At 34.2% G+C, this 72,089-nt stretch overlaps 4 protein-coding genes and 1 long non-coding RNA gene across 6 annotated transcripts; 2 read left to right on the forward strand and 3 right to left on the reverse strand.

The window, feature by feature from the left end:
* Positions 1–16,191: 16,191 nt before the first annotated feature.
* Positions 16,192–17,064, forward strand: LOC136203065 (uncharacterized). The gene has a single exon (XM_065994113.1). The coding sequence runs from the start codon at positions 16,346–16,348 to the stop codon at positions 16,715–16,717; it is 372 nt and encodes a 123-aa protein (XP_065850185.1). The 5' UTR covers positions 16,192–16,345; the 3' UTR covers positions 16,718–17,064.
* Positions 17,065–26,139: 9,075 nt separating this feature from the next.
* Positions 26,140–34,240, reverse strand: LOC136202488 (diacylglycerol O-acyltransferase 1). Its single transcript, XM_065993142.1, has 16 exons — positions 33,520–34,240; positions 33,062–33,142; positions 32,878–32,951; positions 32,679–32,754; positions 32,456–32,523; positions 31,311–31,437; positions 30,871–30,969; positions 30,019–30,120; positions 29,785–29,921; positions 29,554–29,635; positions 29,413–29,433; positions 28,738–28,800; positions 27,660–27,707; positions 26,906–26,968; positions 26,658–26,711; positions 26,140–26,566 (listed from the first exon to the last, which is right to left on the reverse strand). The coding sequence occupies exons 1-16, from the start codon at positions 33,841–33,843 to the stop codon at positions 26,456–26,458; spliced, it is 1,530 nt and encodes a 509-aa protein (XP_065849214.1). The 5' UTR covers positions 33,844–34,240; the 3' UTR covers positions 26,140–26,455.
* Positions 34,241–40,399: 6,159 nt separating this feature from the next.
* Positions 40,400–44,792, reverse strand: LOC136203668 (uncharacterized). Its single transcript, XR_010674938.1, has 4 exons — positions 44,600–44,792; positions 44,471–44,530; positions 44,295–44,384; positions 40,400–40,793 (listed from the first exon to the last, which is right to left on the reverse strand). It is a non-coding gene; the product is annotated as an uncharacterized lncRNA (long non-coding RNA).
* A 9,802-nt stretch (positions 44,793–54,594) lies between these two features.
* Positions 54,595–60,441, reverse strand: LOC136203768 (THO complex subunit 6). Of its 2 annotated transcripts, none has more exons than XM_065994991.1 (13): positions 60,096–60,441; positions 59,963–59,994; positions 59,772–59,861; positions 59,605–59,681; positions 59,404–59,449; positions 58,791–58,851; positions 58,645–58,698; positions 57,997–58,077; positions 56,429–56,468; positions 55,891–56,000; positions 55,543–55,653; positions 55,262–55,378; positions 54,595–54,816 (listed from the first exon to the last, which is right to left on the reverse strand). In XM_065994991.1, exons 1-13 carry the CDS (start codon positions 60,288–60,290, stop codon positions 54,793–54,795), a joined length of 1,038 nt encoding a protein of 345 aa, XP_065851063.1. In that variant the 5' UTR covers positions 60,291–60,441; the 3' UTR covers positions 54,595–54,792. The 2 variants fall into 2 exon arrangements, with proteins under 2 accessions (XP_065851063.1, XP_065851062.1); XM_065994990.1 differs by having other exon boundaries at positions 54,595–54,944; positions 60,096–60,440.
* An 8,105-nt stretch (positions 60,442–68,546) lies between these two features.
* LOC136203130 (glycylpeptide N-tetradecanoyltransferase 1) lies at positions 68,547–70,489 on the forward strand. Its single transcript, XM_065994203.1, has 2 exons — positions 68,547–68,743; positions 68,896–70,489. The coding sequence occupies exon 2, from the start codon at positions 68,945–68,947 to the stop codon at positions 70,226–70,228; it is 1,284 nt and encodes a 427-aa protein (XP_065850275.1). The 5' UTR covers positions 68,547–68,743; positions 68,896–68,944; the 3' UTR covers positions 70,229–70,489.
* Positions 70,490–72,089: the final 1,600 nt, after the last annotated feature.

Raw genomic sequence — 72,089 nt, forward strand, 5'->3', positions numbered from 1 at the left:
TTTTTAAAATTGCTTAATGAAATTTGATTAACTTTTTATTACTATATTGATGCTATTAATGTTTGCTTGTTTACTGTGTGGTTAATGTTTGCTTGTTTACTGTATTTTGTTGCAGATATTGAAAATGGTATTGGTGAAAGTATATTTGCACTTTAGGGGTACATGGATCCTTCATCCACATTTAGATTATGTAAATGGGGATTTTATCATCAAAGATAAGTTTGACCCAGATTTTTTAAACATAAATGACCTTAAGCAGTTATATCGGGATGATTTAAAGTTCCACAATGTTAGTGAACTTCTATGCCTAGAACCAGGTAAGTTGTTGAAGTCTCGTAGGGTGTTTGTATTAGATGGGGATGCTAGTATTAGGAGACTTTTGGAATGCATTAGTAAGAAAAACAATGTTGTTCACATTTATGCATCCCATAAGGTAGATGAGCCGATTTTTGCGACTGATATACTACCTCTTCCATATAAGGAGATAGATGGTGTGGGGGAGGATGAGGGGGCAAGAGGTATAGGGGAGGATGGTAATATAGGGGAAGAGGATATAGTGGAACATGTTGAGGTCCAAGGTGATGAAGCTGCCAATGTTGATGGTGATGATAGGGTAGATGTTGAGGGTGATGATAGGGTAGAAGTTGAGGGTGATGATAGGGTAGAGGCTGATGTAGTTAATAGAAATGTTGAGTTTGATAGTGGGCTAGAGGCTGATGTAGTTAATAGAAATGCTGAGTTTGATGGTGTTGAGGTGGAGGTCCAGGGTGAGGATGCTGAAGCAGGGAAAAATGTTGAGTTTGATAGTGGGCTAGAGGCTGATGTAGTTAATAGAAATGCTGAGTTTGATGGTGTTGAGGTGGAGGTCCAGGGTGAGGATGCTGAAGCAGGGAAAAATGTTGAGGGGGGAGGAACTATGGATGGTGGGCTAGAAGGCAATATAGATGGTGGAGGACATGTTGAGGATTGTACTGTGGATGAAGGAGTACATGTTGATATAGGGGAAAATGTTGAAGAGGAAGGAAATGTGGATGGGAATGTTGAGGAGGAAGATGGTGAGGATGATAGTGAAGATGAGGATTATGAGGTGAGTGAGGGAGATGACGATGTAGGGAGTGATGATGATACTGATGTAGATGATGAGGAGGAGGCACTTGAGCAGATTCAAGAAGCCAGGAAACGGGAAAGGTACAATCTAGAGAAAGGTAGATCTTATTTTAGAATAGGCATGACTTTTAGAGGCATAGAGGAGGCTAAGCATGCAATTAATGACTATGCTGTCACTGGGGGTTATGATATTAGAATAATGAAGAGTGACAAAAGTAGGATTAGAGTACGATGTTTTGAGTGTCCTTTTCATTTGTTTATTAGCCAAGACAGGGAGGGTCCTACAATGGTTGTAAAAACTATAACCCATGGTCATGAGTGTAATAAGGTGTTTGCAAATAAGAGAGCCACAGTGAAGTGGATAGCTGCCAAATTTATGGATCGGGTGCTAGATAGACCTTCTTACAGTTCTGGTGATATGAGGAGGGATGCTAAAAGCATGTTTAAAGTTGATATGTCAGAGGCTAAGTGTCTAAGGGCTAGGCAGTTAATATTGGAGCAATTAGATAGCAGTTACAAGCAAGAGTATGCCACATTAGAAGCATATGCAGGTGAATGCATGACAACAAACCCAGGGTCATGTTTGAAGGTAGACCTTAGAAGGGAAGATTTAAGACAAGGGAGGAGAGTCTTTTGGAGGATATTTATTTGTTTTGCTGCTTTGAAGAAGGGCTGGAAGGAAGGATGTAGGCCCATAATTGGGTTAGATGGGTGTTTCCTTAAAGGCATTTGCAAAGGGGTGCTGTTGGTGGCTTGTGGTAGGGATGCAGACGATCATTTCTACCCCATTGCATGGGCTGTTGTGGATAGAGAGTCAGGGTGCAGTTGGGAATGGTTCATCCAACATCTCATAATCCAACTAGAGCTTGGAAAAGGGGAGAATTTGACCCTTATTTCTGATATGCAAAAGGTAAAAAAAAGTCCAATTTCATATTACTTTGTTGACATATTCCAGTTATTACCATGTATTAATGTTTGAAGTATGGTTTATATTTTAATTGTAGGGATTGCTGCCTGCTGTTGCTAAATATTTGCCAGATGCTGAGCACAGGTGGTGTGCTAGGCACATTCATGCCAACTGGAGCAAGAGATGGAGGAGTGGGGAGCTTAGTAAATGGTTTTGGTCCTGCAGTTGGAGTACTTACCCGGAAGAGTTCAATGACAACCTAAAGACACTAGGGTCCATTTCAAAGGAAGCAGCAGAACACCTTGTCAGTTATCCCCCACAAAGATGGTGTAGAGCGTATTTCAGTGGTAGGAGTAAGGACATGATTGTCACCAACAATCATGTTGAGAGCTTCAATGCTTGGATTAAGGTGCCAAGAGAGAAGTCTATTTACAGACTACTGGATGGGATAAGACTTGAGGTAATGGGTAAGTTGAAGGACTGTGCTAAAGAAGCTACAAAGTGGAAGAAAGAATGGAGTCCCAAGTGCATGAAAGTGTATAATTTGAATAGTGAAATTGCTCAATTGTGCAGAGTTGAATGGAATGGGGATGATGGATATGAGGTAAGTGAAGGTCAGGATAGGCATGCCGTGATGTTGGAGAAGAAGTTATGTACTTGTAGGGAGTGGGAGTTGTCTGGCATACCATGTCCGCATGCAATATGTGCATTGAGGCACAAGAGGATGGATCCCCTCAAAGAGATATCAATGTTCTATCACATATCAACTTTCAAGAAAACGTATAGTAACAAGCTACAACCAGTTCGAGGGAAGGCTTTTTGTAATGTTGATGCATTCGAACCGATACTTCCTCCACCCATAGTGCGAATGCCAGGCAGGCCTAAGAAGAAGAGGGTTAGGGAAGCTACTGAACCTGACAGACAAAGCCAAACACAGAAATTGTCAAGGGCTGGTCACAAGAAGAAGTGCAGTAAGTGTGGTGTATTTGGACACAACAAGCTGAAGTGCAAAGGGGTAAGTGAGTCTACATGAAAATAGAAATTTGTAATTTTACATGTAATTTTGACATTTGCAATTCTTGTAGGTATCAACTGATGTGACATTAACTGAAACTTGTAGGTACCAACTGATGCAAATACAACTGATGCAAATACAACTAGTGCAACTCACACCAATGATGCAACCCCTGACACTAGAGTGCCTACTAACAATGGTCCAAGACCTACAAAGACCGCTGCAAGGAGAGCAAGATCCAATACTTCCTCCACCAGGACGTGTGCAACTCCACAAACAACTCAAGTGAATGCACCACAAGCAGCATCCAATGTACCGGCAGCCAGGGCACCGGCAGCCAATGCACCACAAGCCGCACCCGCAGGCAATGGGCTACCAAGACACCCAAGTGTCTTGACATCGGATCAACAATACAAGGACCTCACTAACAGGTTCTATGAGGCCATACGACATGGACACAATACGTGGAAAGGAAAGGTTTGAATTATTCACATGTTGAAATTGGTTATAAATACTTTGGGTATGAATTATTCACATGTTGAAATTGGTTATAAATAGTTTGGGTATGAATTATTCACATGTTGAAATTGGTTATGCATTGCTCACATGTTGAACTTGTCAGATACAATTTTGGTTCTCAATTATTCACATGTTGAACTAGGCAGCAAATATTTTGGTTTGAATTGCTCACATGTTGAACTAGGCATGCAATTATTTTGGTTATGCATTGTTCATATGTTGAAATTGGTTATGAATTATTTATAGGAACGCATGGATGAAGGAGCAGCGGAGGTGAATGAGGCAGAAGTACATGGTGCAGTAGATGAGGTCTCGGGTATGGCAGGTTTGGTACACGAGGCTGACCCTGAAGTTGTATTTCCCATTCCATCGGAACACGACCTAAGGCATGCTAGGCGCACAGTTGCGAGAGAACACACTGGTTCAAGAAGGATACCATTCAGGGGGGAGGATCTGTTGCCTACGGATCTTCCATTTGAAGGACAAGGACTAATGTGGAATGGAAAAAAGGCGGTTACAGGAAATGCCATACAAGCAGAAAGGGAGAAGAGGATCGGATTGCAGAAGAAGAAACATTGACTTTGTTGGATATGTTGGCTATTTTGGGATTCACTTTTTGTTAACACAGGGACATGTAAATGTTTTGTCACACGATGTGATTATTTTGATGAATATATGTGGCTATTTTGGGGTTCACTTTTGGTTTACACAGGGAAATGTAAATGTTTTGTCACACGTGAATAGTTTGATGAATATATGTAATTATCAAACGTTGTGAATACTTGGTTTGGAAATGGAATGAAAGTGCAAAATGCGCGATTTGGTAATTGTGTTGGCAGTGTGTTGAAGTGTCTATTTTTATACATGTTTTTATGTGTCACTTTTAGTTACATTAATAACAGGTTTTTTTACATGTTTTATACATGTCATTTGCACTTATAACTGTAATTTAAGTGTTTGTTAGGTAGGAAATAAGAAGGTTCTTGTTAACAGGTTTCGTAAGTGCCATTTACAATTACACATGTCATTTACACCTATCTTGGGTACATGTGTTTAAATGTCACTTTTAGATACATAATTAACATGTTTTTTTATAAGGGTAACTTACATGACATTATACGTATTTGTCTTTAGTTACGTGTCATTTACAGGTTTAATTGTGCAAAATAACTCACACCAATTTTGAGTAATGTAATGGGACCAAGAGTGCATATAACGTAAGTAGCATACGTAATGTCAAAGATAACTTTGTCCAAAAAGACAACAAAATACATCAAAGATAACTTTGTCCAAAAGGACACCAAAATATTCGGTATCTTAGTCCAAATTGACACTAAAATCCTATCTACTTAATCCCAAGGATGCCAAAATACAACTAATTACTCCCGTGGGATTATAAAACAACATAACATATTTAATAATTATACCTAATCACTTCTTTTGAACCACATGTAAATGAGCAAATGCCAAGTGATGACAAGCAACCCAATTAAGATGTTCTTAGTCTTCTTCACAGCCTTTATCACAACTCCCAATTCATGATTCTTGTCAAGCTGAGTTTGTATCAGGGACTGCCAGTACAACGAATCATCCTTGGACGCGTATTCTCCATCAGTGCGCATCATGTGATTCTCCTCCTTCAAGTGCTTAATTTGTTGCTGGAGGTCATCAATAACACTCTTTGCTCTAGCAGACAACTTCTCGTCATGCCAATCAAAGTAGCCACATCCTTTGTCCTATATATTTAATCACAATCAAATTGAACCATCCTTTGTCCAACAATTTATACCCAACAATCCAACATTCCAACAATTTATACCCAAGAATCAAACTTACAAACAATCAGTAACAATCCAACAATTTATACCCAAGAATCAAACTTAAAAACAATCAGTAATAATCCAACATTCCAACAATTTATACCCAACAATCCACATTCCAAGTTCATATATACCCAACAATCCACATTCCAAGTTCATATATACCCAACAATCAAACTTACAAACAGCAATAATCCAACATTCCAACAATTTATACATACCCATTTTAATTTCAGAAATGTGTTTTGATGAACCCTAATTATCTAGAATGTTGATGCACTAGTTTCAGAACACAATAAACATACCCGTAATTTAGGGCATGCGTAAAATCTTCTTCCAGGGTTCTCGTCACTCCAGCTCGTCCATCTTGGCGCCTTCAAATTACAGTAACAGAACTTGGGGGGATCATCGTACGTTTTTTCCATCCTCCCATGGCGCAGAGAATGTAATGAACCAATGGAGCTTTCACTTGTCATCTTTCTTTCTTCAATAACACGTCCTGGAAGTTTGAAATCGCAACTTTCAGTTTGCCCTAACTCTTTCTCTTTCATACAGACATGGACGAAGAAGAAGGAGACGGAAATCACGAATGAAATTGGGGGAGAAGGGGATGGAAAGCTCGTATATATGGTGAGAAAATCAAACGTGGCTTCTTTTAATGTGTTGGCAGTGGACGTGGCGTCGTACGTGGCACGCCGTTTGTGCCAAATCACTACCCCGTTAGATTAGGGCATATGTGAAGGTTCGAGGAAAGCTCAGGGAGATTTTTGAGAGTTTGTTTGATATAAGGGCAAATCTGTTTTTCCGAGAAAATACGAGGGTAAATATGTGTATTAACCCTATTTTTATTAATATCAAACTTGTGCCTTACATAAGAAAAGTTCACCCTTAAATAGGTAAAGCAAATACAAACAATTACTTGAATTGCCCTTACATATCTTTGATAACAACAATAATACAAGGGTATTTAAGTACTTTATTTAGTCAACCATTAAGACAAAGAAAATCAATACCCATAATTTGACAATAATGCAAATGAGAAAACAAGACTCAATTCTCATGGAATTGATTAGGTTCACATGGTTTTTTTGGAAGTTGGAATTTTGACCATTGAAAAAGAATTAAATCAATTCATATTGAATTGATTTTATTTTCCCCATAAATCCAAATGGTTAAAATTCATATGGTGATTTTTGACTTAATTTCACCGCTTGTTTTTTTAGTCCATGTTCGGTTTCTTTGATGTGCCCGCTTTCCGAATGACCCGAGAGGTATGAAAAAGTTATAGCTTCTTGAATTCCACATGTGTCAATTTGGTCCGACATATCTAACATTTGCACCACATATGTTTGGAGCTCCTCTTCAAACTGCTTAACACGTGCTCGAGTAGCAGGTCCATCTGGTAGACGTATTCGCTCCATATGAGAATTCGGATTTTCAACCCGGGTTATATCAATAAACACGAGCAAACTCAAGTTGTGTGTATAAATTGTTACCAAAATATAAACATAAGTCGAATAGAGTGACAAAACGAAAAAATTGCATGTTACGACTGTAAAAAAAATATTATTATATTCATACATGTAAATCTTTAAAGGTATTACACTCATTTGAGTCCTTAAACTAAAGGTTCAAAATCAATTAGAATCCTAAACTATCAAAATCATCAATTAGATCCCTGAACTAAGCAAAAATCATCAATTGAGTCCATATTTTATTCTAAAATCGGAAATTGTGACTATTTGATATAGACTGTAATAATCTCTGTGCTGGTTCAAAATGAGTTTGGGAAAGAAGGTATGAAACTGTTCAACCGAATGATTTTCAATGAGACCTCAATTGAAGATTTTTGTTTAAAATAGGGACTTAATTGATGATTTTGATATTTTAGGATCCTAATTGACTTTGAAGTTGTAGTTTAGGCATCCAAATGGGTGTTATGCCATCTTTAAAATTAAGATTCTAAAATAATTAATTAAGGTTTATGGAGAACCCGAGGCTGCACAAAAAAAAAATTACACGAATAAACCATTCTCTAGGGGCCTGTTTAAGACCATATAGAGACTTTTTAAGGAGGCAAACATGGTCGGGATGATCCTTGTCTTGAAATCCTTCCAGTTGTTCCATGAAGATTGTTTCAGTAAGATTTCCATGAAGAAAGGCATTGGAGACGTCTAGTTGATTGATTTGCCAATGCTGAGCAGATGCGAGTGCAAGAATGATTCGAATGGTAGTCGCTTTAACAACAGGACTGAACGTTTCTTTGAAGTCAAGACCTGATTGTTGTGCGAACCCACGCGCTACAAGTCGTGCCTTGTGTCGCTCAATGGAACCATCAGCCTATTTCTTGGTACGAAATAGCCATCGACTCGTAGTTATGTTTCTGTTGAGAGGTCGGGGTACCAGAACCCAAGTTTTGTTGTCAATAAGAGCCTTCAGTTCAGCAGACATTGCCTCACACCATTCTTTGATTTTTATTGCTTTAGAGAAACAGCTTGGATCAGTAGGTTCTGTAGATGCGGATGCCGTGAAGCCAAGAAACTGTCCCTGAGAGTGAAGTGTAGAGGTCCTTAACTGCATAGGATGTGTTCGGTCCAGAGCATTATTTGTTGTTTGGGCAGAGGTGCTATGAGTGTGAGTGGCAGGAACAATTGTTGTGGAAGATGATGAAGGTTCCATTGTGTGTATGCTGGTGGTGGAAATTAATTCATCCAAATTATTGGGAGGAGTAATGATGGTAGATAATGTTGGCGGAGTAGGTGATGTTGTGGTTTGGGTTGCGTGTGTCGGATTTGATGATGTTGGGTAGTGGGAGATCTCTAAACTAGGATGGAGAGATGGTGATGGGTTATCTTGGGATGGTAAATGAGAGATGGAAAGTGGAGTGGGGTTTTTGTCCAACAATGAAGGTGATGGTAAGGGATGAGTGTTTTGAGACAATGATGGGGTAGAGGTGGACATGGCATGAGGTGAGTGGCAAGGAGACCATGATGTTGGGGATGGGGATGGGATATAAGGCAGAAGTAGGAGAGATAGTAGGGAAGGTCAATAAAGTGGATTGAATTGAGGTGCTAGTCCCAACTTTGGGTGAAAAAGACACAGGAGGTGGATTTGAAAAATTTATATTTTTTTTGTAAGATGCATGCAGGGACTGATTTTGGCAACTGAATTAGAGCAGGTGCAAAGAAATTACCCAGAATATGACCCAGCAAGGATGGCAGCGAAGCATTGGTAGTGGCAGTACCCGTGATAGTCGAAGCTCGTGAAAAAGGGAAGACGTCCTCACGAAACGTAACATGTTTGCAGATGTAGATACGTGTAGAGACCGGATCCAAGCAAATGTACCCATTGTAACTTGCTGAATCACCCAGATAAACACAGAGTCGAGAACGAAAATCGAATTTGTGCTGATTGTAAGCACGAAGTAGAGGAAATACACCACAACCAAAGACACGCAGGTCTTTAAAATTGGGATTTTTTTGAAAAGCTTTAAAGTATGGTGAGACAGATTTAAGCACTCGAGTAGGGAGATAATTAATCAGACGAACACTACGGCTCATAGCATAATTCCAAAATTTCAAAGGCATAGAAGCAGGAGCAAGTAAAGTAAGGCTAGTGTCTACTATATGTCCTATTTTGCATTCAGAAATTCCATTTTGTTCATGTGTATGTGGACATGCTAATTTGTGAACAATACCAGGCTTTGATAAAAAAGGGTTTAACTTCTGGAATTCACCACCAAAATCTGAATAAAATGTTTTAACCTTGGCAGAGAATTGACAAACAATCATAGCATGAAACTGAACAAAGATATATTCAACGTCACTTTTATTCTTGAGAAAAAATATCCAACTGAACCTAGTGAATTCATCTATGAAAACAATAAAATAACGATGTCCTAAACTAGAAGCAAAAGGAGCAAGGCCCCAAACATCAGAATGAATAGATTCAAACATAAAAGTACTTTTGCGAATAATGGAAGGTAAATTGAACTTAGATAGCTTGCCCTGAGGACAAGAACACCACATTGAAGTAGTCTTGGTGGAAGGAAGATTGTTGTGTGAGATAACTTGGTTGACAGTACGGGGATGACAATGACCAAGCCGAGCATGCTACTGTGAGTACGGTGTCTTTTCTCCTACCAATGCTTGCTTTAATGTACTGGGGAGCACATATAGCCCATCCTTACTCGGGCCTTTCAAGAGGATTTCCTTGCTTCCCTGATTCTTAATCAAAAAGTAAGAGGGCCAAAATTCAAAGAAACATGAGTTATCACGAGAAAATTGTTGAACAAAAAGTAAGGACTTAGTAAGCTTAGGAACTAACAAAACATCTTTAAGTTTAAATTTATGAACTGTAGAGGTGCCTGAGTGAGAAATTGGCAAACCTTGACCATTACCAAATTGAACAGTATCATAGCCTTGATATTGAGTAGGATGGTGAAGATTCTGAGCATTGTTGGTCATGTGGTGGGTTGCTCCTGTATCCGGGTACCAAGGCTGCTCAATGTCATCAAAATCATATTCAAATGGGCCTTGAGTCCAAGTAGCAGCTGCCCAATGCCTAGTGTCGCCACACAGGTAGCAGCTGCCCCGTTTCTTTTTATTTTTTTGTCAGATGAGGAGGTGGCAGCTGTGATATTGGCCATAGGAATAGGATCAGTACTCTTTAGCAGTAACTCATGGCGAATAAGCTCATCATACATCTCAAACCACTCAACATGGGGTGCCGCGGCAAACATTAAGAGTTGTGAGAACACTATGATATTCATACCCAAGGTGCTTGAATAGAGAAGCAATAATTTGAGTCATATTGGCAGGTTCCCTGCAGCTGTAAGTTCATCTGCAATAATTTTTATTTTGTGAAGGTAGGCAGCCATAGACATATCATTCTTTTTCAGATCATTGAGCTCAATAGTTAATTGAACCCGATGATTCTCGGAGACAGTTCCATAAGTGCGTTCTAGTGCAAACCATACAGACCTGGCAGTCTCAAGACTGTTAACAGTCGAGACAACCTCTTCAGACAGAGACAGTAGAATGGTGGCCCGAGTGAGATGATCTCTTTGTTCCCATTGATAAAAGGATGGATTGAATGCATAATTGTCAGGATTATCATAATCAATGCTAGCAGCTCTTGGGATGAACCGAGCAGGAGGAGGAGAGGTCCCTAAACAGTGATCAGAAAACAATCTCATAGCCTGAAGTGTCACAACCACATAATTTTTCTACAATCGATAATTGGTAGGACTCAATTTTACAGGAAATTGAGGAATGTGAGTAGAAGCAGATGGAATTGAACAAGCGCTAGGTAAAGAATCAGTGAATTGAGCAGTAGGAGGGACAAAGAAATTATCCCTTGAATGATTTGGTGGGTTATTACCGTATATGAAGTTTTGAGGAGTGGAAGAAACTGTCTGACCATGACATGAATTACTACTGTACATGAAATTGGGAGGAGTGGAAACTGTCTGACCGGGACAGGAGAGAAATCCTGTCGGAGCAGTGAACGGTGATGGAGCAGTCCATCCAGTCGGTATGGTTGTAATAGAGAAAGGGTGAAAGGAAGTTGCATGAATGGAATTTGGAAGAGGAAAAGAGGCCGTTGTTGGCAGAATAGGCGGTGGTAAAGTGGTAACTGGAGCCTGGGTGCGAATCAAAGTCGGCATGGCCGAGTGAGAAAGAGATTGGGATTCGGTGATAAGGGTGAATTCGGAAGCATTAAAATTAGAGGCAGAATTTTCACTATGTTGGACAGAATCCATGGCGGCAGAGGGCTGCACATGGTGGTTGGAGGAGGAAGAAGGAGGCGCCGTCGGCGCAGATGAGGCAGGAAGAGTGGTGGTGGCCAGATTATTAAAACCTAAAATAGGGTTAACCATGGTCTCTGATACCATGTAAATACTCAAATAATAATTGTTTGGGAAAGAATAATTATGCTTGATTGAATATGATTTACATGTTGTATATTTATACAGAGAGTATTCTATTTGTATTAGAATTCTAATTGAAAGAGAACATAGACGAGATAAGCATAGTGGCGATAAGCATAGTGTATTCTATTAACAATATAATTCTAAATGGATATGTATCAACAATCACATCTAACATTCTTAACACAAATGATTATTCTCTCTGTTTGTTTTCTTAAGATTCTAAAATTCTTAAGACAGAATTTATTATTTTCTTAAGAATCTAACAGATGTAATAAATAGAATGCTCATCAAAATGCAAGAGTAAGATAAAGGACTTTTTACATCTGATTCAAAATGATGATGAAAGAAATTTGAAAAAGGTTTTATGAATTTATCCTCATTCAAGAGCATCTTTAAAAAAAATTAATGATGTTATAAGCTTTAATAAAACACATATTATCAACCGATATAAAATGTCATTTGCTACATTGCGTTAATAATCATGGGCAATCAAATTTTAGGTTCTTGTTATCTAATAAAAAATATTTATAATTTCAAGTAGCTTTTTCAAATATTTATAATTTTAAGTAGCTTTTACATCTTTATACAATTGCAAAGCAACTATAGGGTGTAGAGTAGATTCATACTACCACATCATCATACATTTCATCCCACAATTATTTTACAATTAACATCAATTTCAATTTGTCAGACCAAATTAATATTTTAATATAAAATTTTATTATTAATAAATTAAAATTTTAGAAAATAATCTAACTTTATTTATGAACTTCTTACTCTTTTTACTAATTTAACAAGCTTACTAAAATATCGATTTTAATTCCTTTATAATTGAATAGAAATGACGATAGATATAGTCATAAGCTAGGAGTGGAGAGACAATAAAGACTCATCACTAACTAAGTAAATTCTATATGAAATTCTAAAAGGCGCAGGAAAAACTAATTTCCTCCTTTACAAGCTTTTTACATGAAAATCACGGTTATTTATAAAAATTACAATTATATTTTTTACAAAACTTAATTCTAATTATATCATTATTTTATATATATCATAAAAAGAATATATTTTTATTAGCTAATTCCAATTCATAAATTCTACTCCTAAAAAATATATCATATAGACTCTTAATTTATAAATCTTAATCCTTAAAGTATATTTAAAAACGATAAATTTCTTAGATATAATTTAAATAATAATTTGTCATAATAAAAACTCCTATAAGCATAGTGAAGATCTTCACGACCCAATAAATGTTAAATTGTTTCCAAGTCTCTTAACTAAAAAATAAAATACAAAACAAAAACATCGATTGATATTTCTTTTAATTTTCTTTACACAAAAGTCCAGCAAATGATTTTTATAGAGTTTGAGTAATGCTAAAACCCTCCGAGATCCGTCCAACAATAAATATATATGTACCAAAAAAATTGAGATAAGAGGGAACTAATTATACAAGCAAAGCTTAAAATAAATAAGTTAACTTACCTGTTTAGAGTTGTTTCTCTATTTTTACGAAAAATAGGGTAGAAGAGGTGAGTTTGATAAACTTTGATTTCTCCTGAAGAAATATCTTTAGCTTCAAAGGTTGCATAATAATGTGCAATTAAATGACGAAATGCATACAGAACTTTCACAAATTCCAGATTCCCACCCTGTATTCATCGTTAATTTTAACTCAATTAATTAATAAATCAATTAGAGAGCGAGCCTTGGCGCAACGGTAAAACGTTGTTGTCGTGTGACCAGAGGTCACGGTTTCGAGTCTTAGGGGCAGCCTCTTGTCAATTAAATTGGCAAGGAAAGGTTTGCCCCCAATACACCCTTGTGGTGGGACCCCTCCCCGGATCCTCGTAATGCGACCGGACTGCCTTTTTTTTTTTTTAATTAATAAATCAATTCAAATCAGTAAACTTAATATTGAATGAGAAATAACCTTTTGATTATGTTGTTGAATAGCATAATTAACAGCCTCCTCGCATTTTGAATTGAACAGACTTGTTGTATCTCCCAGATCCACCCGTCGCAGTAGATCCGAACAGAAGAAACCATCAGGTATCCTACCTTCGAAAAGTATGATATCAAATCCCTAATTAAAAAAACAATGAGAATGAATTAATTGAATTTGTAAAACGAAATCAAAAGGAGAAAAAACGAAATCTACCTCGCTAGCGTCAAATGATTCTACGCATTTGAAATAACTTTGCCTATCTTCATCGCTCTCGAACGCTTTAAGAAACTCTTCGTCGTCATCATCGTCGTCGTCATCGTCAGATTCTTCTTCTTCCTCCTCGGATTCTTCGGAAACAGGCGGCGGCCGTGCAAGGAGTGAATCCAAGACTTCTAATTCGCTATAAGTTGAAAATATCTTGCGTTGGAACACCACCATACTCTGAAGCTTTAATTAATTTATTGGATTTAAATTCGAACGCGAATTGGGAGGCCGGAAGAAGGTATTTAATATTTATAACCAACTCTTCCTGGGACTTCAAAACATCAGTCTATACAATATGTTGATACACAGTTAACATAACGATACCGTTTTAGTATATACCACCCATCAAAATATATCGGGCCTGTTGTAATACTGGGCCTTGTTGATCCTACTATAGCTTCTTAAATTGAGTGATAGGAAGGGAAAATTAGATTTTTTTTTTAAAAAAAAGGGTAATTAATTTATTAGTCCTTATATTTTGATAAAACACACTGTTTAGTCCTTTTATTTTTACAAACACACGGTAAGGTCTCTAACCTTTTTCTCGATGAACTGTTTAGTCCCTAACGTTTTTCTCCGTGAACTGTTTAGTCCCTGCCGTTAGACTCCAATGAAGATTCTGTTAGTCAATTTGGATTTGAGTCAAAATCTATTTAAAAAAATAACTACCCTTTACCACAAAATCAAATATATAAGACCATTATCTTCATTGTTTCTCATTTATGTGTTATTCTGGTTGATTTCAGTTGATTATGGGTTAGAGATTCAATCATTTCTCCATTTTTTCCAGCGCCGGTTGTGAGAGAAAGACATAGAGGTGTGAATTACTTTTCACTGATAAATAGTAAAAGGTAATTTAGTCATTTCTGAATTCATAAATGGTAAAAAATCTAACAAACAGATGAAATGACTAAATAGTTCATCGAGAAAAAGGTTAGGGACCTTACTGTATGTTTTTCAAAATACAGATACTAAATAGTGTGTTTTGTCAAAATATAAGGACTAATAAATTAATTACCCTAAAAAAAAGTCATTAAATCTATACTTATTAAAACTCTGAGGTGAGATTTTAATAAATTTAATATTTAATGTAGTGATAATTGATTAAATTCATTTAATACCATTATGAAATCATAAAATAATAATAATATCTAAGCTTTTTATATTGAAATTAAGGCCGAACACAATCAATAATCGGTTACTAAATCAATAATTAAATTGAAGTCAAGCTATTTTTATACTGTGATTCAGTTTGATTATTTTGTGAAAAAAATATGATTTATCGAAACCGAATTTATATATTATAAGTATCAATAAAAAAAATCTACCCATTTATCGCTTTATTAGTATGTTGAATTTTATTTGTTATAAAATAAACTTATTTTCTTTCATAAGAATATGTTATTCTAAACATTTAAATTAAAAATCTATAAATTTTAGTTATTGGATCGAGTTTGATTCCTATGAGATCATAAATTTCAGTTCTTCAATAGTGAATTACAACATCTCTTGTTAAAATAAACATTTTCAAAATATAAATTTAAAGAACATGAAGGTTGTATTTGGACAAAAATTCCATTCCGAACTTTCAAAAATTCTAAATCATCTTTTATAATTGACAATTATATTCAATATCCTCATACTTTTATCTAATTGCATCCAATAACACCAAAACTTTAACCGTCCTGTAAACTTTTAAAATTTCTTAATTAATTGTCTATTTGACATTAGCTTTTTTATACGTGACGGAGCGTGTCTCTCAATTTATACATTTAACAAATTTTATTGCGAAATAAAGGATAATTAAATGCAATTTGATAAGAATATGTGTCATTTGAAACTTTTAAAAGTTAAATAGGTAGTTAAAGTTTTTGGTCAAGTATAGAGGGTAACAAATATATTAGACCTTTAAGAGCATATTGAATGAAGAGTGCTTGGTGAGATGAAAGGTGCTCGAAATAGTGTTATAATTTTGAAATCAAATCAAATTTTCATGTCCTCAAACAAAAATTTAGAAAATTTGTTTTAATATTTTATTGATTAAAGTGTGACATGGATAGATTAACATCGTGATGTGTCATTCATATTATAAAAAAAATTGAACCTTTTTTAGAATTTAATCCCTTATTTTGTAATAAAAATACTGAAATTTCACTGAAATATAATAAAAAAAAACTATACTTTTAGTAGAAACTATCAAATTACCTAATGATTAATACTCTAAAAAAAATTAATTATATATTTGAACGTATTATAATATTTATTAGCATAAAATTAAGTAAAATACTTATTGTAACTTTTTAAAATAAATATTTTTATATTAGAAATAAAATAAATTTTCACTTTATTTATATTAATATTCGTTATAAATTAATCAAATAATATTGACAACTTCAGAAAATTTTAGTTATTTTAACATTCTTTTAATATCTTAATTATAAAATGAAGTTGAGGATTAAACTATAAAAGGAGATTAACTTAGAGGGCTATAATTGTAGTTTACCTTTTTTAATGTAATTACAAATTATAGATTTTGTTTAAGATATTATGCCTTGAATTAGGTAAAGAATAAACATTTCTCAAAGAATAAAAAGTTGGAGAAAAAAGTAATAATAATAAAAATAGTATAGTTGGCTGAAAAGATGGGGGTGACAGCTGAAAAATAACAAAGTCAAAAAGCACACGCTGCTAACATGCGCACCTAAGTTCACACCACATACGCCACACCTTAGTCAGGTCAGCTCCTTCAAAATAAGAGCAGAGTGTACTCAACGCAACCCCCTAAATTCCCAATCCTAAATTCCCAAAAAGCTCAATCCGAATCAGAATGGAAGATTTCAGATCAAAGCCATACGGCGACGGAAGTAGGCAAATACAGCCGTACGGCGTTTCAACAGCAGGTGTAAGTAGTATGCAAGATCTGAGATGCTACAGCGCATCTTATGCTTCATCGGCGTACCAAACACAAGCACAAGCACACGCACAATTGGGAAATAACGATTTGAAATTGAAAAAGGCGAAATCGACGAATGGATCGGTGTTAAGGAGCTTGAGTTTGAATGATCCAGAATTGCAGAGGAAGAAGAGAGTGGCTGGGTATAAGGTGTATGCTGTGGAAGGGAAAGTGAAAGGGTCTTTCAAGAAGAGTTTTCGATGGATCAAGGACAGGTATTCTAGACTTGTTTATGGATTTAGGTGATTGAGATTGAGATACTTGTTAATTTGAATTTCTGTTGCTATGTTCAAGTGTATTCTAATTTTATAATATACAAAGGAGCTGTCAAATTAGTTTATTGTGATTCTTTGCTCTACTTTGTGCATAGGTTTGGGGGTTTGATCTTTATTAGGATGATTGCCGTTGTTGTGTATTTACAGAGATGAGCGGATTGTGATTCAAATATGTGTTTCAAAAGGCTTAAAATTGGCCAAACAAAGTCCAGTCCAAAACTTCAACTGCTATGAAATTTGAAATTGAAAAGTTCTTCTGGTCACGTGTAAAAAAAACAAAATGACAAATAGATCAATAATTATCAACTTTTAAAAATTTATGGGTGAGTTGAATTTTAAGGATATTGAAGATAATTGGAAGATATTATTACACGGTTATTGAATGAAATTGTATAAAAATAAGGTGTTTTTAAAAAATATATATAAAAATAAGGTGTTATAGAATATAATTAGATAAAAATACGAGTTATAAAATGCAAATAAATAATAATAAGGAATTATTTGGAACTTTGAAAAGTTCAGGAGGCCGTTGAAATTTTGGACCAAGTATACATGAGACGGTAGATCTATCAAGACTGCTAAAAAAAACTAAAAAAGTTGATTGTTCCAAACTTATAAAATACTCCATCCATTTCAAAATAATTGTCACTTTTGATCAAATTTTTCCATTTCATATTATTTGTCAGGTTTAGTTTCCAATGCAACTTTTTCCTATTTTACCCCTATTAATGAGTTTAATATTAATTACACTTTTTGTTATTTTAAGTTTTCAATGTATGGAGAGATGTTCAATTTAATGAGAGACACAAAAAATGATAATTATTAATGAAGAGAGATAGAGGGTATTCTAGTCCATGTTGCATAAATTTAATGCAAATCAATCATTTCCTTAATATGTGTGCTTTGGTCAAATGTGACAATTATTTTGAAATGAATGGAGTATCTTATTAGTTTCTTGAATTTGCTTAAAGTGATGCGATTAACTTTTTGAATCCATGTGTTATAATAAAATTAGTTTTGGACAAATTAAAGTACATATCACTCTAAGCAAACTTATTTCAAAAAAAAATCACTCTAAGCAAACTAAAAATATCATTAATTACTCTAAAATAAATTTAGATACTTTTTTTTTGGTAAGAAGGGAAGAAAAAAACAAACAAACAAAAACCTAACCCGGGATCAGTCTAGGAAGACTGACCCCAATCCTATCCTCAAGAAGAGAAGGTAACAGAAAAGAAGGAGGAACGGAAAGGGTAGAAACACCTAACATCCTCCCATGCCCAGCAGCTGCCAAGCGATCCGCCACGCGGTTTTGCTCCCTATAAATATGGGAGAAGGTAAGAGAATCGAAGGCAGGACGAAGCCTCAAGATGGCTTTAATGAGATTCTGACTCTTAAGACAAACAGCTTGTCTATCCGAAATCCTGTTGATAGCCTCCAAATTGTCAGACTCCACCGAAAGTCTTTTAACACCCATGCGAATGGCGAGTTTAATGCCAGACAAGATCCCCCAGAGCTCCGCAGTAAAGGAGGAGCCCGTACCTAAGTTATGGGTAAACCCAGCCAGCCAGGCGCCGCCAGCATCCCGAAGAACTCCACCAGCAGCAATTCTGCCATTACTAAGGCAGGAGCCATCCGTATTCAACTTGACAACCCCTTCCCTGGGCTTCCTCCAACCAACTAACTGGACCTCTTTAACCGGGGAGGGGTGAACCAGGGGCTCTCCTTCAAAACTCTTTGTAATAACAGAGAGTTTTTTCGAGAAGTAAAACCGGAGGTCAGGAATAAATTTAGATACTAATATCATTTTAAATAAATTAAAATGATTTTTAAAATTAATTAATCACTCTTTCTAAATTTATAAACTTATAGATCACTTTAATGGTTAATAAGTTAGATCGTATCAATGAACTCTTTTACTCAATTTCAGAGGTTATTAGATTCTAATGCAGTAAGGTCATATTCTTTTTTATTTAATTTTAGTTAATTTAGTTTCAATTCAGTAATTTATCATTATTTATTATAATTATAATTATTAATATATAATTTATTATTATTAATATATAACTTATATATACTTTAATATTATTTATAATTCATCATTATTTATTATAATTATAATTATTTTATTTTATTTTTGGTAGAAACAGGAAAGAAAACAAACCAACACCGAGACAAAAGCTAACCTGGGATCAGCCTAGGAAAGCTAACCCACACTCTGTCCTCTAAAAGGAGAGAAGAAAGATAGATAGGAGGATCAGAAAGGGTGGAAACACCTAACATCCCCTCTTGCCCAGCCGCCGCCAAGCGATCCGCAATTCGATTTTGTTCTCTGTAGATGTGGCTGAACTCTAAGGACTCAAAGGAGGAGCCAAGACTTCTTATTGCTTTGATAAGGTTCTGGCTACTAAGACAAAAAGCATGATTATTAGAGATCATACTAATAGCCTCCATATTATCATACTCCACAGCAAGCCTTTTAATACCCAGATTTCTGGCAAGCTTGACTCCAGAAAGAATACCCTAAAGTTCCGCTGAAAAGGATGAGCCCAAACCCAGGTTATGGGTGAATCCAGACAACCAGGCACCTCCCGTGTCCCTGAGCACGCCTCCAGCCGCGATCTTTCTATTGTTGAGACAAGAGCCATCCGTGTTCAACTTAACCACTCCATCCTTCAGCCTACACCACCCAATGAGTTGAACCTCTTTATTCTGAGTAGAATTGGCAAGGGGGTCCCCTTTGAAGCTCCCCGTAATGGTAATGAGCTTTTTAGAGAAGAACTCGGGTAAGTTCTGAATAAAAACAGTCTTCTCACCAAAGATCTCCTCGTTTCTCCACTTCCAAAGGTGGTGGCAGATAATTATAATTATAATTATTATTATAATTATATAATTATTATATATAATTATAATTATATATAATAATTATAATTATAGTTATAATTATAATTATTATATATAATATATAATTTATTATATATATACTTCATCGTTATTTATTATAATTATAATTATTTATATATAAAATTTATCATTATTTATTATAACTATAATTATTTATTTAATATTATGATTAGTATTATTATTATTATTAACTCCGCCTGTGAGGGTCACTTGGTGGCATTTACAGTCGGTCTCAAGCCCGGACAAAGGAGGAGGGTTGCGGTAGGTTTGTGGCGGCCAGCGTAAAACTTAGCCACATCTTATGACATGAACCATAATATGAATATTGTGGGGCGTTCCCTACTCAGCGACGCGCTGCACTTCTTAGACCCGGGTGTAGTGAAAAATATGCAAGGGTTGCTAGGTCGTCGCCCCGAAGCGGCGTGCCACCCTAAGACCCGGGGGTGGTGTCAAATATACAAGGGTTGCGGGTAAATAAGCTAGTCAATGGTAATGGTAGGGGTAGGGGTAATAGGTTACGCTTTGGGACATGGAACATAGGCTCTTTGACAGAAAAATTAGCTGAAATTGTAGATGTTATGAAGAGGATGAGAATAAATATAATGTGCCTACAAGAAACCATATGGGTTGGAGCCAAGGCTAGAGAGATAGCTCCCTGGGGTTATAAACTATGGTACTCAGGAAAAGATAAGGGTAGAAATGGAGTAGGTATTCTTATTGATAGGGAGTATATTGATGATGTAGTAGCGGTGTTTAGGAAGAGCGATAGGATTATGAGTGTTAAGCTTGTGATAGGAGATGAGGTTGTGAATGTCATAAGTGCATATGCGCCACAAATAGGATTAGATGTCTCTATAAGACAAGTTTTTTGGGAGGACTTGGAGGAAGTGGTGCAATAGGTTCCTAGCGATGAAAAGATGGTACTAGGTGGTGATCTCAATGGACACGTAGGTTCTAGGCGAGATGGGTTGGAGAATGTTCATGGAGGGTATGGTTTTGGAGATAAAAATGAAGCAGGAATTGATGTCTTGGAATTCGCATCAGCCTATGAATTGAGTATCATGAACACATGGTTTATGAAAAGAACATCCCACTTAGTGACTTACCGAAGTGGCGGTAATACGAGCCAAATTGACTTCTTCCTAGTAAGGAGTGCTTGGAGAAAGAGTTATATTGATTGTAAGGTGATCCTTGGTGAGAGTACGGCAACCCAACATAGAGTAGTGGTGCTTGATTTTCGAAGTAGAAGATGTATGAGAAAACGAACACCACAAGTGGAGACTAAGATTAAGTGGTGGAAACTGCAAGGGGAGAATCAACAAAAATTTGTGTATGAGATGGCCAAAAAAGATATTTGGACTTGTAATATGGATTTAGATATAGATTCGATATGGACTAAGATGGAGGATAGTATAAGGGAAGTAGCGAAGGAAGTTCTAGGGGAATCTAAAGGTAGCATGCCACCGGGTAAGGACACATCTTGGTGGACAGAAGAAGTACGACAAGCAGTAAAGAGTAAGCAAGAATCCTATAAAATATTAGGGAAGTGCAGGAGTGATGAGAACTACGAAAAGTATAAAGAGGCTAAAAGGGAAGTAAAGAAGGTCATACGAGATGCTAGAGCAAAGGTGGATCGGGATCTGTACACAAGATTGGATACGAAGGAAGGGGAAAGAGACATATATAGAATTGCTCAGATGAGAGATAGGAAGACGCGAGATCTCGAAAAAGTTAAATGTGTGAAGGATGTGGACCAAAAAGTCCTAGTTGGAGATAAGGATATCAAAGAACGATGGAGGTCCTATTTTGATAACTTATTTAATGGAGGTCGCGGACAAGAGGTTGGAGATATAAGTATCCCTCATGATATGATAAATCGTGAATGCATACGGAGAATTCAAAAGGGTGAAGTCAAAATGGAATTAAATAAGATGAGATTGAAGAAAGCAGTAGGACCTGATGGCATCCCTATTGAGATTTGGAGATGTGGAGAGAGAGGAATCGAATGGTTGACGACGTTCTTCAACAAAATTTGGAGAAACAATAAGATGCCATCCGAATGGAGGAAAAGTATCCTAATCACGTTGTATAAGAAGAAAGGCGATGTCCAAGATTGTGCCAACTATCGATGAATCAAATTAATGAGTCACACTATGAAATTGTGGGAGCGAGTGATCGAACAAAGGCTAAGGAGGACGGTGAAGATCTCGAAAAACCAGTTTGGCTGCCGGGAAGATCAACTATGGAAGCCATCCACATAATGAGACAATTAATGGAGCACTATCGAAATAAGAAAAAAGACTTGCATATGGTTTTCATTGACTTGGAGAAGGCATATGATAAGGTACCAATGGAAGTACTTTGGTGGGCCCTAATAAGGAAAGGCATTTCACGGAAATATGCTGACATCATAAAGGACATGTATGAGGGAGCATGCACGAGTGTACGCACCAGTGTTGGAAAGACTGAAGAGTTCCCCATTACGATTGGAGTGCATCAAGGTTCTGCACTAAGCCCTTTTCTTTTTGCCATCGTTATGGATGAACTAACGAGTTCACTTCAAGATGGTATACCATGGTGCATGTTGTTTGTAGATGATATTGTGTTGGTTGATGAGACGAAAGAAGGCGTGGAGAGGAAGTTGGAACTATGGAGACAAACTTTAGAATCTAGAGGCTTTAAGCTGAGCCGAAGTAAGACAGAATATTTGGAGTGTAAGTTTAGCGGCGATAGGAGTAGGGAGGCAAGGACAATCACCCTAGATGGGAGAGTTGTTCAGGCATCGAATTGCTTTCGGTATTTAGGATCTATTATCCAAACGGATGGAGAAGTAGATGGAGATGTTGCTCATAGGATTAAATCTGGTTGGGCGAAGTGGAAGAGTGCTACGGGTTTTCTTTGTGACCCCGACATGCCAAATAAATTGAAGGGAAAATTCTACCGCACGGCAATCAGACCAGCACTGTTATATGGTACGGAGTGTTTGGCAGTGAAACACTATCACACTCATAAGATGTCGGTGGCGGAGATGCGTATGTTAAGATGGATGTGTGGTCATACGAGAAAGGATCGGGTGAGCAATGAAATAATTAGGACAAAAGTAGGGGTTACATCTATTGAGAATAAAATGAGGGAAAACCGACTAAGGTGGTTTGGCCATGTAAGACGAAGAGCGCTTGATGCGCCGGTTAGGAGGACTGAAGAGTGACAAAGGGATGTAGTGGTGAGGGGTAGGGGAAGACCTAAGAAAACTTGGAGGAGGGTGATCGAGAGTGATATGAGTGTATTGGGGATTGAGGAAAATATGGTAGTGGATAGGAAAGAGTGGAGGGAGAGAATTTGTGTCGCTGACACGATTTGATTTCACGGTTTTATATGATGGTTCATGTTAGCCGACCCCGAATCATTTCGGGACTAAGGCTTTGTTGTTGTTTATTTGTTTGTGTATTAGTATTATTATTATTATTAAAGTCTGATATTATCATTATTGTTAAATTAAGTCAGTTAATTTAATTTCAGTTCAGTTAATTTAATTTAATTTCAGTAAAAAATGACTGGATTTAAGTCTTCTCAAAAGTGTTTGTTGTACTCCCTCCATTCCATTATATATGTCATTTTAGGGTATTTCACACAAATTAAGAAATATATTGGTTAACTAAAATAAATTCTCTCTCATGTCACTATTGGAGAATAAACATTGGAATATTGAAAAACACATGTACCAATACAAAAAATTTAATATTTGGACCAAAAAACTAAACTAAAAGTTTTTGAAATTCTAGAATGACTTATATTTGGGGAAAAAACTAATTTGCTAGAATGACCTATATAATGGAATGGAGGGAGTAGTTGTCTTTACATGTGAGGAATGTATTATGCGGTAAGATATGGATGTATTAACTAAATGAATTTGGTTATTCACTTCCAGATCTAAGCTTGTTAAATTTAAGCTTTATGCTACTTTGAATCTGCACCATATGATTCCAATAAACCTACATTTGACACTGAATTTCATTTGGTTATTCAGGGTTCATGTGAACATTACTAATGTATTGTAATGTAGTTAGTTCTTAAACTACGAGTTCAAGCATGAGCATAGACAAGAAATGCTAACTACTAGTGCATACAAATTAATTACGAATTTATTTTATTAAAATGTCTAAAATATTTAGACATACTCATTAAACAAATATGTTTATCAAAACATATTTATTATTATTATTATATTAAGATATAACGAAATTGTTTCAATTTATTGTAAAATTGTTTGGAAAGTATATATGGCAATCAATTAACAATCGATGTGGTTGAATCTTCTAAGTACACTTATAAACCTGCAATTTGACAGAAACAATGTCAAGGGCAGAATCCACCAAACCACTCCAATTCATAAGTTAAATTTGTAAAAAAAGTTGAGGATATCACAACAGTAAATCAAAACTGTAATGTAAACTTAATGAATAAAACGTCTTACTCTATTTATACTGTAGTTATGAGAGATGGTTTCAATGTAAGAAGATTACCTTACCTCCGACCATCTGCTTTAACTTCTTTTTAACTAGTTAATTTATTAAGTTTTTATATAATTTTAATATTAGGATTTTTGGGTATAAATAACCCATCTTATTAAGTTGTATGTAATTCTATTCAATAAAAAATATAGTTTCTCTTTCAGAGTTGCCCATTGTTTGATAACTCACTTAATGACTTAAATTAAAATTTCAAACACTTATTTAATTTAAGTGTGTTTGATAACAATTATTTTTCCACCACTTAAATGAGTAAATTAAATTAAAAAATATTTATTTTAATAAATCAAATTATTTAACACTTTAAATTAAATATTATCAACTAATATTTTTTATAATAACTACATCCTTTAATATTTTCAGCACTATGATTTAAAAATTTAGAACTTTGTTTGTTCCAACGCTTAATTTTCAGTTTGAATTCAGTTTTATCAAACAGAACATTTATCCCTTTATCAATTAAATTTTTTTAATTTAGCTTATGAATTTTAGAGATTTCACAATTAAAACAAACGCAATCTCTACCAATAACTTATATATTGTGAATAGGAATATAATTTTCCGGTTATACCTCTAACTGAATGAACCCTCTCAACCCAACCTCTTAACTTATTCTTTCAACAGGTCCAATTTTAACAACCATGCTACATTCAAACTTCTTATTTTTTAAAAGACAAAAGGTTGATCTTATTTGAAATCACTAAAAGTAAATTTTTACAATTTACTATGTTATGGGTGGATTGAAACTTTTCCAAAATTTATGAGGTAAATTAACCTTATCCCATAATATTAATTTTATATTTATATAAATTTTTATAGTTATTTGGGATAAGGAGCAAATTTGTCCCTATGGTTTTAGTAGAGGAGCGAATTTACCCCTAACGTATGAAATAGACCAAATATACCCCTAACGTTTATATAAAGGATCAAATATGCCTTCGTCTAACGGGAAAAGATAACGGAATAATTTACCGTTAGTTGACTTGTTTATTGACCGCCACGTCAAATATTTTTAATCTTGATCGTACATATCAGATATGACGTGTATATATCTGGACCGTTAAAAAAAGTAATAAACATATGCGACTTAAAACCTCCAATTTTTCTTTTCCAGTGCTCTTCTCTCCGGTCCTCCTGCCATTTTTTTATTTTTCACCGTCTCTTCCGTTGGGATCAAAGTTGATCTTCATCTCTGGTCATTTTTGTTCTTCTTTTCCTATTTGTGATTGGTGCGCTTCTAGCCGTGTGTTTTTCCTCGTTATTTCTTTTGGCCTGCTTTCTTCTTCCTTAGTGCGATCAGGACTTTTCTGCCATTGGTTCTTCCAATCTTCGTTCTTCTTTACATGATCAGTTCATTGGTTTTAATTGTCGATTCGTTGGTTTTAATGGTTGAGATAAAGGGGTGGGCTCCCCTTAACTCACTATGACTGGAAATTGCGATTTTGGAAGGCTTTCTGCAGGTTGCCTATGGTGATATGAATTTTATTCACAGACATATTTCCCAAACATTAAATTTGGAATTTCTATTGAGAACCAATGGAAGAGATGGTGAAAAATAAAAAATGGCAGGAGGACTGGAAACGCAAGCATTGGAAAAGAAAAATTGGGGGTTTTAAGTCGTACATGTTTATTACTTTTTTTTAACGGTCCAGATATATACACGTCATATCTAAACATGTACGATCAGGATTAAAAATATTTGATGTGGCGGTCAATAAACAAGTCAACGGTAAATTATTCCGTTATCTTTTTCCGTTAGACGAGGGCATATTTGATCCTTTATATAAACGTTAGGGGTGTATTTGGTCTATTTCATACGTTAGGGGTAAATTCGCTCCTCTACTAAAACCATAGGGGCAAATTTGCTCCTTATCCCTAGTTATTTCCTATTAATTTCGTGTCTTATTTTAAATAATTTGAATTTTCTATTTAATAAAAAAATAAATCTCCACAAAACAAATACAAGATAGATCTTTTTTCTTGATGTATAAATAAAGATGGAAACTCTCTAAAGTATTTGAAACTGGAGATAGAGAACCATTAATTATACATCTACACATTCTGCTACTATTATACTTGTTAACTAGTATTCTACTATATCTTGATGGTGCTGCCGACAAACATATTTTCAAAATTGTTTGTGAACATTAATGGATTTGACAATTAGATCTTACTCTTTGCTCACATGTCTCCTAATAGAAACAAACAATTAGAAATAACCCGTTTCAGACGACTCACCACCTCGAGTAATAACCGCTACACACCATTGATTAGACTCATATTGATTCCGTTAGCCCTTTTCGATTCATCACATCATGGTAATACAATAGCACAGACATAGGTTGACCAAGGATGCAGAAAATGAACCAAAAGATCATGTTCCCTACCTGTGTCAAATAAAAAGAATAGCATCACCGAAATCTTCAATAAGATCAGATCATTGCAAGTTTTTAAAATTGGAATTGCTCGAAAACGTACCATTGAGCTTCTGAACTTCTCCTGAAGGAAATTCGTTATCACAACCAAAGGAACCTGCAGCAAACAGGAATAAAATTACACTGAACTCATGTCTTGTAGGACACTAGTCTACTCAAGTTGACAATGGGTTTTGAGAAATAGACCGGAAAATCAACTTAGGATTCATAATAGGCTATTATACCCGTATAGATTCGAGTGTTGAATGCCAAGATCAAAGCAAAATAAACTTCTAAAGATATCAGTCTTACCTGGAACATTATTCCAATAAAAGCCCAGAGCTTGAATATGTGGCAAGGAACAGCAATACACAACTGTGGATAGACGAACAGTATTGCAGAAAAATCTATTTAATAAAACGATTGAATAAAGGAACTTAATATGATGCTAATGTAAGCAGTAGAAAATCTCAAGTGGCAGTCATTTAGTCAAACAGCCAAGGTAATATATATCTTTATGTACTAAGATCTTTATCTTCTTCAATCACCTAATGGTCTTCTCTTTTTACTCCTAATATGCAAAAACTACATCAACCTTGCTAGGCGGCCTACGGTGCCTAGCATTTTTCATCGCTGTCTCTTCTTTCCTTATTAAAATACCAATCGGCTTCACTGATAGGATTAGACAGAAGAACTTCTATAAATTAATTCATTCACGAGCCATCAGTTACCAACTTAAATTGTTTCTAGAGGGAGGTTGCTTGCTCTTATATCATGATCATTGATCTTGCACATACCATCTTTTTAATAATTAAAACAAAATCCCTCATAATTCAGATACAGATGATGCCCTAAACAAAAACAGTTACACTTATTATTATGATATGCAATCTCAATGAGAACGCTGCACCAGAAAAAAAAGGTGTCAATCTTATTGGAAATTACAGAGAAATGCCATAAAATGGGCATTTTTTACACTCACTGACATACTGAAACAATAGGGCATCAATATGAAATCACAAACTAGATAGTGGAATTTCTACGAAAGAAAGCAACCAGAAAATACCTCATGAAATACAGCTGACACGAAGAAAGCTACCACTACTGCTACCCCCTGCATATGCAAAAAGACAGAAAAACTGTAACCAGCTGCAAACAATAAGGTATTACAGCTAACTTTATATAATAATAACTCTAGAGATATGTAAGTTGCTTCTGTTAAGAAACCATAAAATGAATCTGGATCATTCAGACTCCTGAAAATCATATCCAGTCCCAGAGGTTTTACAGGTGTTCATACGCAAACCTAATACCTTTTCTAGAATTGATGTTAAGTTTGAAACAGTCATAGCTGTCTTATACTATTATACATCTGGGATTGCATATTTTTGTAATTTAATTTACAGCACACAGGTTATGACATCACAACTTGCAACAGAAATGAAGGTGGTTAACTGCGAAAGTCAACAACAACAACAGGACGCATTGTGAAGACATATTAAAGAAGTCATCGCGATCATTGCAAAAGCAACACTCATAGTTACCAATTCAAGGAATTATTAACAGAAACCCCTCCTATTTAGTTCTAATGATGTGAAGGTGCAAAAACAAGCAGTACTTACGCGTAAACCTGACGCATAAGTCCATCACTTCAATCCTAATAACACTTGATAGACCTCTAACTTATTGTTCAATCCTAATTCTGCATCCCTTTGTAGGCTTTAAACAATCCTTCAACTAATTTTAAAATGGAGAGTCCATGCATGATCTTTAGTTGTGATTAACAGATGAAATGAATGAGCCTAATTCTCAAAGAACTATTACTCTTACCAATTATATAATTCTGTTGCTTTGATGTGGAATGACCAGTTACAATTTTTAAGAGGGCAAAAATTAGCAAAGGAGAAATAGATTTCAACCATTCCAAATGAGATTTGAACATGAAAATTGACTAGTGAACTAAAATTTACACATTTTAAGCCATAGAGCACACAGTAAAGTTCCCGTCTCAGATCCCACAAGATAAAAAAAGATAACAATAATAAATAAAATGAGAACTATACATCAAAAGCCAACTGCGAAGATAAGTTTAACTTCAATTAACGAATAATACATTAGACTCTCAAGGCAAGAAATGAAATTACCTTCGGAATACCATGCCGTAAGCATGGAAAGTAGACATGGCGGACCATCCACTTATGAACCGGCTGTGAACAATTAGAATTGCATCAGCAACATGATTGACATTCTTCTGTGTGTGTGTGTGTTTCTGAGTATGTGCATGTGCATATCCACACACAATTTTCAAGTTTGCACGTTTCTTTCTTTAGAAGCAGATATCTTGTACTCGTTATCATAACTTCAAGAACAATATTACACAACCAATTTAACACACGCTTGTAACAGATAGTTTGCCTCCAACGATGACTATTCCACTTCCAGAATTACAAAGTCCCCCAGACACTTGAAAATTTGTCAATTTAACAAAATTAAATCTATTACGTCTAACTTCAATGCAAGTAATTAAACAATAGGTGGAAGCAACAAGTCAGCCTGAGAAATATGCATACCCAGAGGCAAAATATTGCAACACTAGACAAACTTAAATAGAATACTGATCTTTTTCAATTTGAAGCATGTATCTAGTCTAAAACAAGGTTACATATACAAATTAATGATTAAATAGGTGATAAATCGTGCTTGTATAGAGAAAGACATCTTATGATAATAACTCGAAAAAGAAATCAAACATGACGGCTGAAAGTTACCTACACTAAGCAAAGGCAAAGAATTACAAGGAATTCAGGTAGGGAACATACCATATTCCACATTCTCCAGTACTGATGAAACCACGAAGCCGAACATGTGCATGTCAATATCCATAATTGAAATAAGAAAAACAATGTTCATACGTATACCCAAAAGAAACCTCACTGAATATATGAGAGTGAGACTCATACCTCATCAACTGTTCTTGCATTCCACCAATCTTTATAGAATTCTCTATCACCAAATCGAAGAAGCTCGGCTAGAATATTTAACCTGTGTCATATATGCAATAAAAGAACACAACATTTATATAAAAGATGACAAAGCAGAGTTGTCATAAATTAAGAGAAAACATCACAACTTTGATGAGAAGTTAAATACTTTAGAAATTTTGTACAGGAAACAAAGGATGGTGGACTCACCATAAGTGAAAAAAGCAGTAGAACATGCAGAGCCATACATATAAATTTGGAACTGAGAGCTTCAAAACCCTCTCAATGGCATTTAACAAATCTCCTTTCAAAGGGTGTTGTGAATTCTTGACAATGGGGTTGATATACTGCAGATTATGCTCATAAAGGTCAATCATGCATGCAGTGATTTCCAAAAACATCAGATAGGATGTGGAGAGCTAGCTGTGAATATAAAATTCTTACCTGTTCTATGATGAACCCCATGAACCCTGTGAATATTATCAACTTGACAAATTGACGAAACACCCAACTTTTTCGAACAGATGATGTACGAGGATAACTTGGCTATGATGATAACAAATAAAGAGGATTAGGAATACAGCAGTAAGGTCCACATAAGCAAGCACTCCAGTTAGAAAGCAATGAAGACATTATTGTTAAAAATCTTTTGTTCCCCACTAACACAAAAACAGGAGCGCAGCTGTACAAAGTTCGAGTACAAGTTAACTAAAAGCATAGTTATATTCAGAATGCCAGAATCAATAACTTAGCTCCCAGTTTCCAAGGTACCAAACAAAATAACTCAACGTAAATATCTCATATTGTAGCAAATGATATATGTCACATCAACAGCAAATCATAGGGACTATATTAGTTCTATAAATTTCGATGGCGCTACATGGTTGAAAAAACTGAATGTGAACATCATGGTGAACAATCTCTAGATCTGATTATAATGGACCCTCAAAGAATTAAATGCATAAAAGACAATTGGCCAAACAAAAATCCCAGAAAACAAATAGCTATGCACATGTATTCAAAATTTATGAATATTATATGAACTAGACATTAAAATCACCAATCCATATAACCACAGGACCAAATATGTAACCCAAATAGTAAAAAGCAGATTACAGAAGGGCACAATAATTTTGATGATCTTACTTATTATTGCAAAAATATACTCCTGAAAATTTAAAATTACATCATGTATTAAAGGGAGTAATACCAAGACGAGCCAAAGATTCTCATACTTAATCATGTGCAAATTAGAATATTTCTACCTCAGCTACTAGAAGAAATAAGATAGGCTACCTGGTAACATAAGGTGGGAGCAAGCATGAAGTACACCAAACTTTTGAAGCTCACATCACGAGAATACTCTGAACTTAGAGTATCCCCTGGCGCATCACCCTGACATTAAACAGAATGAAATGATGATCATCTTGTTTGTCAAGATTATGCAGAATATAGAAAGATGCAACCAAGATAATATTTTCCTTTTTTTCTTAGTTGCGCAGTAGAAGGGAGGGAAGGGGGGGTTGGGGGAATAACAAGGGGCAAAAAGTGAAAATTACTATTTTCTTCCCTCCATATGAAAAACTTAATGTGATGATAAGATAATTATTAATGAACACTGTAGAGAAATTAACACGAGTTCCTGGTCCATAATTCTGTGCTAGTCACTTAACCATCAATATACAATTCTAGTAAGAAGAAACTTTTTCTAGCACCTCAAAAGACTGCGCTCTTACCTTATCAATGGAATTGGCAATAGCTCTCATATCATAGTTCGTATGTGCATATGACACCAATTTTAACCACACAATGCAAGCAAAGAGCATCAGTGTGACACCAGATAAAACGGCAGCAGATTCGCAACTGCAAAAATTAGCCAATGCATATTAGGTATCTTGACATGTGTGCAGATCACTTGATTGAACAACACTACACAATATGAAGAACAACAAATACATACTGCTAAAATATTCCTATACAACATATTATCACAGCTGTAAAATAATTACTACAGATATTCACAAAATACACACAAATGGATAAAAACAAGGAAAAGGGGGAGACGGGTATTCATCCAAAACTGAAATGAAGAAGAAATAATTTCAAATATTGACACCGAATGGCAGAAGGTGAAGTGAAACAAAGCAGTAAATTCCTGTAAACAAACCATAAATATTGCCAACATTTATTAATTGTTCATTAAACCAATATATACTTCCAACAACATTATCTTGAACCATGACTTTCTTGCTACAAAGAATCTCTCAAAAACCAACTTGAAAATCTTAAACTACAAATTTTTTTGCTACTCATCCTCCCCTTTCTCTAATAATAAGGCTTGTTGACTTTCTTTCTATTTCAGACAGACTGTACAAAGCTTCTTTACGAGAAAAGTACAAACTAGCTCACTCATAGCTGACTGCTTATGAAGATGTAACTTTAGCTGTGGAAGAAATTTCTTATTCATCCTCACTATCAGCAGATGAAACTTTGTCACCCGCGACCTCCTTACCTTCCTTGCTTGCTAGCTCTCATTCCCTCTTGCTTTACTAGCTCAATCCCATCTTTTCTAACTCAATCCCATTTCCCATTCCTACTTGTGAAAATGCTCCCCAATCTAAACAACAAACAAACAAGCCATACTCCCAACTACTTGGGGTTGCATTCTTCTTTTTCCATTAATTCCTGTTCAAAAGTACTCAAACCTATATTTAAAATCATTCTGTACATCTAGTTATTTTACAACATTTGAGATGTGTAGCACAAGTATTCAACTTTGAATTTTCATATAGACAGAAAAATATACAATCTTTTCAAATGTTATAGAGACGCTACAGACAGAAAAAAAAAAATCAGCAGAGGAAATAAAAAGTAGAAGAACCTGAGAATCACGAAAACTGGGTATAGAACTGCAGCTGAGGTGATGACTATATGACAGAAAATTGCTATCTGCAAAATTAAATTCAAAGTTAATCGCAGAAAAGTTCAAAACAGCCTTACCAGCAATGATTCCACATATCGTAAATACTACTTTATTGGAAGAATTTACTTGCACAAGCTTTATAGTTCATGAAATGCAAAACAGCCGCACTAGAAACACTTACAGAATCAGATATATGTTTTTGATATGCCAACTTCTCAACAAGAAAGGCAGCAAGAGACAATATTGGCAGAGTAAGACTGCAAAAGAAAAAGCCATTATACATATATATTTTCAGTTGTTAACTATAATAATACAAAGAGCATATGCACTCCAAAATTCCTGATCAAATTTAAATAGAATGAAAAGATTTGAAGAATTACCAGCACATAAGAAGGGGCCAATCTCTCAATGACCTTGAACTAAACCAAAATCCAGTCCTAATTAACCAACCATACTGAAAAAAGACAGTTTCATATTATAAATTGTTACAAAAAAAAAAAAAAAACACTTGTCAAATAACATATTTAAAAACGAGAAGAGGAAGAAGGGTATCAAATTACCAACCTTCATTACATTTTCAATGATGAGTCTGCTGTTAACCGCAATAAGTACTACTATACAGAGGTTAAAGAGGCCTGCATGACTCTTAACATGAAATGTAAAAATTAATTGATTAACCATTAAGAACCCATCAAGAAAACACATTTCAAACCGATTAACCATTATGTTCTTCTTTTAATTGTGCATTTAAATCCAGTGATAGCTAAAATCAATCGAGTGGTCCCAGAAACGTAACTCGCCAACTCAGTAAAATAGTCATTTCTTTTACCTGCTTCAGACGACCAACTCAACGAGCAAAAATATTGTACGTTTTTCTTAAAATTCAGCAATAAAACGAAAATTCGCTTTCTTAATATCAATTTAAAAAGAAAAATGAACAATTAGCCAAGAACTTGTTAATTAGAAAAGCGAAGTACAATTTGACTCCAAAAGATCAATAGTTCAAGAGTCTCGATCCTTACTTGTCTAAATATTGCGTCGGAGCTTAGAGGACTCTCTCTGAGAGCTCGATGAGCAGGCACGGAAGGCCGATAGGTGAATTTAATATCCGCTGCTCCACGATTTTCAATTTTATCCTTATCACGGCGGGGCTCTTCACCATTTCTTTTCGAGGTTTCCGATTCCGACACCGATCCTGGATCAACAGTTTTATGCGATTCCATTACCGCAACAGAATCGCCATCACTGCTCCGTCTTCTTCGAAGTGACAAATTAAGATCCGATGAGGATTCCGCACAGCCAGCAACAGCAGTGGCGGCGTTCTCCGGCGCGTCGAGAACCGCCATTGGAGATGAGAACTTGAAACGAAAATTCTAGTAGGAGAAAGAATCCAATGAAGCAAAAGTTACCTAGAAATCAGCACATATATTCAGAAAGCATGTTCTCTGACAAAGAGAAAAAGGTGCGGTGCTAAGGGAATTCAGAAAACCCTGTTCATGCAAAGAGAGAGCGTAGCGTGGCGGTGAAGGAGAAGATGAAGATTCTGAAAATTTAGGCGTAAGAATGAAAGAAAAATGTAGGGAGGAAGAGGAGGAAGGATGACGGAATTTGGACTGACGTGTTCAGTTGAACGGTCACGGAGTGGAAATGAAGGCGGTGGAGGACGTCCAGCTGTTCGTTCAGGCCACGAGAGATATTTATTTCAATCTTTTCTTCTTCTCTCTTTCTTTCTTTCATGTTAAGTTTTTTTGGTCGTAATACATATATCGCATCATTATCATGTAATTAGTCCAAAACTTCAAGTGGGTCCAAAATTTCAAGTGGGTACTTGAACTCTTAAAATTTTCAAATGGCCCTATTATTATTAATTTGTATTAATAATCTCTTATTTCTTAGTAAAATTTGTTGAATACATAAAATAAGAGATATATTCCGTTATGTGTTAAAATGCTCGCCTCATATCAAAAAGATAAATAATTATAAATTTTTAAAATTCACGGAATGGTTAAAGTTTCTGAGTTATTTATTCCAATCGGATAAAAATATGGAATTATTAATTTAATTGGATAAAAATATGAATTATTGAAAATTTATTCAACAATACTTTTTCATTATTGAATCATTTACAATAATATGTAAAAATACTCCAACGTTTATAGGTTTATGGACAGGAGCTATTTTGCTTTTAATGTCTAAAATTGTGCAATTTTACCTCTAATATTAACAGTGAAGAGCAGATTTGTCTTTAATATTGGCAAGTTAGGTCAATTATGATATTATTATAAGACATCGATATTTTGCTCTTTATTATGCACCAATTGCATGTAAGTTGGTTCTAAAAGAAATTATATTTCTTATGATTTAATAATAGAATTGAATATTAATATTTTTAAATTCGGTGAAATATTTGAATTTTTTTTGTCCAACTCGTATAAAATACAATATATATTTTTAAAATCACGTTTAATCATATATTTGTGGTTTGTTACTAATGAGACGCACATGTAAAATATAAATGACAAGATTCATTACCGAAAAGACAATCTGATTAATAATTTCTCCAATTGACTCAACTTATCAACTTTAAAAGTAAAATTGCACTTTATCTTCTTATAATTTTAAAATGTAAGGTGGGAGAAGTTTAGTTTTTATTTATTTATAGAAATGCTGCTAAATCCGAAAAAAAAATAAATGAAAGAATGATAGAGGAATAAAATTCAAACAGAATTTCGATAAAATATATGAAAACTGTTAAAAAGGAATTAATAATAAAATAAATGTGGTTTGCCCTGACCTTGGTAGTGGGTAGACCTACCCTTACCTAAACTTTATACCTACCAAAAAAAATTAATAAAATAAATGTAAATTCAAGTCGGTAGAAAGGGGAAGAAGAAGGAAAAAATTTCTTCTTCCTTTTTTAAAGTAAAATATTCTAATTCGGATAGATCATGTAATTTGGATAAAACTTACTTCCGCATTTGGGCCAAATAATAATACTCCCTCCGTCCCATAATATAAGTCGTTTTAGAAAGTGAATTTTTTTCCAAAATATAAGTCGTTTTGGTTTTCCAAGAACTTTTAGTTTAGTTTTTTGGTCCAAACATTAAATATTTTGTATTGATCTATGTGATTTTGAACATTCCAATATTTATTGTCCAATAGTGACATGAGAGAGAATTTTTTTTAAGTTAACCAATGCAAATTTATTAACTTTACTCAATATTAATTGTATTTCTTAATTTGTGTGAAAACCTCTAAAACGACTTATATTATGGGACGGAGGTAGTAAGTTTTTTTTTTCCTGATAATGTCTTTCTTTTTTCTTTTATGATTTTCATTTATTTGGCAATATTTTCTTTTTTCATACAAATCAAATATGATAGAAAATTAGGGAAAGTACACAATTCTTTCGAACCCAATCCGTTCCTATTTTATCTTTTATTACTATTACTAGATGGATACCTCACTTCGTTTCGGGAAAAAAAGTGTATTAAAATTATACATTACCATATCATTTACTTAAGGAAAATTATCACTACAATTACCTACTTAACATAACATGACGACAGAATCCCAAAAAAGAAAAATTTGACATATGAAAATCTTTTGAAAACTTTAAAAACATAATGGTGTAACTCACATTTATATAGAAAAATAATAATAGTCAAATGTATTTAAAATAATATTTTGACTTGGAAGTTAAACTAATTACAATATGACAACGCCATCAAGTTAAGTGCAAAGAAAAGAAGCAAGTTTTAAAGCTTCAACATAATATGGAAATAAGTTCTAAATATATAACTACAACATATTATAAAATGAGGGTGTTTGTTTCTTCTTTCGTTAGAACTTGTTTCTATTAAAATGAGCTGATTTTTCTATAGGCAGCAAAATGCTGCTTTTTATCTATATAATATGTCATTCTTCCACCATTAATCCATTATCTTATTTCTTCTATTTGAATAAAAAAAACATAACACTCATTTGGTTCCTAAAATTAAAGTTTGAAAATCAATTAGAATTTTAAACTATTAAAATCATCGACCAGATCTCGTATTAAGCAAAAAAATCATTCTTTGAAAACGATTGCAGATGTAAACCATATAGTGGGTAAATTTTACTCATGGTGTACAAACTTTACCATAAATCACATTTTGGTGTACAGACTTCATTTTGTCACACTAATATATACGTACTTAGGTGTGACCTCCCACTATAGTATATGGCCGGTTAAAATGACTGGTCAACGCTCAGTCAACGCGCCACCTCAGCTTTGACCGGTCAAAAAGTAAAAAATATTCAACACTCATATAAAATTACGATTATACCCTTTCTCCTTTCTCCTTCCTCCTTCCTCTCCCTTTCCCTTTCCCTTTCCCTTTTCCTCTCCCCTCTCCCTTTCTCTCACTAACTCTCTCCATCTTATTTCTCTCATTATGATCTCAAGTCTGCTACTATCTCTAATGCTAATGTCACTGATATATACCAAAACATCTGCCTCTTAATCTTACCCATATGGATTTTTCCGGTAATGAGCTTAAAGGAAGAATACCCAGTTCTATTTCAATCCTTGAAAACCTTGAAAGGCTCAATCTTTCCTCCAATGCTCTTACTGGTGAAAGGGATTCAAAACAGCAACCAGATCTTGATCTATCATTCAGAGTTGAAGAGCCAATTGGTAAAATTCCATTAGCAAAAATTACCAAAAATTCAGAAGAAAGTGTAAAAAGCACGAGTTCTTTTGCATTTCAAGTGTAAGCAATTCAAATTCAAATTAGTTCAAACAATTGATACATATATGAATCTTATAAAATGAAGATCTCACCATTTGCAATTTTCTAGCACAGATTGGAAGATGAGAAGACAAAAGCTAGGGATGCGAAAGATAGCTCATCAATTCAAAATGAAATACAACAACCTTTATCTGACCCTGATCCAAAAGCAAGCCGGAAAAGCTGGTTTGATTGCCTCAGCTGCTGTTCTTGTTTCTCGATATTATGCTGTAATTATAAGTCGTGTTGCGGCGGATCTTCCTGTCCGTGTAATTGTTCTTCCTATTTGCCGTCATCATGTACATGTAAGTGTAACTGTTCTTGGTGCCGCTGCTTTTCTTGGTGCCGCTGCTTCATTGACTATATCAATTAGGAGATGAGGGAGAGATTAGTCAATCTCACAGTTCAATGAAGCTAAGAACGACTAAAGCTTCAACAATCGGAAATCTTTTGATTTTAAAATCAGTTCTTCGTGAGTAGGCAAACAACGAAGATCCATTGGAGACAGACAGAGAGAGAAAATTAGAGAGAGAGAGTTAGTGAGAGAAAGGGAGAGGAGAAGGGGAAGGGAAAGGAAGAAGAAAGAAAAAGAGGGTATATTTGTAATTTTAAATTAGTGGTTAGATTTTTTTTACTTTTTGACCGGTCAAAGCTGAGGTGGCACGTTGACTGAGCGTTGACCGATCATTTTCACCGACTGTATACCATAGTGGGAGGTCACCCCTAAGTACGTATATATTAGTGCGACAAAATGAAGTCTGTACACCAAAGTATGATTTAGGGTAAAATTTGTACAACACGAGTGAAATTTACCCACCATATAGTAAGAAAAAAGAAACCGTTCATTTATTATGGAACGGGAAAATGAACAACAAATCACTTGAAAAGAACAAACCGTATGAGGAAGGACCCCATTATTTATCTATGAATCATATAATTACAGATTAAAATTTCCATTGGAAGAATAAAGATTCAATTATATCAAAAATTAATGAAGCACATTTAAAAACATTTCAATTTTGCTTCTCCTGGAAAATGCTCCATATAGAACTTCATACAACCAATTCAACCCTGCAATGAAATGAGGCAAAAACAAATAACAAAAGCTCTCTTTATGCATAATCAAGCATGGTAAAGACAGATCATGCAACAATAACAAACGATGGTCTTAGTTGTCTATTAAGTTTATGATTAATCTGTAGGCATTTACAAATTAGTGAAATTGCTTATCCATCATATATAATGACCATAATAAGCATATTATCCCAACAAAAACCAAACTAAGAAAAGTAATTTCACCATAATAAGCAAATTATCCCAACAAAAACTAAACCACAGATCCCGTTCAAACATCAAAAAACATAACAATAGAATAAGCAAATTAACAAATCTTTAACTTGTAAAAAGGTATAAAGTAATTAACATAAACATCACAATATAATAAGCAAATTAACAAATTCTTAACTTAAATGTAAAAAGGGAACAAAGACAACAGTAGACACTAAAAATATAGAGAACTAATTGTGATGAGCCTATATTGGTGCTATTTTGTATGTAGAGCCTAAATTGATACTTCCCAGAAACCATAAGCCTATCTTAGTACCTTATCCAAAAACAAAAAGAAAGACCCAATTTTTGAAGAAAAATGTTTGTCAATATGAAAACTAACACTAAAAAGAATAATAGATCAAAATAACAGTAGGCAGGGTAAATACAAATAGAAATCAGTAAAAAACATTTGAAACCAAAAAAACCATCACAGAAATGACATTGAGAAATTAAAATGGCATACAGAAAAAGGACCGTAATCTCAAGTCATTGGACCAAAATTGCAAACTAAAAAGACAATTCAACTGGAAATACATGTACTCAAAAGTTCGACACCCTACATCATACATGGTAAATAGATGAATGTTCAGAGAACTTCAAACATCATCTTAAGGAAAGAAATACGAAGAAAAGAGAAAATACAGATTGTTACCATGGAATAGAATGTCTTGATAGAAGCTAATGGAGAAACATTGAAACATCATTGAATTTGTCTACAAATCCATATCACCTGAAGCTGCAAAAGAAATAGCATAAAGATCAAAGAATTCTGATAGTATTAAATCGAGTTCGAAGAATCGAGGCAATAGAGCAGTGGAAGAAATAACTATTAAGGGCAAGGCAGTTAAATATAGAAATTGATAGAAATAAGAAATATGTTTTGGCAGAGAAAAAAGAGAAAATGTAATTATTGTTCACGTAAAATTTATGCATTGGATCCTAGAGAGACTTAAACTATAACAAACAAATGGTGCTGAAGAGAAAAATGAACTTCTTATAGTGTCAGAAGTGAAAAATCAGTAAGCTGGATTAAAATACCACACATGATTAAAAAAAAACATACGGCAGAGCTATATATGAGAAATTAAAAGATATTTGCCTAAAAGTTCCTATTTTTTTTTTTACCAAACAATCCCAAAACTGAGCAACATATAACAGAATGCATTCTAGGCATCAATAACGGAACGTGGCACGTCATTCATATTACTTTGTTAAGTTCTGATTTCTCTCTCCATAGAACTTCACGTAGTAATATGAATGACGCTGCACGTTCCGTTATCAATGCCTAAATTGGTACCATTTTTTAAACGTTAAGTCTATATTGGTGTTATTTTGTATGTAGAGCCTAAATTGATACTTCCCCAAAGATAGGACGAAAGTTATCGGAATGAAGAAAGAATAATGAGAACATAAGATACAACCCAATGGAATTTCTGCAAATGAAGAGTTCATTACAAAATTCAAAATTAGAACCGAAATAAATTCAAAATAGCAAATTACGTAACACAAAAATCTAGAAACTGGAAATTGCAAACCACTTGAGGGAGGAGCGAATTCTATTGCTTCACGATGTTTACAATAGGAAACATTTCCTTAAACCTAGGACAACCAATATACCCCAATCAAACACAAACTGTTACAGCATTCCTGCAGCATGCAATTTTCAAAATACCAATACAAACTGAAATCATAGTAGTATTGGATACAATGAATTTCTCTTTTGCATACAATTCAGAAAATATATCTCTGCTATAAACACAACACATTGATATTAATTGTAATAAGGATATTCATTCTTTGAAAGGAAAAATTATCATTCAATATAAACTCAAGCAAAGACGCAAAACAAAATAAACACCTTATTCTTTTCGTGGATAACATTTTGACTTGGATCCTGATCAAAGTTTATCCGAGAACTTATCTGATACGCATTTGCTAACTAAAATCCTCGATCCGTCGGCTATTATATCAGTAAAGAAACTGAAGTTAGAGTTAAAAGAATACATTTACACCATACTCAAAAACTGAAATTGATAACATCTAGATGTTGAATCTAACATGTGACAAACAACGCGCTCCCCGCCATTCTATAAAATCTTTAATCCTATCTATTGCAAGTTCTTGTACATTCGAACTCCAGCCTCTACTATAAATATCATACCCAAATGTTTTCAAACACAACCATCTTCTTAGACCTGCACACAACAAACGAAATTGAGGTGGAGCAAACAAACTTAAACTAACCCATAAACAATTAAAGAAACAACAAAGATAATAACAAATTACCACTGAAGTTAGAAAATGATTTAACAGCATCATTGCTTCAACATGTAACAGTTTCCACAAATATAATGCGAATACAGTTTGTCAAAAAAGAAAAATATAGAACAAAGATGATATCCCATTAAACTTTATTTGCATTTATATACATGGATAAAAATATATATTCTAATTAACATGTATTGGAAGAAACAATCTGAAACTAGTTATCATAAGTTTGTCTTTTATAATAATAAAAAAAATGTTAGATTAATGTGAGCCAAATATTTTTGTTCAAAAAATTTGCATGTGTAATACTTTTTTTTTCAGCATTGAAGCAACATCCACATCTTAACAAATAAAATCTAAATAGATGAAATTTATGCATATGCACACATATAAGTATGGTCCATAATTGCAAATATTATATATATACATATGAATCGAAATTGTAGAAAATGGGAACTCCCTTTACTCCATATGAGCACAGAACCACAAATCAATGAAGCAACTGATGGAGCATGTTGGTCCAAACGGGTTATGATCATCTCTTTATCGAGCTTGGCGCTACTGAGAGAGGAAAATAAGAGATGCTATTGTTGGGGTTTAGTGTCCTATAGACAATTGTTGCAGGATACAAACTTAATGTAAATGAATTGTTCTTTATGTCATTTGTTTTAATGAGATATATGTTTTATAACTATATAAAGGCAACCCCTTTTAAGCACTAAATAAAGTCTAATAAAAGGAAATCCGTAAGTTTGTTTAAAGTGATTATAAAGTACATACAAGCATGAAGTGAGACAAAACTTTATAATAAACTATAAACTTAAAACCACCCCAAGTCAAGTGATATGTTTAGGATTGATATATCACTGTTGAGACTTGTATGTAACAATGTCTTCTGTCCGACAGAAAGCTGATCTCACAAGCTTCATATATGTAGATATCTGGACAGTTACATAGATCCGATGAAACGTCGTTCATTAGGATTGGGGATCCGTTTTGAGATAACAGGATGGGTAGATTCTTCATTGTCACCTGTTCATCTCATTGGTATTAATAGGTATAACTAATCCTCAGACTCAAAGGAATGTTAATTGGTCATCCTGAATTACTGAATGTGAGACTTTGATCATGTGGTCTCACAATCCTTAACAGAGATGACTCTGGGGTGTGAACTGCAAAGGTTGGGTGTCACAGGAGGTAATGTCAGGGTAGTTATACATTGGATTGAGCATTTATCACTCCCGATTAATGGGAGATACATCCAAGGATCGCTTGTGGAAGACTCGACTCTAAATCCTTGCAAGGTGATAGCTTAAGAGTAGAAATACAGATTTCACTTAACCTATCTATTTGAGTTGACTCGGCCTGTACAAGTAAAATGAACGTCTCGCTATATGTGACTTGACATCACCCATAGTCATAAGATTCAGTTCAAGGATGTAGTTGATAAAGGATCGAATTATACTGTAACTAATACGGAAGGGTTAACGACAGAATCAACCTGTCTTCTTAACGGACTCTGGGGGAATGATTACAGACTTGCCAATAACATACTCAGTACATCATTCCGTTATGCAAGACTTGCCAATAACATACTCAGTACATCATTCCGTTATGTAAGGATTAAATATAATTCTTGAAGAAATTAATTTAATAGTTGCATACGGCCAGAAGTAGTAAGAACCTAATGGATCACACATAAGACTTGGAACCAAAAGAGAGATGAATGTCATTAATAGATGGAAGCCCAAATGAGCCCAGTAAGGCCCATTTATATAGAGGGGGCCAAAATTTATATATAGTAAATAAGGAATTATTTTAATTCCATTAATCCTAATTTGATTAGGTTTGTGAATTAAATTAATTAAGAGATAATTAAGTTAGGAGTTTTAATTAGATTAATATACTCCTATTATTATCCAATTAGGTTATTTATTATTATCCTAAATGTATTTGATATATTATAAGATAATAATTAGGAATCCTATTCCGAATGGAATTCCTATTAAGTAACCTATTCCTATCTAACTAGGGTTTAGATACAAGTGACTATATATACCCCCTCCTTATGAGAATTTTGACCAAGCCTATCCTCTCCCCTTATTGTGATTTTCGAAACCTACATTAAGAGAGAGAAAGTGAATTCGCATCCCCTAGTTCGTGGACAAGAATTCATACGGCTTCCGTCAATTGATTAATCTCATTCATCTCCTTTTCTCTTTGATCTTGTGTTGGTTAATTAGAGGCAATCTAATTTGGTTGCATCTCATAAGGGTTGATTCCATCTTAACCTCACCGTGTTATACTTTGTGGTTGGAATCTCGGAGAAGAATTGTGGGCGCTTCTTTAACAACGGTAGATTGTTCATCGAAAGGTATTCCTTCTTATCCCTCTTTATATGAAATAACGATTAACGGATCCTATTGTTAAAAGGAAATAGGCTAAAATTTTTATATTTCCGCTGCTATAGCTTAGCCTTAATTTCCAACCGCTATCACTATGAGTAAAACCCAAAAGATAAGCAACATGAAAGGCCAATTTATGATTAAGGAAGTTACCCGTCCATTCATAATTCAGATAACATGAAAGGACCATCTAAAGAGAAGGAACCAGCATAGAGTCCATGTACAAAACCAAGTGAAACACACATAGATCTAAATTCAAAGAACACCAAATACATAAAGAACACATAAACAAAACCGGAAAAGAAGAAATTAAAAGCATATGTAGAAGTCATTAAGCAAAAATAACAAATAGAATTGCCATAACCTAATAGCGTAAAGATCTAAAAATTCTGATAGCATAAAACTAAGTTTGAAGAATCCAGGCAATAGAGCAGTGGAAGAAATAGCTCTTAAGGGCAATGCAGTTATATATAAAAATTGATGGAAATAAGAAATATGTTTTGGCCGGGGTGAAAAAAAGAAAATGTAATTAATGTTCACCCAAAATTTATGCATTAGATCCTAGAGAGACTTAAAATATAACAAACAAAAGGTGTTGAGGAGAAAATGAACTTCAATTTCGTTAGTGGCAGGGAAATATTGATTTTCACGGGTAATTAAGGATTTATAATAGTGTTAGAAGTGAAAAATCAGTAAGTTGGCGTGAAATAGTTATTAGGGAATAAAAAACTTCAAATTTTTAACCTGAACAATTAGGCATTAAAATTTCAATTTGGATAGGAAAGTAGGAGTTTATATTAGTGTTTCAATTGCAAATTAGTAAAATCATGTAAATGAGCAATCACACATTATGCTTCTGCTAGCAGAGAATGTATTCCAAAGGCTACAAAGATTAAAGAAGCATAGGTGGTCATTCTGTTCCAATAAGGAGCTGACAATAAAACAGGGATAATACAAAAGCATAAAGAAAATAACCAGAACTAATTAAAATACATTCAATGAAATTGAACTAAAGTAAATTACCTTCCAACGACATTATAAAGAGATTTGCAAATAATCCACAGAAACCGATCTGGCAAGGGCGATTTCGGATGGTAAGGTATCACTGCCCATCTGAATAAAAAATAAGAGATTTGCAAATCGTAAAAACAAAACAGAGATAAAGGAGGAGGAAAATAAAGGAAAAAGGAGAATAATACTCTGGTACAGTTGATTGAAAACCAACCCTGAAAGGGAATTTCATATTTAATTCATAAATCCTGCAAAAAGGAACAAAAATTAGGCAAAGAAAAAGGAAAATAGATTCAAACAAAAGAAATCAAAATTACCTCCTCATTGTTTAGTTTTGGAACGGCTGCGAGCTTCTCCGACCGAGCAAGAACCCTGTATTGTATGGAGGAGGAGAATGAGTTTCTGAAAATGAAAGTTTGAAAGTAGAGAATGAGAGATAAATCGAAGAAAGAGAGCAAGGAAAGAAGGGAGAAGAAGATGGCCCAGATATCGAGGTTTGTGAACTGAAAACTGTTGGTGTGCCCTAGTTCATAGGCATTGGTTCTTATAAAATGTACTTGTGTCACATTAATAAAGGCATTAATCTAGTTCATTTATATCTTGTGATATAATATGAATAGAGAATCCATTGATTGATAATCGTAAAACCGTATCCCAAGTCTATTCTATCATGGGAATGATTAGGACCACAGACTTGTATATTCGATGACTGTATGGTAGTAATTGATACTAGCCATAGCACTTGATAAGTCAGTTGTGAATATGGGTACATGTTGTATACATGTGACTGGATCGATCCGCCCGAGAAAACTACATGGTGGTTGTGTCATTAGTTTTCTTAAGTAGGTCTCTAACTGTCTTCAGACTAGATTTCATTATAATATCAATATGGGATCCGGTTCACTTTGACATACGCCTAACAGGTCTGTAACAGGATGCCAAATACGGGTATGATTGGGTGAACAGGTGAACACATTGGTATTGATAGTGAAGTGATGGAATTACCACTCACGTAATAGTGAGATGATATCACAGGCCACTTGATAAGTGAGATTGATAAGTGTGTGGCCACACCCTGATAAGTAGTTTACTTATCTGATTCATAAACATTAGAGAGGATGACAGCCGCCATGCCTCTAGTTTATAATATCGATATCAAATGGTAAAAGACGTTAAGAGATAACTACATGGTCTCTGCATCTTTAGACTGCTGAAACTCTGTCTTAGTTAGGGGCAGTAATGGTTTGCTAGAACCCACTTACTGTCTGTGAGCCATAAGCCCACTGCTAGCTAAGGACAGTCCCATAGGATCGTGCACATCGAACATCTGAGTTAGAACTTATAGAACGATATATTGGAGAGATGGAATTAATTAATTGATTGACAATGAAATGTCAAGGTAATTAATTGGTGGTTAATTAATTGATTAGTTGGAAAAAAATCTTCTGTCCCGAATTCCCTGTCCCCCATTCAATTTTTGACACGTGTCCCTTTTATCTTACTTTTTTTTTTTTTAAAGTTGTGCGCAATGCACTTACATTAAACAAAGAAAAATTACATTAAGAAGAAAGAAAAACTCTTAACCCATCCCACCCGGATGTGATTCGAACCCATGACCTCTAAGATCATAGGTAAGCTCCCAATCAACAGGCTAAGAGCTTCACTTGTTACTAACTATGGTTAGATATACTTAACTTTGGTTAAAGTGTAGTTAAAGGGACACGTGTCAAAAATTGAATGGGGGACAGGGAAGGGGACAGAGAATTCGGGACAGAAGATTTTTTTTCGTATCAATGTAATTGATTAATGGTTTTAAGTGTTGAGTATTTAATTAATTAATTAGTTTGCGGGATGTAATTAATTAATTTGTAAATTAATGAAATTGCATTCGGTGAATAATTAATTAGATTAATATGTCAATTTATTAATTAGTGTTATTCATTTAATTAGAGTAATTAAATTTAATCTAATCATAATTAATTGCATAGAATAAATATTATTGGTATTTATTTATGTAATTAGATTAGGATTGGATTAATTTTATAATTAACCAATTAACCCTAAACCAATTAGGTTTAGGAATACACTATATATAAATTAAAACACTCTAACCCTAATTAACTAATATACAATTTCGGCCACCATACATATTCACCAAAAGGATTTTTCGCCAGACACAATGCAATTGACATAGTGGGATTTTGGCAAAGTTCCTTTCCTCTTCAGTTCTTTTTCGTTCTTCGGCTAGCGCCGGTTTTAGCTCGATGGCTGTTTGTGCACCTGACTACGGAGATCTTACTACTTTGTGGATTCTTCAGCCGTCTCTAGAAGAGACAGTCCGGGTAAGTTTTTATCCTTGAACGGATCCAAAAAGGTTTTATTCAATCAATGGTTAACGGACAAAGATCAAACTAAAAGGGATTAGAAATAAATTTTAAACCGTAATTCCACTGCACTACAGTTGTGTGCAGGGGCTGAAAGTTATTGGTGAATGAAAGGGTAACACGGTCAATATAGAGTCTAAGGGTAAGATTGGAAAAATTTGGCCAAAATTTCCTAATTTTACTGTTCCCAAGCCTTCACTTTTATATGTATAATATAATTATTCATATAGTTTGTTTATTAAAAAACTTATTCTTTTTGTTTCTTAATTATTATATTAAGACTCACATGTTTTGATTATTCTCATATTTAATAATTATTATATTAAGACTCACATGTTTTGATTATTCTTTTTGAGTAAGACCTCTCATACTTCAAAGTTCAAGAATATTCTAATTATATCTCTATCATTGGTTAATATTTTTTTTTTATAACATTTCTTTAATAAATCATTTACAATTTTATAAAACTTGATGAAATAAGTAAATACTTTTAAAACTTAAAAAACTAAGAAAACTAATTACTAAAAATTTGAATTTTTTAAGTTTTATATAAATACTGAAAGTATTAAATAGGGTAGATATTGAAAGTATTAAATATTATAGTTGTTTTATAAATAGTAAAAGGAGGGTGATAAATAGGGATGGTAACGGGTAGGGTACCCGCGGGTAATGCTAATCCCAAACCCTTACCCTTTTATTTTTTAACTACCCATACCCGTCCCATTACCCTAACGGGTATAGTTTTTGCATACCATACCCGTCTCATTTAATTTGCGGGTACCCTTATCCGTTAAGAATCAATAAATAAAATAAAAATATTACAAATTTAACAGAGTATAAATTTAATAAATCATTTGTCTAAAAATTGAACAAATTGAACCTTAATTAATAAGAATAAAGTAGTTTAGTGGTATCACTCAATGGTTGAAAAACAAAAGATTGCAGTTCAAATCTCACGTCTTACATCTAAAAAACAATGATATTTATCAATATATAAAAAATTATGGCGGGTAACGGGTACCGGGTACCCTAAGGGGTATTCCCATACCCGTCCCATTACCCTAACGGGTAATGGTTTTGATCCCATACCCGTCCCACACCCTTTTATACAGGGTACGTACGGGTAGTCCCATTAGGGTCGGGTAGTGCCGAGTACCCACGGGTATAGTACCTGTATCCATCCCTAGTGATAAATGATCCGGAAGTGAATCTGTTGTTCTCAATTTGGTATCCTCGTCACATATAAAAAAATCAATAATTTTATATGTGGGTTTTTTAGACCCAGATAATATTTTATTTTAAATAAATATTAATTTTTATGTGAGAGATACATAAAAGATACTAAATCAGCAGATTTCTCTCAAATGATGCAACAGTCATAAATAAAAAGTATAATTGGACCATATTACACCTCACCGGTAGGATCTTTGAAAAGAAAGAGTACAAAAGCTCTAAAAAGGTAAAGGAAGGTACAAAGGAGAAAGAATTCAAAAGTTACCTTTTTATAAGCAAAAGATGAGGTAGATTAAAACCATGAGAAATTGGGCGGATCTATTCTCAAATGCGTCGTTTCAATTCCAAAAATCATCATTCCCAAAACACACGCCACCTTTATATACATACTCATCATGAGGTCTTAGGAGGGGATTTTTTTATAAAAATATATCCAATCAAGGACCAACACGAGTCACCCAGGCTCAACCATCACTCCCCACGTGCAGGCCACGCGTGCCATTCACAATCGCCTACAAGGGTCATGCTAGTCTTTTCCATTAGGTCACCACTTGAGGGCACATTAATTACATTCTCAATCTTGTTTCTACTTTCTCTTTCTAGATTATATATACTGACTTTAGAGTTGGAATTTCTACTCGGATTCATCCCCAATGCAGGTACCATATGAAAGTGTCACCTTACTAGACACATATGATCAATATCTTTAACCTAATTACCATATAATTTAACTCTATTCATATTAGTTACGGACATATAATATATTTGATCCGAATATATTTTCAAATTCCAATGATTATTCTTGCTATTTATTAAGAAATTAAATCTAAAAATTGGTGTTAAATTTAATTTGAGGATAAAAAACAGTTATTCTTATATATCATTCTTACTTTATTTTCATTTTTTTTATATTTAAACTAAACGTCTGAAAACAATTTTTGTTAGAAATAAATTTGAGATTCGTGAAATAGTTATAACGCCAAGTAGTATAGTGTACCGTTTTTTAAAAATAATATAGAATCAAAGTAACTCTCATTCTCTCTAACACTAAGGTGTCATTTGGTTTATGGAATGTAATAGAATAAAATAGAATAGATATTATTTAAAATTAAATTACAGAAATATAAAACATTTTTCAAATTTTAAAAATTAATTCTTTAGAGACCCGTTCTGATTAAAAGTATTTTTTAATAAAAAATTATTATACTTTTTGATTTTTAGATATTTAAATTGTATTGTTAATATATTTTAAATGTAGCTATGATTAATTATTAAAAATATTTTTTCTAATTCATTGATTATTAATTCATGATAGAGAATCAAATAGTATTTTAAATTTATATATCATTTGTTGCATATAATTATATGACTGTAGTCTGTTTGCAAATATTGTGTAACCACATACATACATGTAATTTGAAAAATTGTTTTTGTTGTGAGTTGTATGTTCCTCAAATAAATGGATCGAAGTTGGTTTTTTATCCCTAAAAGATTTAGTGCATGACCTAATCTTTCTCTTTTTTCTGTGTCATGATAGTTATGGTCGGCACTATCAGGACCCCAAAAGATTCAGTATCATTTTGTTAGAGATTTAGTTGCATGTAAAGAAGTCTGTATAAATTAAAATATGGCTCGACTCATGACATGGTTGCTGACCTTCTAACGAAACCTGCTAAGAGAAATGTCCAACATGATTAGTTCCCTTGATGTAGGAGGTCACAAGTTGACTCATGAGTAGAAAGTTCTAGCTGTTATTCGCCCATTGCCAAATAGTTGGGAGCATATAAAGATGCAACTGACTCATTCCACATCGGTTAAAACATTTGAGGATATAAATCGCCACCTCGAGCTAGAAGAGGGTTGTTTAGCTGATGTTAGAGTGAATTCTAGAGCACATTATGTCGTTTCTCATCCCAAAGGTAATGTCCCCAAAGCTCAAGGAAGGAAACGTAAGTGTTTCTATGACAAGGGCAAAGAGCAAGCTACAGACCCCTAAGTTTCGTTGAAATCTCATTTATGTTTCATTATTGATGAATTAATTTTTCTTTTCAACAATAACAACTTGAAGTTGTGTTTGCTAGATCCTTTAATGGATCTGGTTATTTTACAAATGGTTTAATTGTCATGGATGTTGAGTTAAGTACTTATAATAATTTCATTTCCCTTAATATTGTTTCTTCTTTTCCTTCTATTGATGAAGATGCATTATTATGGCATACTCGTTTGAATCACATAGGCCAAGATCGTATGCAGGGTCGTCTTAAACATTTTCGGGATCCTATGCTAAATGAAAAAATAATTGGGCCATATTCAGTACAAAATTAATACTTTCATATAAGGCCTAATACACAAATAACCCCCTGAACTTGTCCAAATATTGCAACTGCCCCCCCCCCCCCCCGAACTTTCAATTGTAAGAAATTACCCCTCAAGCTTGTCCAATTGTAAAACATAACCCCTCAAACTTGTCCTATTGTAAAACATAACCTCAAATTGCTGACATGGACTGTAATTGAAGAAACACGTGAAATACAAAAGCTGCAACGCTCGTGGAGTGTGATAATCAGATCTTTGGCGTGATACGAATCCGGGAAAACGTTTTTACGGTTGCTTCAAGTACAGGGTAAAAAAATTCTCAATTTGGGGTTATGTTTTACAATTAGACAAGTTTAAGGGGTAAGTTGTTACAATTGAAAGTTGGAGGGGGCAGTTGCAACATTTGGACAAGTTTAAGGGGTTATTTGTGTATAAGGCCTTCATATAATAATAATGTTTCTACAAAATGAAACACCAAAATACTTTTAACTTGATTTTTAACGTAATAAATATAATAAAAATAATTAAATTAGATATTGTATAATAATAATAAAAAAAATAAAAATTGGGCCCCTTAAGACTCTTAGAGCGTTAGTTTTCTGGATAAGTTAACATTGACTTAATTTTTTACATAATAATTAATAACAATAATTTATTTAGATTTGTATAATAAAAAAAATTGGGCCCCTTAAATTTGAGGCCCTGTACGGGAGAGCTCCTTGTACACCATTCTCCTACTCCCCTAATTGTATAAATCGATTAGCTAAAGAAGGCATTTTAGGTAGTTTGAACCACGTCAAATTACCACCATGTGAGACTTGCCTTTAGAAATTGTCAAGAAAACTGTCCGCAAAGGCTACTAGAGTCGACTACCCTTTACAATTAATCCATTCAGATGTTTGTGGTCCAATGAATGTGAGGGAAAAGTACGGGACATAATATTTCATCACTTTTATTGACGACTATACTAGATATGGTCACGTTTATCTCATGTCTTACAAATTTGAGGCATTAAGCTCTTTCATATGAATCCAATGCTTTATGTGGTGAAAAAGGAATTGAGCATGAGTTGACAATTCAATACATTCCGCAACAAAATGGTGTTGTCGAGAGGAGGAATAGAACTCTTCTCGATATGGTTAGGTCAATGATTGCTGAGGCCAACTTACCCATTTCATTTTAGGGAGATGCATTGCTCACGACAACCTACGTCCTACACCGAGTTCCCTCCAAATCTGTAACTTCCACTCCATATGAACTGTGGACCGATCATAAGCCTGTTTTAAACTATTTAAAACCTTGGGATTGCACCGCTTTCGCCCATGACACATCGAGCAAGTTTGGAAACTAGGCCCGAGGGGTAAGAAATGTATCTTTGTAAGATACACAAAACTATCAAAAGGATATGTTATAGTGGGAGAAAACGAAGATGAAAGAGTCACAGAATTTGAATCACGAGATGTCATCTTTCTAGTAAACGAGTTTCCAAAATTAGGCGATGTCGACCAATATAGCACTCATTATGAGGAATTAGAGCCTAACGGACCTCTCGATTCGAGTGGGAGAATTTCCGAGGAACCTAATAATGTTCAAATCACTTAGGAATTCGAGGAACAAGATCATGTCAATGTACTCAAAACGTTATGAATACTCTAGATCTCGATGAAAGTGTGAGTGTTATTCCCCATTATTATGACAATATGAAACTTTGTCCCAGTGGGAACATACCGAATTATGATGAATACATGAAATTAGTCTATTAGGACTTGAAACCGCATTGTACTAAATGATAAAAAGTTGACCGTCGACGATTCAGTGTTGAAGGCTCATCTCTTTTAGTAACTCATTGTGATGATGCGGAACCGAAGAATATTCAACAAGCTCTCTCATGTCCCGAAAAGGACAAATGGATTAAAGCAATAGAAGAAGAAATGACTTCCATGCAAGTCAACCATGTTTGGCAATTAGTTGACTTACCCAAAGGTAGAAGGGCAATTGGCAACAAATGGGTTCTTAAGATTAAGCTAAAGACTGATGGCAATATCGACAGGTACATGCTCGCTTAGTCGCCAAGGGTTATACACAACATGAAGAAATAGACTTTGAGGAGACATTTTCTCATGTTGTGAGATTTACTTCCATAAGGCTCATACTCGCAATTGTGGCAGGTTTAGACCTGAAGCTACATCAAATGGATGTTAAGACTACTTTTCTCAATGGAGAATTAGAAGAAGAAACTTACATGCAACAACATGTAGGTTTCATTCAAGAAGGCTGCGAACAAAAGATTTGCAAATTGATCAAATCGATCTATGGCGTCAAATAGTCTTCAAGACAATGGTACCTTCGTTTTCATAATGAGATGACATCGAGTGACTTCAATAAAATTGAAAAAGACCACTGTGTCTATACCAAGTGCTCCGGAAATAAGTTTGTCATTCTATCATTATATGTTGACGATATCCTAATTGCATGTAATGATATGACTTTTGTAAATCAACCCAAAAGTTGGTTAAGTTCAAGTTTTGAGATGAAAGATATGGGATGAAAGATATGGGAGAAGCATCATATATACTCAGGGTCAAGATCACAAGGGATCGCTCTAAGAAGCTGTTAGCCTTGTCTCAGGAGATTTACATCAACAAAGTTCTTGAGCAATTCAATATGCGAGACTGTAAACCCATAGATAGCCCAATGAGCAAAGATCATGTTCTAAACTCAAAGATGTGCCTAAAAACACAACAAGAAATCTAGAAAATGGAAAACACTCCTTACGCAAATGCGGTTGGTAGCCTTATGTATGCAACGTTATGCACTAGGCTTGATATCTGTCATTCTGTCCGGATAGGAACTAGAACATTGGAGTGCTTCCAAACTTTACAGAAGCAAGAAAAATCGGCAACATCATACAGAACTAATGGCATTTGGGATGATAATGGTGATTTGTCTTTTCTTTTCAGAAGCAAGAAAAATCGGTAGGTTCACCATCTTTATCACATCCCAATCACCCCTCACTGTGACCGATGCCTTTGTATTCAAGATAAACAGATCACTATGATTAATGCTTTTGTATTCAACCTTCACAAAAATTAAGTCATTTTAGAGAAATAATGAAAGAAAAGCTTCGCAAAGAGAGAATCTCTGAAGTCTGCAAAGAAAAAGACACTTGAAAATGATGATTTTTACTTTGCAAAATGAGTTTGTGTCACATTTTGTGAAGTCTGCGAAGAGAAAATCACCTGGAAAATGATGATTTTGAAAGCGATTCTGCGAAGCCTGCGAAGAGAAAAACAATCTGGAAAAGGATGATTTTGTTTCGCAAGCTTTCACAGATTTGCTTTCTGCGAAGCAAAATCATAATTTTCTAGGTGATTTTCTCTTCGCAGACTTTGCTAAATGTGATGCAAACTCATTTTGCAAAGTAATTTTTTTGAAAAGGATGAAGATGAAACAATAGATACTTAACTTATTTCCGCTTTTTGCCATTGAAATCGATAATAAACATATGATAAACGCAGAAGAACATCGAATAACGATGCCTTTGATTCGCACAAGAAGAAAGAAACCAAAAGACGAACATGAAACAGGAAGATGATGATACATACATTCACAAAAACAGAGAGACATAGAGGAAGAATAGACAGGATAGTAAAGAATTTCTTTTCACACAATATAAAGGAAATGGAAGATGGAAAGATAGACATCAAAGGGAGATGAAACCAATAGAAGAAAGGGGGGGAAGATGAAAGGTTTTGAGTATTTTGAGAAAGTCGCAAATAAATAATCTAAAAAGGTAATGGATTAGGTAATTGGTCTAAATATGTAAATGAACCTCCCATTTGTAATTTTTCCAAATAAAAAAAGCAATTGAATCTCTAAAAAAAAGTCAAATTTTTGTTAGAATTAATAATAATAACAATAGAAATAAAGAATCTGATTTATCATATAAAAAATATTAAAGTTCAAAATCTCAGCTTCACTTCAGATCCTTTTTAGCTTTCAATTTTAACCCCAGCTCATAAAATTTATAAATTTACAAATTTTGTGTTTCTTTTATCTGCAAAATTAAGAGATCCATTGTTCGAGGATTAGATAATCCAATAAATTGGAGAATAAAAAACCATGTCCAAATCAGAATAGAAAGGGCTTAAAGAAAATATTCAGTGCCCGTTTTTTCAATTTTCCGAAACTATTTTTTGCCTTTTAAAAGTGTTTGGTAAAATTCTGAAACAACTGCTTTTTGCAGAAAAAATAACTAATAAACAGCTAATAGGAACAAGTAAACCAAAAGACCCTTAGACAAATATTGAGGCCAAATTATAATTTTGCCAAAGTAAATCAATATCATACCATTTGAGAAAGTAATTGAAATTGGCTACTCACAACAACAAAAATTAATAATTGTAACCAATATTCCTTATTAATTAAGGTCTAAGAAATTGACAAATAAATAAATGCATATACCTACCAAATGATAACTGTAAAGTCAAGCGAAAAGTGTTCTCCAAACGTTTCAAACTTTTCCTTCAATGCAAGCAAATCACACGATATGCAAGATCCTGCAACTAAATAGGCGCTTACTTGCTGATGTTATAAGCCACCTGAAATTAACCAGAATTGCAGCAGATCAACGTAATCTCTATAGATGTTTGCAGTGAAATGTGCAATAGTGGCTTCCAAACTGAGAGATAATATCTACAAGACCTCCATAACCACCAACTGCAACTACCTGAATAATGGAACACAGACACCTAATTAACAAAAGAGACTCAAGAGAAACTATTTCAGGTAGAGAGCAAAAATCTGAAAAACCATTTCTATCTCAAAATTATCAGTCTCTATGCCGGTTTTTCATTACTCAAAGATAAGTTCGATTTTTGCACAAAAAAAAAAATTTAACATCCAACTTTACCGGATGCAACACAATCAAGACTATCTGGGACTAAACAGAAACTAACTCAAGACCATGTACCAGTTTCCCACCACAACCAAAGAAAGAAGCAACAAGTTGAAACACTGTGAAACCAGAGCTTAATAGAAATATACCCCTGATGTGTGCATAGAGGCGGAAAAAGATGACTGAGCAGCACATGGTATTTGTGAAAGAATTCTGCCATTTATGTCAAAACGGCTGAGTAGAGGCTCCGCTCCAACAGCTAAAATCTGGCAAAGCATGAGAAAAATGGTAGTGCATCAAGTTGTTTAAATGATGAGAAAAATTGAAACTAATAAAAGAAGTATTGGAGTCTGATGCTTCACCAAAGAAATCGTGAACTTCAGAGACCGACCTGCTTAATCTACTGTTGGGGAGGCTAAAAAGGACTTACTTGGTTGTCATCAAATACAACATCCTGAATAGCTGCAGTAGCAGATGTCCTTGAAACACATTCAGAAGCTGGAAGATTCCAGACTGATAGCCCCCGACCATTGCTGCAAGCCTATGGATCAACAATTCAGTCAAATAAAGTCACACAAAACAGGAAACGTGAAATCTAAATGAATCATTATTTGTCACACGAATCGCTGTCAACTTCAACATGCCGCTACATATTTTTCTGACGCATTTCGAATTACATTGAACTCGGTCTCACACACTACTCAACTCAGCGTGTCAAATAATCAATATCATACAAAAAGGAAAGATACAATCACAGTTTGCCTGCATGAATTCTTACCAACCAGCTTTCACTTGTATCAAGAGCAATGCAGCTAACACATCTGGAACCTTTTGGTGTATTCTCCTTCTCTGGGCCCATAACTTGGACACACTTTCCACTCTTACAATCTGAGGAGAATAAACATTATCAATTTATGCAGCACAATTGCTAACAAACAAGTAATAAAAAAACTACAGCATATGAATAAAACTCAAAGTAAGTACAGTTTTCTATGTGGTCACATTTTTACATTGACAGTAGAATCAGAATGGGACAACAGTGGCAACAAAATAATCTCAGATTTCATTTCAAATGACCTACCGGACATCTGTCTTCTTATATAAGAAACAAACAGTGGTTTTTTATGCTATCATAATCTAAAATTATCTGCTTCATAAGAGAGAGAAGGGACATAGTTTGATTCTAGAAAGATTTTCTCTTCCCCTAAAAGTAAAATTACAGAAAACACTTGGGAAATGAGAGGAGAGTAACCATCAAGAATATATATTTGTGTCAACTTTGTGGCTCGAATATTAAATCAGAGGCTGGAATTTACCCCATATTCTTGCAGTCCCATCTTCTGAACCAGTAATTATCTGAAATCAAAACAACAAAACAAAACTGAGAGGGTTGTAAATCATTCTCTCTAATTTGATACACAAAGCTAGCATTATTGTGAATAGTTCTAGCAACAAATTAGAAGATGAAAAGCCAAAAAAAACCTCAATTGTATATCTGCAGAAACTTCAGGAAATTCCATAGCATCAAATCATGAATTGTAGTGAACAAAATTGTTTACAAGAAAATTAATTTTATATCTAAATTAGTATGATCTCGTGACATTACTGGAAAAAATCAAGGAACCATGAAATGATTGAATAACAAATGAGAGAAGAGAAATGAACTAGCGTTTCATATTATCATTTCTCACAGAAAAGTCCAATCAACTCCTTACCCAACAGGAGATTAGGAAAATGTATCATTTCATGAAGCCCAAAAGTTCAGGGTTTTCTGTAACCAGCAAGTTAGTATTAATCACCAGAAAAATTTGCTATGATGATCCTAACTTCTTGATTACAGGGACTTATATTTGCAATGGAAACCACTTTATAGGACCTATCATAGTTATTAAAGGCACATGACACACTTAAGGCGCTAGGAGTCGTGGAGCCTTGGCGCATGGCGATGGCGCGCGCCATAGCGAGACAAGGCGCACTTACAAACACAAAAAAACTATAAAAACTATAAAACTAACATAAAAATGCAATGAATACTAAGTCATGACAATATTCTTAAGTATAAATAAATTTTAAAATGCAAAATAAACCCCATATTAGAAAGCTAAAGTTGAATACTAAGTCCTAAGTTCTACTTCTCATCAAAACTCTCCAAATTCATCACTCCTCATCATCACTATCACACTCCTCATCTAAAGCATCGTCAAACTCTTGATCATGAAACTGATCCTCTTCATCCTCATAAAAAAAATCAGTTTCTTCTTCCTCCTCATCTCGATTCCTCCTCATCTCGAACAACTACAGGAGCATTTCCTCGAACACTAGAAGAAGATGATACTTTAGCCCTTTTTCCTACTCTAGTGTTATATGCACTTTCTGTTTGAATTCGTTTTCTGTGTTTCTGTTGTACTATACTTCTTTCACTTCTAATAAGACTCTATCTCTGGCTCTTCCTTCTGATTAATGTAAACATGTACTGTATAATATCTTCCTCTTTTAATATTTGTATTTTTTTCTTATTTGGGACCCTCAGATCAGATCACAATTTATACAACACGTGTATAATATATTATAACGGTAAAAGAAACCCTAAAACTGCCCCTACGTCACCAAGGCGCGCCTTTGGCAATTGCTATGGGACCTATGGATGATCTCCTTGCTTTACGTTATTCCTTTGCCTAGAATTTTTCTCCTTTTTTATCCATAATAAGCTCACCACCTCAAGAATTTTCCTTTTTCACTACCAAAACATTTTTCTTGCCAGATCGACATTCTTCCCAAAATAATAAGATGAGAACCCATAAATTTTTGAGAGGAAAACACTAAATTGACATTATTTAAACAAAATATAAAACATAATATTTATAAATGAAAAAGAAGGTATTACCTGATTCATAGAATTACGAGCAACTATGCAATGCAAGTAGTCCAAGTGTCCCTTGAAAACCATTTTGATCTTACAAGTCTCCTGCAAAGCTCCATAAGTAATGCTGAAATTAGAACTTGTTTGAGAATAAACGGAAATAATGTGAAGCCGTCTAAACAGCAATAAAAGTGCAAACACCTTGATTGATAGCAAAACTTAATAAAATGACTAACTGTTATGGGTTAGGATCTCATCACAGGTCTATTCACAGGAAAATCCTCTTGATTTCCCTTGTTTTTCCTGTTCTGTGAGGGGCCTATCTTTGGGACTCAATGGTGATTTGTAGGAGATTACCCTAACTCCCTAATTCTGACTTCTCATGAAGATTAACTTTCTTTTATTGAAACTTTGTTGACATGAAGACATCAACAGGAAAGAGTTCTTACTTAGTTAGGAAAACTACTAACATATCTTTTCCTAAAATAAAATACTACTGCCTCACTAATAGATAGGAAAGTAAATGTTAACATCTAAGTATATAAGATAATACTTCCTAAACAAATAATAATAAAACGTTTCTGTCTAAATAATTGGAAAATCATCGCTGAACTTGATCTCTTTCGACGGTGTTTCATAACAATGGCTTACTCATCTTGAAGAAATACATACCACATCCCAACAATATGCACAAGAATCGCCAGCAGCTGAGAAAATGCATCCTCCCTAATTTACAAGGAATTAGGTGAAAACATGAAGATAATCCACTAACTAATCTACGTGCAATCAGATCAAAGACAGATAGGAGAATGTCGAACCTGAGTATCCACAGCAATTGCATTGTTTTCAGGGATTGGGGATAGAGCACCCCAAGGACCTCTAAAATTAAGCATAAAAAATATACGAGTATTAGAACATTTATGTAAGGAACAACATCTTCCACCTCCTACATATTATAGTTATAAGTTAAGCATTGACAAAGTATAGTTTGCAGTATTTACCAATCATTAAGTTTACAGCAAGTAGCATATATCACAATGAGTAATTCAGCTAAGACAAAAAATAATAATTTAAGCTACTTAGAACAAATCCAGTTTATAGCAAATAATAATGATTACTCTGTCGATAAAGTCACACTAGTCCTTGTCCACAACTATATATGTAGAGTTTGCACTGCCTCACAATAAGTAACTTGCCATGTCTTCAGACAGACATTTGATCTAAGATAAGAACAACCATTATATCAGCTCTTAAAATACAGCACTATTTGATGATGTAGTTCGTCACTTTAAAAGGTAGAAAAAAGATATTGTTGATCAAAATTAAAAGCTGCAGGAGCTGATTATGTTGGCTATAAACAACAAAGGAGTTAATGAGTAAAAAACAAAATAACCTGCATAACAGCAGATTTAATGATTTGAGATCACTCACTTATGCTGGGGATTTACCAAATCAAGTACTGGTTCCATGTGGTTTCCTGTAAGAGCAAAAGAAATGATAAGTAGAGATAAAGTCATCAAGCAAAAACATAAAGGAAAATGCTCACCTAATTAAAAACAACTTAGAAGTGGCAATTTGAAATTTGGTCAAACTTCATCTTAGTGAAAAGGTACTATTTTTTATACATATTACCTTTCGATGAAGTAAGATTTCCTAGTTGGGTAAATTCGTTCCAATTCCATCCTCGAACCCGACCGTCGTCGCCACAACTGTAAAGAAAAGCACAATAAGATACACATAATTGACAACTGAAAAGGTAGCGGACAAACAAGCAAATGATAGAAAGTAGTAAACAGAACCTCAATAGTAAAGCATCATCACCATTGCCATAGAATTTAACATCATAAGCCGGTCCATCGTGCCCTTGAAGAAATACATTGGGTTCAACCCTAAGCAAATACCATTCTAAGTCAGCAAAATTGATTGTACCCAATCGGATACTTAAAAAAAAACTAACAACTAACATAGCTCGGTCGGCCGCCGCACTTACTGACGAGCTTTCGCATTGTTGAACCCCAACGGCTGTATATAAATAAATAAAAAAAACATTGAAAAAAGCACGTAATACTATTTCCTGTATTGATTGTATTGAACTAATTGAGTTAATAGAAAAAGAGAAGTACAAGCTTGGAAATGCAAGAGGAGATGGAATAAGAAGCTATTGATCCATCGCTGGAGGCGACGACGATGTTGTCAGGAGTAGGGTTTAAAGAGGGAGGCCATGCAGTTCTAAAAACGGTGAGAGCTCGGATTTCTCGCTCTTTCAATATGCCTTCCCTGTAAGCATCCTCGTCCCAATTCGTTGCGTCTCCACACATTGATTGTGATTCTTGTTTTCTGTTTTGAAGTTATGGATTTGAACTCAACCGCGCCTTCACTGTGGTTCAGTCCCTCCTCCCATCCCAGGCACTAGCAGACCTGAAACCAGAAATTGATTGGAGCAACTAAACGTTGTCGTTTGATCTAGCAAGAGATTGGAAAAAATGACAACCGATAGGTAGCAACGGTCTTTTGTTTTTTTTTTTCTTTGAAAACGATAATATGCATTAATGAGTCTCAATCCGTTAGAATTGTAAATTTACAGGCGAAACAAAACTCGGAATAGATTGATAAACCGGAGATAGAACCCAACAGGAGAAAATTATATAAAAGTATAGGTCAACTCATTAGCTTGTTTCGGGATAAACTTAACTTAGTAAGTCGTTTTGACGGAGAATGAGAAGCTCTTTACAACGCATAATAATATCCCCAAACTCGGAACAATCTTCGGAATCGGAATTAATCGCATCAGCCACTCCTTTCACATCTATATGACCCACATTACAGCCTGAAAGAGAGCTAGACGCTCGCATTCCTTAACTAATGGTAGCCCATAAAAAATCTAAGTATACCATCCTAAAAGGGCTTGCAATTAATTAAAAATAAGTGTAATGTCCTAACAATAATGGTTATATAATTAATTAAAATTAATTATATTAAATTAGAACTTAATTAAAGTAGTACTAAAATAAATGTTATAATTAATATAATTAAATTTGGTAATAAATATAATAAAGAGTAACTATAATATATGTTAGTTAGTTCCCATGGTTATTGGATAAAAAAAAAACTAACCCAATCTAATCCGTTGATTGATTGTAAATAACTCGTCCAATCTATGAATACTTCGCAAAAATAGATTAGGTTGGTTTTGATTTGGATTGGTTATTAACAACCAATTCATTGATTAATTTCACATTATCCTATACCTATTATTATTATTTTTTATTAAATTAAATACTTAAATTTATTTTATTCAATTTAAATAAAATCTAATTTTTTTAATATACCAAATTTTAATAATTCACTAATTAAATGTCAATAATAAAGTTATCAAAATAGATAAATGGATTGACCCAACCCATTTAATAAAATGGTTGATCTAACCCTTCTGTTTAATCCAGTTAAATAAATATAATAAAAACTTAGAAAAAAAACATAAAAACAAACAAAACATTAAAAAAATGTGAAAATGTGAATAAAGACATAACGAATGGTACAAAGGATGATTCTCAACGGTTACAGTGTGTTGGTACCCCGTGCCTTTTTCCACTGTCTCTAAACTCAAGTTCTTACAATTTTTTACATTAAAGATATATCTTCGAGGCATGTAGCTTGTTATCTAATGTGTCGTTTGTTCTTGTTCTTGGTCAGGATGGGAGACAAGGAAAAAGTTCAGCTCCAAACAGGAAAAAGATTCTGGAATTCTAGAAAATATTGGAGTTCCAAAAATCTGAAATTCGAGAAATCTTGAAAATTCTATAAATCTAAAATTTCAGAAAATACTAAGAAATACCGAAATTCTAGAAAATACTAGAATTTCAAAAATCTGGAATTCCAGAAAATATTGAAATTCCAAAAATCTGAAATTCTAACAAATGTTGAAATTCCAGAAAATATTGAAATTCTAAAAACATGGAATTCCATGAAATACTAGAATTTCATTCTAGAATTCTAGAAAATACTGGAATTTTATAAATCTGAAATTCCAGAAAATACTAGAATTTCAGAAATCTGAAATTCTAGAAAAGACTGAAATTCCATAAATCGTGAATTCTAGAAAATACTAAAATTTTAGAAATATGGAATCCCAAAAAATACTGAATTTTCAGAAATCTGGAATTCTAGAAAACAGTAGAATTCCATAAATCTATTGAAGAATATAACAAGTTGACTCACAAATCGACTGGGTGGAAATTAAGAATTGATCGATTGAGTGAAAATTAAGAATCGATCGATCAAGTGGAATTTTTTGAGTGAGGGCGTAACGTAGGATATGTATGTGAAGGTTTTGGTCTTTTTAGGTTTGATGATTGTAAAAATTAGGGAAAATAGTTTGAAGTGGTCGAGTTCTATGTTTCACAAATATTGAGCTTTTTTAGTGGATTCGTTAATTAACTAGTTAAATAATTGTATCTATATATTAAAATTGTATTGGTTTGGTTATAACCAATCCAATAGAATAAATAGACCAGTAAACTGATTATTTTGGTTTTGGATTTCATTGGATTGGATAAAATGTTGAACATCCTTAGGAGATGGAGAAAAAAATATGATTCTTTATATTTATGCGTCGTCAATACTCTTTATATCTCTACTATTTGGTTTTTACAAAGTCAATAAATAGTATTCCAAACGATTATGAAAGGATAGTCGATTAATGACTGAAACTTAGTATTCCAGTGAAGTTATTTGGATTTTCAGGTAAGTGATAGTTGATATATATTTGTCTCATTAGTTGTTTGTTATGTATGATAGTTAAGTGATTAATTTTATAAATGACTGCGTGAGTGATATTGATGTATATGCATCAATTGATTGTGTTAAGGATATTGAGAAAGATTGATGTTGATATGTTTTGGATAAGAATTGTAAGTATGATTGAGTAATATGATAATTGGCATATGTGTCGTGATTTGAACTTTTTATTTGGAGGTTGTCGATTGTTGTGGAAGCAAATGTTATACATACATGCCAGGGAAATAATAATAAAAGACTACTTCGGATAGGTTATATCTAGTGGGAGAAATTATACGCTATGCCTGGCACACCACATCAAAATCTGATATGGTGTGTCATAGCCAATAAAAAATAGACAACTGTTACAAAATTGAAATTTAATTAAAATATAAATTAACACTCATCTAATTGCCCACAATCTTTCAGATCAGTGATTTTTATATCCACTTCTTCAATTGTCCACCACTACCTCCGTCAATCTTTTTTTCTTTGCATCCATTTGTTTTTCTCTAGTCTTGAACTTAAAAAAGATTTTGAAAAGCCATTTTATAGTAATTTTGAGAAACCATTTTATAGCATATCAATTATAAAGAAGCCATTCAATTCTGATTTTTTTCTTATGAGAAAAAGTTGTTGAATAAAACTTTGATTAATATCCCTCCTATGTGCGCCTCTAGACATGTTTCAATTTAATCAATAAGCATCTTTATGCATCATTTTCCCCCCTTAATCTTCCAAATCTACCGGTTCTCGTTATCTTCCTCCTGCAAAAACAAGTGAAATTTGTTTTGCAGGAATTTTACATCTATTTCAATGGACGGAAAAGTAAATCATATAGCCAGGACTCATCCATGTCTGTAAAAAAAAGAGAAAAAAATTTATGGTACAAAAACTAGAGATTGATTGGCTATATTGAATTAAGTAACATGAATCTCTCAGAGAAGAAGATGGTATCTAACACCAAGAATCTCCAAAACAGGAATTTGGGCGAAGGAGAAGCAACAAGGTGATAGTGGTCGGCAAAGGCGATTGGATGGAGGTGGTGGTGGAGGAATACAGGCGGAGCTGGTGATGGTCAATAGGGAGAAAGGAAGGGGCGAATTTGAAAGTTAAGAATAGAATGAATGCTAATTTATTTTTTAATTCAATTTGAATTTTGTAACAACTGTTTGTTTTTATTGGCTATGACACACCACATCAGATTTTGATATGGTGTGCCAGGCATACCATATAATTTCTCTACCTAGTGGTTAGTTTGTGATTGAAGTGTTGTATGTGAAGAATTGTATATGAAATTGATAGGGGTTATCTCGGAACGCAGAGGATACTCTGTACTATTTATAATGATATGTTATATATATTTAGCACCTTGGACTGAGGGTCGTATCCTATTTTTTTATTGTTACAGTGTGATTATGAAGAGTTGAAAATAGTTAACCACTGAGTATAATTTCTTCTTGGTAGGGCCCAATGAATTAAATGATATATGAACTTGCATAAATATTGGACTAGTTATTAATTAATGTGATTTTTATGTGATATTGTATTATTGATTAAATGAATTGTATATGTTTATATGATTTATTGATTGTTATGTATACTCTATATGTGGGAAATATACGTCAGCTATCACCTTATTAAGTAGGCAGTTCATCAATTATCACCTATTTTTTTAGGAGAAAAAGTTTAGTTGTCTGATACTCTTTCTTTCCAACTTTTTAGTTGCCTTTTGAGGATAAATTTCATCAATAGTGTACAACATTTATCTTATTTCACACTTTGGTGTACAACCTTCAATTTGTCTCAGTAATATATACGAACTTATAGGTGACCTCCCACTTTGGTATACAATAGGTAAAAATGATCGGTCAACGCCTGGTCAACACGCCACCTCATCATTTTTCATTTACCCATTTTAAAAAGTGGGACCCACTTCTTATATAATTACTAAAATACCCTTATCCCCTATGAAATTACTAAAATACACTTATCTCCTTCCTTGCAATCCCTCTCTCTATCTTTCCCTTTCTCTTTTTAAGTCCTCTCTCTCTAACTCTTCTCTCTAAAAAAGACTTCCAATCTCTTTCACTAACCCTAATCTTCTGAAGATTACAGCATGGCAAAGATGAAGAAAAGATAGATGTTGTGATTGGGATGGAGACTACTGAAAATGGTGGAAAAATTATGATCGATCCTTTTGGAGTACCTTGCGTGGTGAAAATATTTTCTTTACTATGCTCTCTTTTGAATCTCAATGAATATATTAAGAATGGTCCCGGATCAAATCTGATAGCATATGATGAAGATTTTCCTCTATTTGCTTTGAGTTTAATTAATTCAACTACTGAATTGGGTGGCCCATCGTTCAACAAACACCCAACACTATTGTCATTAATTCAAGGTGAATTGTTCCATAATTTGATGCAATTTGGTTTATCAATGAGTCCATTACCTGACGTGATGTTTTTGAAGACCTTGCTAATTTATTATCAAAAAAACCCATTTCCGGTAAATGGACCTTCGTCTGCAATGCATATTGTTGGATGGTCTGATATCCATGATTAATGATATGGGTGATAGGCTAGGCAATGAGTTATCACTTTCAGAAGAAGCTTCAGAAGATTACGAGGGTTAGAGAGAGAGATTGACAGTCTTTTAGAGAGAAGAGTTAGAGAGAGAGGACTTAGAGAGAGAAATGGAAAGATATGGAAAGGGGTTATAGGGAAGGGACAAGGGTAATTTAGTAATTTTATAAGAAGTGGATCCACTCTTTTAAATGGGTGAATGAAAAATGATGAGGTGGCGTGTTGACCATGCGTTGACCGGTCATTTTTACCTGTTGTATACCAAAGTGGGAGGTCACCTATAAGTTCGTATATATTACTGAGACAAATTGAAGGTTGTACACCAAAGTGTGAAATAAGGCAAAGGTTATACACCATTGATGAAATTTACCCTGCCTTTTGATTATGTTAGGTGGACCAGCGACACTGCAAATTCCTTTAAATTTAAATTTTGGTTTTGGACTATACTTTTTTTTTTATAAACAACAACTTGGGGTAAATTACATACATGGTGTACATCATCTACCCCCAAATCACAGTTTGGTGTACAACCAAAATTTTGTCACACTAAACCGTACGAGCTTTAGGTGACCTCCCACTAAAGTGTACAACCGGTTTTTATGACCGATCAACGCTGGTCAACTATGCCACGTCAGCATTTTTAATTGTAGAATTAAAAAAGTGGGACCCACTCTTTATGAAATGACTAAAATACCCTCATCTTCAACCTCTCTCTCCAATTCTCTAAGTCTTCTCTCACTCCTCCTGGTTCGTTTTTTCATTCTTACTCTAACCCAGAAAACATCACACCACCAAAGAAATGCCGCACAACTTCACCGCCAACCACCATCTCCGACTCCATATCATTTCAACTCACCCACTCACATTACAACAATGATATTTTTTTAATATATAATTTTTCAAATGGATAAATGCTTCAACCATCATCTCCGCCTCCATATCATTTCATTTTGAAATGGATCCGTACAAAACCGCTTCAACCACCATTTGCGTTCTTTGCCCAGCCTATCCATAGCCTCTATGTTTCTTTTCTCTATTGAATGATTTCTCCTTTAGCTAAAACTCCTCTTGAACGATATCTTTTATCGAGGATCGATTTGTGACTGCGTTTTTTTTTGTTTTTTTTGAACATAAATTTTCAGGTGTGGAGGAGAAAGGAGATTTTGGCGTTAAACTTGTTAGATGATCAATTTTATTTATTTAATTTTTTGAGTTATCAGATATCTACTATTTAGGTTTGTAGAGAGAGGAGTGAGAGAGAAGAAGTAGAGAGAAATGGAAGATAGAGATGGAATGAAAAAGATGAGGGTATTTTAGTAATTTTATAAAGAATAGGGTTATATTAGTGATTCCATAAAGAGTGGGTCCCACTTTTTTAATTCTACAATTAAAAATGCTGACGTGGCATAGTTGACCAGCGTTGACCGGTCATAAAAACCAGCTGTACACTTTAGTGGGAGGTCACCTAAAGCTCGTACGGTTTAGTGTGATAAAATTTTGGTTGTACACCAAAGTGTGATTTGAGGTAAAGGTTGTACACCACGTATGTAATTTACCCCAACAACTTGTATTAAAGCAAAGGGAAAAACATGAGTAAGACTTAATACAAGTAAACAAAAAAGGAGGAACATCCTCAATAAAAACTTCACCCTGAGCCAATTTAGAAGGCCGACCATCTAGCAGGTGTGCAGTAACATTAGTAGTTCTACATTTAAAGATAATACTACAATATGAAAATGCAGTAGCAATACTAAGGACACCATCAATGAGCACCCTAAGTCAGTTCATGTATACCATCTGCCCTGACACCAAACGAACAACTTCCTGGGAATCCGAGTCCACCACCATTGACGAGAGATCAGCCTCTCTTGCCAAGACGAGCTACTCTGCATAGCCAAGAGCTATGCATAAAAAATAAAGGCCACTGGTCCCAAGGGACCATCTCCAGCCATCAGCCAAAAATAATATAAATTCTTAAAATTATTATTATATTCTCTTATATTTTTATATATCATTTTAATATACTAAAACTGCATGTTATATACAAATATTACACGAAATCAATATAAATTAACAAGTTAAAAGTTTACGTTAATTTTTAGATTGTGTTAAATTTCATCCGCTAATATTTAGTGAATTCCCAAAAATTTTTGGGAATTTACAAAAATAATATTAGGATTCATTCATTAAATAAAAATATGAGAAAATTACACAGAAATTCATCTTTTAAAAACTATTTATAATCATGTCAAGTTATAATTTTGGATTATGTCAAACTAATAAAATCAGTACTTTTAATATATTTTAAAGATTATAATATATAAATTAGAAATCTAGAATATATTTTTTAGGGTTTATGATTTATGAATTAGAATATAGAATTTTTAAATTATGGTGTAAAATTATAATATATAGAGAATAATAACATATTAAGAATTAAGTTTGGTGATATGACTTAATTATAATTTTGTACTTAATTATGATATTCATGTATTGGACCCGAAAAATATAGACACGAATATAACCCATTTTCCGAGACATGTTATATTAGTGTACTATATTATTTGCGTACATAATTTAATACTACCATATTATATATATTGTAATCGAAAATCTATATTTTAGAATGTGTAAATTCCACTGTAAATTCTCATCGAGGTCTGTAGTTTGCCCTGCCTAAACTTTTTGTAACAAAAAAAGGCCTAATACAGAAATAACTCCCTGAACTTGTCCAAATGTTGTAACTGTCCTCCCGAACTTTCAATTGTAACAACTTACCCCTCAAACTTGTCCAATTGTAAAACATAACCCACCAAACTTGTCCAATTGTAAAACATAACCCCAAATTGCTGACATGGACTGCAATTGAAGAAACACGTGAAATACAAAAGCTGCAACGCTCGTGGAGTGTGGTAATCAGATCTTTGGCGTGATACGAATCCGAGGAAACGTTTTTACGATTCCTTCAATTACGGGTTAAAAAAATCCCAATTTAGGGTTATGTTTTACAATTGGACAAGTTTAAAAGATAAGTTGTTACAATTGAAAGTTGGAGGGGGCAGTTGCAATATTTAGACAAATTCAAGGGGTTATTTGTGTATTAGGCCCAAAAAAAAGAATGTAAAATTTTATTTAAATAATTAAATAAAATTAATTAATTACATAATATCACTATTTTATTAAAGTAATATCAAATTATTAATGAGAGTATCGCCCATGTAAAAAAAAAAGGGAAACTACAGCAAAGAGCCCATACGCTTCCTCCGCAGCAATTGGAACCTCCAAAGCCGCCGCTGTAAATTGAGTGATGATTTCATCGTTTAGTTACTCTTCCACTTATCCCTAAAGTATCGCCAACATCTATCGTCTTTTGAGCTACACACCGGCGAAGCTTTTCCACTTTACCTGTGAGTTGATCTTTCTCATTTTTGTTTCATAGATCTATTAGTTTTTGATACATGAGTTCTATTAAAATTTTTTTGTCTCGTAATTAGATTTTGTTGTAGGAGTAGAATTATAGTTTCATTACCTTTCAATTAATGAGTGTCGTTTGATTCAGGCAATTTTGGTTGAAAATCGCTGTTGAAATTGAAATTGATTTTGTTGAGATGGATGATAGTAATGATAATTCTTCCCCTGGATCTCCTAAAGAACTTGCTAAGGATGATGATAGCAAAATCGAAACCATTTCCCGTAGGATTCAGGACTCTTTATCTTTAGGCAAGCAGCACAAATTTTGGGAGACTCAACCTGTAGGTCAATTCAAAGATCTTGGGGACACTAGTTTGCCTGAGGGACCAATTGAGCCTCCGAGTCCCTTGTCTGAAGTGAAGCAAGAACCTTACAATCTCCCTAGTCCATATGAGTGGACAACTTGTGACCTAGATTTGGAGGAAACTTGCACTGAGGTTTATAATCTTTTGAAGAACAACTATGTTGAGGATGATGAGAATATGTTTAGGTTTAATTACTCAAAGGAGTTCCTTAGGTGGGCACTTCGTCCTCCTGGTTATTATCGGAGCTGGCACATTGGTGTTCGTGCCAAAACTTCGAAGAAGCTTGTTGCTTTTATAACTGGTGTACCTGCAAGGATTAGGGTGCGTGATGAAGTTGTGAAAATGGCCGAGATTAATTTCTTATGTGTTCATAAGAAGCTCCGGTCTAAGAGACTTGCCCCTGTCATGATCAAGGAGGTTACTAGGAGGGTTCATTTAGAGAATATTTGGCAAGCAGCTTATACTGCTGGTGTGGTTCTTCCAACACCGATAACAACTTGTCAGTATTGGCATAGGTCTTTGAACCCGAAGAAGCTTATTGATGTTGGATTCTCTAGGCTTGGAGCAAGGATGACAATGAGCCGAACTATTAAACTGTACAAGTTACCAGATTCACCGGTGACTCCTGGATTTAGGAAAATGGAGTTTCGTGATGTCCCAGCTGTTACTCGATTGCTTAGGAAGTACTTGAGCCAGTTTGTTGTTGCTCCTGATTTTGATGAGGATGATGTTGAACATTGGCTTATTCCAACTGACGATGTGGTTGATAGTTTCTTGGTTGAGAGCCCGGAGACTCATGAGATCACTGACTTTTGTAGCTTCTATACTCTTCCATCATCTATTCTTGGCAACCCTAATTACACAACTTTGAAGGCTGCTTATTCATATTATAATGTTTCCACTAACACTCCATTGCTTCAGTTGATGAATGATGCACTTATAGTTGCGAAGCAGAAGGATTTCGATGTCTTTAACGCATTAGATGTCATGCATAATGAGTCTTTTCTAAAAGAGCTGAAATTCGGTCCAGGAGACGGACAACTTCACTATTATCTATATAATTACCGCATTCAAAATGCCTTGGCACCAGCAGAACTTGGGCTTGTACTCCTCTAGTTTTGTCTGGCAAGGTGCGTGCAGTGGTTTGATTTGCCAATGAGATGTGCAGGCCACATATTTTTCTGTACCTTTTTTGTGGAGATTTCAGAGATAATATTTTGAATTTAACAGCTTAAGAACTATAGAGAAATTACGATGTTGTTAGCCATTGAAATTGTTAGTTGGACACAAATAATGTGAGAACATGAATGCCCCTTTTTATTCTTGACTTTTGTTCAGTCTTAATTCTGCGGGAGTGGCAGCATAATCTTTGGTTGATTGGTAAGAGTTGCTTTCATTATATTATGAGGTATCTAAATGGGTTGTTGTATCATAATCGAGTTATGCGATCTATATATTCTAGGCGATTAGTTATTATATAAATGCAATAAAAATGATAATCGTGTCAAACAGGCGTCAACGGATTGTCTCCGGTAAATTGTCAATTTCTGGCAGGCCTATTATCTATTGACTTGATCTTGGTTTAAGATTTATGTTGCATATAATGAGTATTGCATCATGCGAGACTTAAAGGCTACTCTTTCATTATGGCCTGCCATGCTGTATTCTGTACTCTTTCTAATTGCTTGTCGAAGATAGGATGTTCATAATCAATTGTTTCTGCTAGCAAACAGGCTGCTACTTTAGTTGACAGGGAAATCTAAATAACATCTAAATAACATGTATCTTAGCAAATTTCAATTAATAAGTGCATCTTCAGGCCACGGATCATTTCGATTTTGGTAAATGGAGTCTGTCTTTTGATAATTTATTTGTTGTCATATTGAACTTCTACTTGCCTAAATTTGTTAGGTGGAAATATCTTATTCAGTTGAAGAACGTTGCGTACTTCATCATTAGTGTTTGAAATAATTTTATTTTTTTCAGTTTAAAATAAGAATTTACAATTTCTTATAGATAAATAAAAAAAACTAAAAAAAACTACCATGTTAAATTTTATAAGAGGGTGAATCCATCAAAACAGAATAATCACATACTTTTTGCCTTAATAATTCGATGAATGATTAATAGCAACCTTAAACAATTATTACACAATGGAAGCCACAAGACTGTAAATTTTTACTTTTTATGGATGCAAGAGAATAGGGAATGAAAAAGCTTGAATAAATTCAGATTAAATTTAGTGAAATATGGTTATAATGTTTTTCCCAAGTCAAAACGCAAAGTAAACTTTTAAAAAAATGATTATTTGACAGGAAATTGAAGTTATATAAATGACTATATTGCAGTATTCACAAGCAAAACAATAAGCAAAACAAAACAATTGAACCATAATTAGTTCATCAGCTGAGCTGCTTGCTTCAATCTCACAGCAAATAAACTGGAGAGCAAAAAGAAAGCAATGCTTCTACTTATGTTTCTATTCTAGCATATTTAAGATCAACTTATGAAATCTTGTAATATTTGTGCCAATTTAGTCCTACGGTCATCATCGGAGAGGCTCCATGTATGAACTGTTCATAAATGTTTAGTTCCACATAGATACCAATAGAGCTTTAAATGACGCAAACACGATATCAAATTAACGGGAAATAAACTTGGCAAAAAGCATTATAAGACCCATGATCTTTCATTTTTTGGTTCATTAAACCCTTGATCTTTTATTTGGATACATTAAGCCCCTGGTCTTTTATTTTTTTTGTCTCATCAAGTCATTGATGACCAAAAAAAGTAATTTTGAACATAAAATTCGGTTGACGGGCTGTTATTCATTGCAACTGCATTCAAAATTTGTATTTTTTCACCGTTTGAAACAGTTTTGGATGTATAATTTGGTTATAAGAAAACTGCAAAAACCTTAATTCAAACTGTAAAAAATATTTTTTTTAATAATTTCAAATACATATGAACTTAATAA

This window comes from Euphorbia lathyris, chromosome 8 (genome assembly GCF_963576675.1).
Source record: "Euphorbia lathyris chromosome 8, ddEupLath1.1, whole genome shotgun sequence".
Lineage (NCBI taxonomy): Eukaryota > Viridiplantae > Streptophyta > Magnoliopsida > Malpighiales > Euphorbiaceae > Euphorbia > Euphorbia lathyris.

Coding starts and splice junctions, on each gene's coding strand:
- LOC136203065 (XM_065994113.1), top strand. CDS start 16,346: ATGGAAGATTTCAGATCAAAGCCATACGGCGACGGAAGTAGGCAAATA.
- LOC136202488 (XM_065993142.1), bottom strand. CDS start 33,843: ATGGCGGTTCTCGACGCGCCGGAGAACGCCGCCACTGCTGTTGCTGGC. Junction 32,755..32,877: donor TGGCCCCTTCTTATGTGCTG/GTAATTCTTCAA, acceptor TTTCTTTTGCAG/TCTTACTCTGCCAATATTGT. Junction 32,524..32,678: donor AAAAACATATATCTGATTCT/GTAAGTGTTTCT, acceptor TTAATTTTGCAG/ATAGCAATTTTCTGTCATAT.
- LOC136203768 (XM_065994990.1), bottom strand. CDS start 60,290: ATGTGTGGAGACGCAACGAATTGGGACGAGGATGCTTACAGGGAAGGC. Junction 59,682..59,771: donor GATGATGCTTTACTATTGAG/GTTCTGTTTACT, acceptor TTTTCTTTACAG/TTGTGGCGACGACGGTCGGG. Junction 55,379..55,542: donor TTGTATTTGATGACAACCAA/GTAAGTCCTTTT, acceptor ATGCTTTGCCAG/ATTTTAGCTGTTGGAGCGGA.
- LOC136203130 (XM_065994203.1), top strand. CDS start 68,945: ATGGATGATAGTAATGATAATTCTTCCCCTGGATCTCCTAAAGAACTT.